General features: G+C 47.1%; 2 protein-coding genes and 1 pseudogene across 3 annotated transcripts; 1 reads left to right on the top strand and 2 right to left on the bottom strand.

The window, feature by feature from the left end:
* Positions 1–27,181: 27,181 nt before the first annotated feature.
* PIGM (phosphatidylinositol glycan anchor biosynthesis class M) lies at positions 27,182–31,554 on the bottom strand. Its single transcript, XM_082832475.1, has one exon. It carries the CDS (start codon positions 31,466–31,468, stop codon positions 30,197–30,199), a length of 1,272 nt encoding a protein of 423 aa, XP_082688601.1. The 5' UTR covers positions 31,469–31,554; the 3' UTR covers positions 27,182–30,196.
* A 10,255-nt stretch (positions 31,555–41,809) lies between these two features.
* Positions 41,810–42,949, bottom strand: KCNJ10 (potassium inwardly rectifying channel subfamily J member 10; the record flags this gene model as incomplete). The annotated part of the gene is made up of 1 exon (XM_082833503.1): positions 41,810–42,949. One exon carries the CDS (start codon positions 42,947–42,949, stop codon positions 41,810–41,812), a length of 1,140 nt encoding a protein of 379 aa, XP_082689629.1.
* Positions 42,950–56,943: 13,994 nt separating this feature from the next.
* On the top strand, positions 56,944–57,520 carry LOC309974111 (mth938 domain-containing protein-like; annotated as a pseudogene). The gene is made up of 2 exons: positions 56,944–56,953; positions 57,149–57,520. The product of its transcript is annotated as a mth938 domain-containing protein-like (transcript).
* The last annotated feature ends 14,076 nt before the right edge of the window (positions 57,521–71,596 follow it).

Here is a 71,596-nt window from a genome sequence, read left to right as displayed (position 1 = left end):
CAGATTGCCCTCCATTATGTAGGTAAGCCTCATATAATCAGCTGAAGGCCTGAATAGAACAAAAAGACCCGCCTCTCCAAACCAGAGAGAATTCTCCAGGAGTCTGTCTGCAGACTTCACCCGTACATTGGCTCTCCACCTGCCAACCTTGAGACTGGAACTGCACAGTCGGCTCTCCTTGGTCTCTAGCCTTGCAGCCCACACTGCAGTTTTGGACTTGCCAGCCTCCATAATCCCATGAGCCAGTTCCCGATAATAAAGCTCTTTCTACATATATATTTAAATGTCTATATCTCTATCTATATTACAATTCTAACACCACTTCCAACGTGTGTGGTTTTCTCCATAACACCAAGCAATTTATTCTGACATCATCTACTCAGAGACAGCATCAGATCCCATAGGTCAAGGGCTCAGTCTCACAAAACTGTCCCCCACAACACACACACACGCATACACATTTCAGGTACCAACTGCAAGTCCAGATTGTCACCTGTGCTTCTGGTCAACCAGCTATAGATCAGACGTTCCCACAACTCCTTCCTCAGGTTCAATTAATTTGTTACAGTGCTCCACAGAACTCAAACATTTTACTTACTAGATTACCAGTTTATTATAAAGGATATAACTCAGAAACAGCCTGAAGAGATGTGTAAGGCAAAGCATGAGGAAAGTATAGAAGCTCTATGCCCTCTCCAGGAATGGAGCACGACGCTCTCCCCAAACCTCCATGTGTTCACCAAGCTGGAAGTTCTCAGAACCCAGTACTTTTGGGGTTTTATGGAGGCTTCATTACATAGTCATGATTGATTAAATCATTGGCCATTGATTGAACTCAACCTCCCTCCCCTCTCCCCTCCCTGGAGGTCAGGAGGTGGAACTGGAAGGCAACCAGGCCCCATCCATAGGTCACCTAGGGGCTTTGTCTCATTAACAAAAGACACCTTTATCTTTCTTATCACAGGAAAGTCCAAGGGTTTTAGAAGCTGCATGCCAGGTACAGGAATGAAGACCAAATATCAAGGGGCAGGGGGCTAAATTAGGAGCTTGGGATTAACAGATACACACTACTGCATACATATTTATTTTTATTTATTTATCTATTTGGCTGCACGGGTCTTAGTTGCAGAACGCAGACCTTTGTTGCCAGGTGCGGGATCTTCGTTGCAGTATGCGGGATCTTTAGTTGCAGCAGGCGAACTCTTAGTTGCGGCATGTGGGAGCTAGTTCCCTGACGAGGGATCGAACCTGGGCCCCCTGTAGTGGGAGCGTGAAGTCTTAGCCACTGGACCACCAGGAAAGTCCCATACTATATATAAAATAGTCAAACAACAAGGTCCTACAGCACAGGGAGCTATATTCATTATCTTGTAATAACCTATAATGGAAAAGGATCTTTAATATATGTATTATATATATATATATAAAACTGAATCACTTTGCTGTACACCAAAAACTAACACATTATTGTAAATCAACTATACTTCAATTAAAAAAGAAAATTTTAAAAAATCACCTATATCTCTATCATTTATCTATCTATCATCTGTCTATCCATCCTATTGGTTCTGCTTCTCGGAGAACCCCGACTAACACAGAAACCTCCTAGGAGCTCTCATAGTGTAGTGTTTCTCTCCATCATAGCGCGATTCTTCAGTTAACATAGACTCTGATTTCCATGACTGCACAGCTGGTGCCCATTTTCCCCTCACCTTTGCATCTCGAGTGCCTAACTCTGTTTCCGGATTACCAAGTTAGGCTCCTGGTAAATATGTATTTAATACCTAATGAATACGAACAGAACTTTCACTCATGGAGCTTACAGTCTAGTAGGAAAAGACAGCAAATGAGACAATTTCAGTGCTCTATGACGAGCAGTTACTTTCAGCTCCAAATGCCATAACAGCTTGGAGGTGCAGGTCCTAACCCAAGTTACGGGGAAGGAATAAGTCGCAGAAGTCTCTCTGAAGGAGGGGACACTTGAGCTGTGCCTTAAAGGACAAATAAGGGTTAATCATGAGAAGCAGAGAAAGGAAATGTGCTAGGCAGGAGTAACAGCGCGTGCAAAGACTCCAGGCATGAGAGCCCTTATGGGAAACGGACAAGCCTGACGCGGGACCTTTGGATGCAGGGCTAGTGTGCTCGTGTATTATCCCAAAGGTGAGGGGGCTGTCGAGGTAGGCGTGACATGCTCGCTTTGTACTTTAATCAGATCGCGGGGAAGACGGATTGCAGCCAGGGAGGGAATGGAGTCAGGGAGGTCTGCTGGAAGGCTTTGCCCTAACCCAGAGGAGAGGTTGTGACCACCAGGGTTGAGGTGGTGTTAGCGCTGATGCTGAGAAGGACCAATCTGAGCTAAAGGCAGAGCAGATGGGACTTGGGAACCCAGGGGAAACAGGGCAGGAGGAAAGAATGACTCCAATTTCTGGGCTGGGCAGCTGGGAAGTACAGAAGGGGCGAGTATGAGGTCATGGGTGGGGGAGGAGGAGGGAACTGAGGGGAGTTGGGAATAAGCTGTGTTTGAAATTTGAGTCACATGGGAGGGAATTAACATTTGTTGAGCAGCTGCCATATCCCAGATCCTGCGCTGGGTGGTTTTCGTTCATCGTCTCAGTTATTCTCTGTAACTGGCCCTTTAAGAGTCGAGTGTGTGGTTTGGGAGCAAGGTCTCACTTTGAACTCACAACCACACATGGGTCATATCTCTGTCTCACAGAAAGAAACCCGGAAAGGTCAGGTTCCTTCCCCAAGGCCGCAGAGCGGGGAAGTGGCAGAGCCAGGATTAGAACAGAGGCTCCATCTCCCAGGAGAGGGCTCGTCCCCCATCCCAGGCTGCCAGCTGAACCCCACATTGCCAGTCCCATAGTGGAGAAGGCCTGAGGCCTGTTCTTGGGAAAACCACAGGTACATGTGGGGTAACTCCCGTCTCTCCTTTCCTGTCTTCCCCATAGGGCTGGCGTCTCCCCGACTGAGCCAGTCTTGCTTCCCTGCTGCCCGTGACCTCTGACTTCCCACCCCACCCCCAAGGCTGGATAAAGGCCAGCAGCGATATTCCTCGGAAGATCCCTGGCAGCACATCACACACGCGGGCCTTAAAATGACCACACAGGATTGGAATCTTTTTTTTTTTGCGGTACGCGGGCCTCTCACTGCTGTGGCCTCTCCCGTTGCGGAGCACAGGCTCCGGACGCGCAGGCTCAGCGGCCATGGCTCACGGGCCCAGCCGCTCCACGGCATGTGGGATCTTCCCGGACCGGGGCACGAACCCGTGTCCCCTGCATCGGCAGGCGGACTCTCAACCACTGCGCCACCAGGGAAGCCTAGCATCTTACTCTGTATTTGAAATCAGGAAAAAATCAGGGAAAGTCACCGCTTTGAGCTCAGCTCCAAGGAAAAGGTGTGGTGTTGGGAAGGAGGACATTTGTCCTGGCGGGGTGGGGAGGGAGTTGGGGGGGGAGGTGGGCGGCGCTGGGAATTGGCAATCAATTTCCCAGGCTTTTGGAGCTACGGCCAGGATATATGATTCCTTAATCTTCTCCTTAACAGCCCCTGGGGGTCAAATGCAAACCGCCCAGTGACTCTGGCCCCAGACCCCCCAGCCGGGCCAGGAGGAGCAGCCCCTCACCATGACAACTCACCTCGCCCTGTAGGAAACAGGGGAACAGAAAGTGGTCTCTGAGCCTGGAATGGAAAGGGGAAGGAGAATGCATTCTGTGGAACATACTCACAGAACACCCACAGGCCTCACATAACTCAAAACCATCGGCACAGAAGCGAGGCGCCAGAGGCAGGGGCCTCGGGAATGATGAAAGGTGAATGGGAGAACCCTAGAGAATACTTCAGCGCTTCCACAGAATGTGAGGGCCTTCAGGGTTCTATTTCTTGTCCAACTCCTTCACTGTGTAGAGGAGAAAAGCAATTCCTAGAAAAGTGAATAGATTTATCCAAGGCCACGCAGCTGAGAACAGAGGCAGGATCAGGCCCAGAACTACAGAGTCCAGGGTCCTAGTCCCTGAGAAGGATGGATCCCTTCCTCCCACCTGTCGGCTGCTCTGAACCCTGAGCTCTTGGGCCTGCTTGTGCAGGAGGCCCACCCCCATCAACCCCAATGAGTCTGGAGTGGGGAAAACAACGACCCAGGGCTGACATTCACTACCATTCTCTGGAACCTTCCTGGGGGCCAGTGAAGTGCAGGGACCAGAGGGCCAGCCCTTCTTGGAAAAAGGGAGAAGCAGGCACTGAGTGGCGATGAAGGTAATTAAAGCTCTAAGCACATTCCATGCCACACGGAATAAAGGATGCGGGCGTGTGGGCGCCTGGCTGTTCAACCCCCTCCCCAGTCACACCCCCAGCCTCTGACTCTGCAGCCTCAGTGACAAGGGTGTCCCTGCCCTTCCTGGAAGCTTGCACGCCTGAGTCCAGTCACTTTGGGGTCTGCTGTTCTCTTCCTCTCGCCCCCAGAACAGGCTGACGCCAAGTCCCCCGCCCACTAGGATGGTACAGGGGGCTGCACTGAGAGTGGCTCCCCGACCAGCGGTCCCACCAACCCTCTCATCTTCCCAACCCCACCTGGGAGGTTGGCTATTTGCATTTTGCTGGGGGAGGAACGGAAGCAATTTGAGGACCAGTTCACGGTCCCAGGGCTTGTGAACCAGACTAAAGATTATGGGCATCAGAAAAGGGAGAGAAGGATGGGTGTGTGCAGGAGGGGTCCGAGGTGACTGAGAGGCAGAGGGGGGCTTCTAGTCTACTCTCTTAGCTTATCGTTTCCTACTTGGAATTGCCTCCTAACAGGCTCCCCTGTTTCCGGCTCCCGTGCCCTCACCTCTCCCGACTCGGTCTTTGTATAATTCAAACCTGACTGTGTCTCTACCTTGAGGAAATCTTGCAGTAACTCCCCCACTGTTAGCAGGGGGAGCCTGGCTCTTGGGCAGAGCCTGAAGCCCTGCCTCTCTGCATGCTTATTTCTCCTCAATCCCCATCCCGTCCCCTAAGCTCAGCCTTACGCAGTGTAGGCAGGCCCCAGCACCCTGTGTTCTGTGGCACCAGGGCCACTCACGCCCTTCCCTCCCTCCTCACTTGGCTTGTTCCTGCTTGCCCTTGGAGACTCACCTTCCCAGCCAGGCCTGCCCTGCTCTGCCCTGCACACACCTCACAACTCCTGCCACCCTGCTGGGCAGACTTCTAGTCCAGCAATTGTCACTGTGTGCCAATGGTCTATTTGCTTTTTTTCCCCACCTTTGAGCTGCCTGAAGGCAGGGACCATATGTTACTCATCTGTGTACCCAGGCCTGGCTCCATAAAGGCTGAAAGATGAAACCATAAATGAACACAGAAATGAAGGTGGTAGTAACACTTCCCCCTGCCTCCCACCAGAGCCAGCCTAGTGAACGGACCTAGGAGAGGCCAGAGGGTGAGAGCCGCCTTGGTGACCTCAGTGGTGGTCAAATAACCATCACCGAGTCCTGGGATCCTGACATGATGGATGGACCTGTTCGTTCTGCACACCCCACGAGGCTCACAGTGTTTTCCGGGATGGGAGGGGCTCCTGGCGCCTGCCCAGCGCCACCTGGTGGGCAGAATCTCCACTGCATTCCTCACCCAGGAGCCAAGCAAGCTTCCCCCACTACCACCCTGACCCACTCCCCTCCCCTCCTGGGGGAACGCCCTCGAAGGCCCCAGCCCCGATCGGGCAGCCTAGAGGGTACAGGCGCCACCCCCAGGATGCCAGGCAGTAGGGCGTGGAGTGTCAGAGCACAGTGTCACTGGCTGGAGAGGGAAGGCTGGAAGAAGAACCTCCCCTTCTTGCCCGCCGCAAGAGTTCCTCTGCGTCAACCAGCAAGGCTTGCAATTCACCCGGGAGGTGGTCTCCTGTATCCTCTGAAGTCCAGGTAGAGACACCTGCTTGGAAACCTCAGAGCTCCTCCAACGGTCACTGCCCGACGAGGGAAAAGTCGATTCAAGCTACTAGTTTGTCTGAAGCACTGTTCTCCTCTCCGCACCCCCACCCCCAGCCTGTATGAGAGGAAACGTCCAGTTCCCCACCCTGTGCCCACCAGTCCAGATGTGTGATGTCATACAGATTGCAAGGCGTTTTGGAGACCACAGCAAGGGGTAAAACGGTCCATTTATGAAGATTTGGAAGGCAGGTCAGAGGCTAGAAGCTCCTGGCTGTGAGGTCAGGAAGGTCTTTGTATGACCAGTTTTGTCATTTAAAATAATTCGTAGACGCCCACGCCACCTCCTCTACAGTCAGTCCGAGCCCACATGGGCTCAGACTTCTTCACCCGATGTCCACCTCAGGCCCCAGGCCAGTGTTTGCCCTCCGGACAGGGATTCTCCTCCTCCAACTTTCTCCCTCTCACCCAACAGTCAATTTAGGACTCTCAGAATTTGGAAGTATAACTCAGGGTTACATTACAACTTTCGTGGGCCCTAGGCAATTTGGTCTTTGTCGGCCCCTTGTTCCGTTCAAAAAAATTGTAAATTATATTTCACAACTGTCAGTATAAAAACAAATGTAATCTAGGCTGGATTCATTATTGTATATTCATTGTAATTATATTTATTTTTTATTTTGATTTCAAAAGAAATTAAATTCAAATCATGTTCATGAGCTCCCCCCCCCCCCCGCAAATATCGCGGCCCCTAGACACTGTGATTCCCGTGCCAATAGTGGTTAAATCGGGCCCCTCAGGACTGAAGCCCGAACTGCACAGGTGCGCAAACCGGCCTTTTCACCGGGGCGCCCACGCCTCCGCCCTCTGTCGGCAGCGGCCCAAGCGGACACCGAGGAAGCCCAAGTTGCTTTTTTTTAAGGGACCAGTGACCGTGACTCTAATGGCCTCTCTGCTTCTCCCTGAATACCATGGGCACCCTTCAAAGTAGCCAGAACATCATGAGTCTCATCATACCAGTCCTTGAACTGTTTGGTTCCATGATCCAGGGGTTTCTCTGACTCTGGATTATGGAGCACGTGGAGTTGCAATGGGATTCTCTCATAATAAAATTGCATTTCCTTGCAAATTACTATTTGAAATCTTAGAAATTCTGAGAAACAGAAGTTAAATGTTAGTGTAAGGTGGATTTCCATAGGAAGGTAAAACGAAATTTACATACATGTGAGGAAGAGATCCACAACACTTTGAATTATTCTTTCAATTAATAATTATCAAAGCAAAGAATATCATAAGGCCACAGATCCATGAATTCCCATTTCATTAAAGCCTCCACTTGGCAGCCTCCACAGCTAGTCAGTGAATGTGAAAGTTCCCAACCCAAATCCTGCCAAATCAGTTGAGTCAAAGCATTAAATCTGTGGCTGAAAAGTTATGAAACCATTTATATTTATTTATTAAATGATGTTTTGACTGCATTAACAGAATCATTAGTTAAGCACATCCTTTGTTTCAATTTGCCAGACTTGTTCTGGATTACTTTTGTAAGCCGAACAAATAGAATGAAAAGTAAATTTAAAAATAAACTGAACTATTTGGCATGATAGATCATTAAGTGAAGAATTCTTTTGCATTTCATCAGTTTTCTAAATTCACATGGTGACATATCAAGTTTCTCCGAGTAGGGAGGAAAGATTAGAACCAGCATGTCCTGTTTTACATAAATAATTATATTGTGTTATGAAATTGTGAAACTCAGAGAACTACTTAGCCTCTTAAGTCCCAGTTCCCACATTTTTTAAATGGAAGCTTGGACTAGTCTGTAGTTTTCAAACGATTTTAGCTATAAAAACATTTCTATCAAGTGAAATAATCATAGCTAATAATAACAGGTAATGTTTGTGTTTTCACTTTTCGTCCTCACAACACCGTATGACCAGTGTCCAATTTATATTGCAGTTGAAGAAACAGAGGCCAGAAGAGGTTAGCTAACATACTCAAGGTCATACAGCTAACCACAGAGCTAGAATTTAAACCCAGTTCTCTCAACCTCAAGTCTCATGCTCTTTAATCATTTGAAGCCCTCTCTGTGAAGCAAAGAGGGAGGCTTTGCTGACTGAAGAGCGAGTGGGGGCTCCCCAGAGCCCCACTAACTCTACTTCTCATCCTAGGAGTTCAGTTTAGGAAGTGCTTGTTTTTTTCCTTTAAAAAAAAAAAATTCAACTAAGAGTTTTGCCTTTATATCTGGTCAAATAACTAAAAAAATTTTTCATCATGATTAAAACAGATTTTTAAATTCTCATAGCTCTCTTTGGTCATCCGGTCCCACGTCGTCGCCCCTCCCCCCCCCAGCTCCCCCATCTGCCTTCTTCAATAGATTCAGGGATTCCCAGGAGTCTGCAGACCCCCAATTAAGAAATTCAAGTAAAATTCAGGTGGAGACCATATACAGAATATATGGCATATAGTGACATCTACTGGTAAATTGTGGTATTGCATCCAACTTCCTCTTACCGGAAATGAGGATCCCACGGCTAAATTCTACCCAGTTGCAGATGTAAATCAAAATAGGAGAAATTTCTGTCATACAGAGAAAGCAAGGGGGAGATCTTGGAACTTCCCAGCACAGTTAAAAGTTCGAGTTATGGTCCTGACTTTGCAATCAATACGTTTGGTGCCTTAGCTCCAGGACCTCACCTTGAATCACCTGGGCTTTACCATTGTGCCCCCAAAGCACTAAGGGCACCCCAAGGGGCCATGTCAGAGAGGCAGAGCCAAGAGAGTGTGGCTCCTCTCCTCCTCCTAATCTAGGCACTTCTCTTTTTATCTCTTCATATGCTAATTTTTAAAATAATGTTCTGTTTTCAAAAAGAATTCCACATCTCTTTTCAAAAGTTTCTCAAAATTCTGTTTGTACTCTAAAGAACTGGTCAACTTATGTCGGCATTTACTGTGCCTACCACATTTTAAGGTCCTGTACTAACTCTTTATGAGCTACAACATAGGAGTCCCAGCCTCCTTCTCTTAAAGAGCTTACAGGGACTTCCCTGGTGGTGCAGTGGTTAAGATTCAGCCTGCCAATGCAGGGGGCACGGGTTTGATCCCTGGTCCAGGGATCCCACATGCCGCAGAGCACTTAAGTCCGTCCACCACAATTACTGAGCCTGCGCTCTGGAACCCACGAGCCACAACTACTGAACCTGCATGCCATAACTACTGAAGCCCGTGGGCCATGCTCTGCAACTGGAGAAGCCCGCGTACTGCAACGAAGAATAGCCCCCGCTCACGGCAACTAGAGAAAGCCTGCGGGCAGCAACGAAGACCCAGCGCAGTCAAAAATAAATAAATAAAATAATTAATTAATTCTTAAAAAATAAAGAACTTACAATACGATTGTGGAATAAAACAAGCACATAATCTGTTCCTTCCTTAACTAAGCATTTTTGTCAAACCAATTAGGATATTTTTTCCATGTGATCAGAGAGAGAATTCTTTTTATAGTCAATCTTGCTGGAAGGCGTCTTTGCTATAAAATGAGTGTTTCAGGAGTCTCTTGGGAAGAAACCATTATGGACTTGAGATCCACTGTCATTACTATGTAACAGTGTTCCTTCTCATGGGAAGTGTATCAGATTAGAGACTTGGCCAGTAGTGTGTTTTTCTTAAGCAAAGTACATAAGGCTCTGAGGTTCCCAACCCAGACAACAGGCTATATAGCTGCAAATTTCCCATTCAAAGTCCATCTTCATTTTGTAATCAAGTTGTTTGATTTTTAAACAGTTCTATTAAAGAATAGGGAGCAATGTACTACTCAATGATCCAAATAAGGTAATAATATTATGAATTATTAGTGTTGATTAAGTACTCACTCTGGCCCAGAAATTGTTCTAAGAGCATTAACTTATTTTATCCTCACAAAATCCCTAAAAACTACATTTTCTTCTTATCATCATTTTACAGAGGAGGAAACTGAGGCACAGAGTCATTAAATAACAAGGAAGTTACCATTGTCTGACACCACTGATCCAGACTTCCTGCCCTTAGGGAAGTTATAAAAGGGAGTCAGACTAGCTCCATCCTGCCCGCTAGCCCACTGGTTACTCTCAGAGGCCTTGCTGTGGGCCCCCTGCTGCATCCAGCTCTGGGCTGTGGTATTATCTGGACAGATGAAGAATCCCACCTTCTGTCCAGGGCCAGCAGTGTCATGGGCAGTGCCTGAATATTGTTTAGCATTGTGTTCAATAAGGAAAATGAAATTTAGAAAGAGAGAGTCAAGTTTTTGGACTGTCTCTATCTCTTAGCATCCTGTATAAGTCTATATTTGATAAGATTAGATTGATCAGATCTAATCCTCCTTTAGATTAGACAAAGAGGATTATCTAATCCTTTTCAAGTTGGGCCCCCTTGGATGACATTTAAGGCAAAAAGATGAGAGTTTCAGGACTCTAATGGGCATTTAAAAATCAGAATTATTTTACTTTGCCCTTTTTCCTCTATCCAAGAAAATCCAAGAAGTACTTGACTGTAATATGTATAGTTTCCAGATCTTGGTTGAAGATGAGATTTTCTTTTCGAGACTCTGAGAACTCTCTGTAAGACTACCTTCCCTACTCTACCCTACCCTGGCCTTGCAAGGAAAAAGACCCCCAAACCAACTACAGCCAAGCCCTGTGGGCACCGTAGGATAACTCTCAAAGGGAAGTGTTCTCACCTTTTAATTATCTTCCCAACCGCAGGAATGATCAGCTGGAAACTCCCAATCATAACTCACTGACATCGTAGAGCTGCTGAATAGACAGGTCTGCTCTGATAGATACATTATGTGTCATGCAAGGAACAAAGAAACCCATCATCACTGTGTTTTCACCCTTCTTGTAATATGTATAATTTATCTTCTTTTGGAAAGGTGCATATAAATTTCAATGCAACTTGCTTAAGAATAATAAAGTCACAGTTCACTACTACCATTTGTTTCTGAGGAGAAAGGGGAAAACTTTAACTTCATGATGAGTATTAAGGGGACTTCAGGCCCATAATGAGATCTCCCCAAAGGGGAGGCATCTCTGATATGTTAGGTCCTTAAAACAATTAAAAAAAAAAATCTATGTGATCCCAAGACAGCCCCATCCTTCACACACTGACTAAGAAGCCTTAGGTGACATCGAACAAGGAGGCACATATCTCAGGATTAGCGAGATGGATTCCCCTTAACAGCAAATGAAAACACCAGGCACAGAATTTCTGGAAATGAAGAGTATTAAGGACATTGTCTAACAACCTCCCATCCAGTGTATTTTTCCCTTCCACAATATCCTTGGCATATGGTCGGCCCTCCTTTTTGTTGTCCAGAAACTGAGGAAAAGGCTATCTAATTCAACATTAGAGACAAATGCTTATCTCCTGAGTGACTATAAATCCCAGGCAGCCTTCAGGCAGTAACCTGCTGAATAGGCTACAATATTCTCAAAGTGTGGACTGGAACACAGAAGCTGCCTCTCCATCTCTGTCCTCCATGCCACCGGGCTCTGAGAGACCTCATAGATGCACAGCAGGCCCACTTTTCAATCTGAGAGTCAATGCAAGTGAAATAGGTCGTGTTTCCAGTCCAAAATGACAGTCTGAGTCAATAAATTTAACACTGTCCCTTCATAATTCCCAGATGAAGTGACTTCTGGGGCAGAAGAGGACACTCAGTGCCTCAGTGTGACATGGACCAGAGATGAGATGAGGAAATTGTGGAGGGTGGTACCAGATTCGAACCCCACAACCTCCTTGAGAAGAGGACAGATGCTGGAGTTCTCAAGGAGGGGCAGGTGGCCAGAGGTAGGCCCAAAGCTTGTTCGTGGCACAGAAAGCATGAGAATGGAGCAGAGGTACTGATGAGGTCTGCTCTTGGTGCGGGCCACATGCTAGTTGGAGAGATACAGCTGCCTTTTCAGCCTCAGCGGCCACAGAAGGAGCCCTTGAGTCAGAGGTGTGACTGGCTGCCCTTGGCCACCTCTCTCTCACCCTCACACACCATGAAATGTCTAAGGTGATTAAAGTCAAGAAGATGTAAACTTGTTTCCTTTGCTGCAGGGACACATAATCTCTAACAGAACATCTATCCTTTCCCATATTGGACAAGCACAGACCTTCTTCTTTAAGGATGAGAACATGGGGGGAAATTACCAGATATAGAAATAAAGGGGCCACTATGAGGAGTGCCAGGCGAATTCAATAAAATAAGGCTCATGAGGGTATACTCTAAGCAAACATTGAATGTCAGAGATAAAGAAAAAAGGCCTATAGCCATCCAGGTAGAAAGCAAAACCAACGGGCTATTTATACTGAAAAGCAGCAGATTTCTGCTTTGGAAACTTAAATGCAAAAATGTCATTCGGTAGCTGAACAGATGATTCATTTGTGTAATGGAAGAAGATACTGCAGGGAAAATAAGTGTGCTTCAGCTATACCTTTGGCACAGAGGACTCACACTCATAATATGGGGCAAAAGGGGTTTCATAAAAATACAGTATGATTCTATACATGTAAAGATCAAAAATAGTAAAACTAAACACTGTATTATTAAGGATATAAATCTCAGAAGTAAAACTATAAACAAGAAAGTGAGATTACATTAACTCAAAATTCAGGATAATGGTTCCATTTGGGGAACAATTATAAGGATGCCTTTGGAAACTTTGGGGTGTTGGTGAAGTTCTGTTGATATTCCTTAGGCCAGTGGTAGCTTCATGGGTGTTTGCTTTATTATTACCCTTTAAATTGTACAAATACATGTTGTACACTATTCTGTATATATAACATGTTTCAAATAAAAATTAGGAAAAAAATACATCTAAAATAGAAAATAAAGAAAATGTATAAATGAAAAATTAACATTTTTAAGATTTAAAGAATGTACCAGTTAATGCAATTTTTAAAAATTAAGCATGGGCAGAAGTAGGAATATTATATAAAGTCTATGTTAAGAAAAAAATCTGATAGAGCACCAAAAAGAGAAGAGAGGAAGACTACAACGGATGAATCTCATTTGTGAAAACAGATGAAAAATTCCTAATAGTTTTTTTTTAAAAAATTAGACTAAGAGGCATATTATTAAGGCTAATCTGGTACTGTTAGGTACTGTTAGACTTTATAATAAAAATATGCAAATGGTTTGACACTAGGAAATGTCTTATACTGAATTCAGAGAAACGTCTCAGGATAATAACAGTAGATGCCAAAAAGTCGTTCAGTCAAATTCAACACATTTTACTTATATTAATAAAAAATCAAAACATCACAGAACTATAAAAATATACATCTTTGAAGTCAAACACTAGGGGCATTCCTACTAAAATCCAATATAATATAAAGATGCCTGCTATCACGACCATTATTCAAAATTATTAGGAAGTTTTAGGCAAGTGTAATAAGGTAAGAAAAAAGAATAAAGAAGTATACATATTGGAAAAGACAATTATAATTTTTTGCATGATGATATAATTATTTGAAATATCAATAAAGAAAATTAACGGAGAAATGATTAGTACTAATGAGAGAGTTCTTGTGTTGTGTTCAATTGCAAAATAAATGTACAAAACTTAATAGTAACGATCATAACCTCAAACGCCTTCAGGCAGACAATAAAAATGAATGACGCAGACTGGTGGGGACCTTCTGTGACTATAGGAGACAACAGCTTCCCAGCTCCCAGTTCATTTTTTTTTTTTTTTTTTTTTTTTTCCTGTACGCAGGCCTCTCACTGTTGTGGCCCCTCCCTTTGCGGAGCACAGGCTCCGGATGCACAGGCTCAGCGGCCATGGTTCACGGGCCCAGCCTCTCCGCGGCATGTGGGATCCTCCCGGACCGGGGCACGAACCCGTGTCCCCTGCATCGGCAGGCGGACTCTCAACCACTGCGCCACCAGGGAAGCCCCAGTGTGCAACTTTTGATCAGCATTTTCCTATATAACTATTCTGCAAATATAATGGAGGGAAATGTGAAATGGAACAAAAATTGATTAACTTTTCAATAGCTCACCATTTGAAATAAATAAAACAAAATTTCTACTTCTAACAGCACACCAAATAAAGCCCAGAGGATAAAGATTTAAATGTAACATAAGAAACATAACAAGCACTAGAAAAAGTATAAAGCTGAATATTTATATAATCTTGGTGTGGGGAAGGCTTTCTAAAACTAACAATAAATAGAGAAATTATAAAAGAAAAGTCTGACCTTGATTACATATACTTTTTAAATATTTCAGGTCTCAAAAACTAAAAAGCTGGTGGCAGACTAGGAAAAATATTTAAAACACAAAGGATCAATATCTCTTACATAGAAAGACTGGTCTTACAAATCAGTAACAAGCACCTTCAGAAAATATCAAGCACAGGATGTGGAAAAGCAAGTTGCAAAATAAGAAATGCCAACAGCCGATGAATATATGGTAACATCCCATGTCACTAGTAATCAAAGAAATACAAATAAAACCAGTGACTCAATGCCATTTTCCCCTACTGACTTGACAAAGATTTTTTAAAATTGTTTTTGAGGTCCAGTATTGACAAAGACATTTATTGTTGGTAGAGGTATTTTTGAATACAACTTGTAGAAAAATCTGGCAATATGTGTCAGAATGCTTTAACTCAGCAAGTCCATTGCTGGAGGTTTAGCCTAAGGAACTAAGAATATATACAATAATTCAGTTGCAAAAATGTCACTATTGATATAATAGCAGAACCCCCAAACAAACAAAAAACAGAACAATGCAAACACTAATTGAGAAATAGCTAAATTAGTACATTCATACTGGGAAATTCTTGGCAGTCAATTTAAAGTCTGAAGAAGTCCTGAAAAAATATTTATTATTATTGAAAGATATTCACAATACATTGCTAAGAGTTTTGTTTTTTATTTTTGGTTCTTTTTTGGGGGGGAGGGATATGTCTTTTAAGTCTCCTTTATTTATTTTTTAAAATTTTTATTGGAGTATGTTGTGTTAGTCTCTGCTGTACAGCAAAGTGAATCAATTATATATATATGTAAAGCCACTCTTTTTTAGATTTCCTTGCTAAGGGTTTTTTAAATTTATTTTTAATTACATTTAAAACATAAAATTAAGTCTATTTTTATTTTAGATTAGTGTGACTCCAAACTACACAGTGTATGTACAGAGACCAGAAAGGATGTATCTCAAGATATCAACAGCAGTACTAACAGAGGTTATCTCTGGATAGTGAGCTTATGATTACTGTGTTCCAAATTTCCTTTTTATTTTTTTATTTTATTATTTTATTTTTTTGGCCGTGTTGGGTCTTCATTGCTGTGCATGGGCTTTCTGTAGTTGCGTTGAGCAGGCTTCTCATTGCAGTGGCTTCTCTTGTTGCAGAGCACAAGCTCTAGGTGCGCGGGCTTCATTAGTTGTGGCATGTGGGCTCAGTAGTTGTGGTTCGCAGGCTCTAGTAGCTCTGGTTCGCAGGCGCACAGGCTTAGTTGCTCCGCGGCATGTGGGATCTTCCCGGACCAGGGCTCAAACCCGTGTCCCCTGCATTGGCAAGCGGATTCTTAACCACTGTGCCACCAGGGAAGCCCCAAACGTCCTTTTTTAACATTTTGTTTTTCTATAATGAATATCTTGTTTTGATAACAAGGGGGAAAGCTTTATTTTTAATTAAAAAATAAGGAAACCTGGGAGTACCAGGTAGACTAATTGATTATTATAGTTACATAGTTATGAGTATTAGAAGGAGCTAGATAGAGTTCACATAGTTCAGTTTGCTCTGTGTGTGTGTAAATATGTAGACTGTATATAATCATCAGGCTCACCTTTCTACTTATGTTTTGGTTAGACTGCTCTTTTTTAATAAATTTATTTATTTTATTTATTTATTTTTGGCTGCATTGGGCCTTTGTTGCTGCACGCGCTCTTTCTCTAGTTGCGGCAAGTGGGGGCTACTCTTCGTTGCGGTGTGCGGGCTTCTCGTTGCAGTGGCTTCTCTTGTTGCGGAGCATGGGCTCTAGGCATGCGGGCTTCAGTAGTTGTGGCACACGGGCTCAGTAGTTGTGGCTCGCGGGCTCTAGAGCACAGGCTCAGTAGTTGTGGTGCACGGGCTTAGCTGCTCCGTGGCATGTGGGATCTTCCCGTGCCAGGGCTTGAACCCATGTCCCCTGCATTGGCAGGAGGATTCTCAACCACTGCACCACCAGGGAAGCCCTAGACTGCTTTTAAAATAAAGTCATTTGCTAAACGTTGGTAAAGAGAGCCACCCCAGAAATATGCAAAATGCCATAATAGAGCTTAGGCAGGATTTAATGTAACACTCTGAAAAATTAGAATTTATTGCCAATAATCCACAAAGTGGATTTTCTGCATATGGTTTATTAGACTTGCCTATAAGAACCCGGTTTATCCCCAGTAACTTAATGGACCTTAGACAAATATTTACAGGCCCAGAGAGAGATTTACTGGCAGACTTGGCCTTCCTGCCAGGCCTAGTTAACAGTGAATTCCTGCCAATCCCTCAAACACACATAAAGAATCTAGAAATATCTTGCCAATGATTTAGGCAAGGAAAAGCGTGGAGCTGTGAAGGGTCTGACATTTACCAGATAAATCTGTAGGGTATTCATAAACAATGCAAGTGTCCAAAATAAACTAAGTGGGACATGTAGAACGTACAAATTAAAAGCCTGCACTTTAGAAACAAAATGGCATTTCTCTGACCTCACCGACCACTCCCTGTCTCCATTGCCTGTTGCTGCCCAGCTAGACTTTCTAATGTGACAGTGCCCAGGGCTCGGTCTTAGGTACCTCCCAAGTGACCTCACCCTGCCCCTTGTTGTAAGTAAAGCCTGTAATCTGGTGGCTCCCAGATGTACATCCAGCGGCCCCCATGCTTCCCCATTAAGACATCTGACCCCTCAAACTTGACACGAGATTGATCGATTCCAAACTCCATCTTCCTCCCTAAATCTGCTCCTTCTCTCAGTCTTCACAGCTCAGTAAAGGACATTACTGCCCTTTTAGTTGCTCCAGCCGAAAGCCTAGGATGTGATTTGGATTTCCCTCTTCTTCTCCCTGACCTCAGTTCCATCAGCAAGTCCTGTCAATTCTCTCTCCAAAATACAAAAATACATGCTGAATCCACCCCCTTCTCACCCTCTCCAGTACCTACCCCTTGATTCAAACCACCATCGCCTCTCATTCGGATGATTGCAATAACGTCCAAGTTGGTCTTTCTAGAATCCTTTCTCTATCACCAAACTGAATTTTTAAAATGTAATTTATATGTGTTTAAATCCCTCCAGTGGCTTTCTATTGTACCTAGGAAGAAAAAACCTGAACTGCCCACAAAGGCCTACAAGTTCTGTGAACGCCCTTCCTCTACTCCCATCTCCTTGCAAATTATTCTCTAGCTACAAGGGCCTTCTTTCTATTTCTGGGATTCCAAGTTCATCCTACCAGAGGGCCATTGCACTGTTTGTTTCCTTTGCCTCAAAGTTCTCCCACCCAACTCCCACCCCATTCCCATTCATTAGTTTTTAAAACAGTAGGAAATTAATAATATGCATTGAGGGCACATAGTGGTAACTGTCAAATAGAAGACCTGGGTACTTGTCTCCCATTAGTTTCAAGGTATAACACCTACCCCAAACCAATAGTGATAAGGACTGCAGTCAGCAATAACTGAGGAAATACCTTGGCTCACGGTTTCCTCTTCTCTAGGACCAGTACCAACAGTTAGCTTCTCTCTTGGAAATTTAAAACCTAGACCCAGAGATCTGCAGACTGGAGGTCACTGGAGCTGGTCACCAGCTGTGGAAGTCCCCAGACTGCCCAGCTTCTTGTGTTCCCAGATTTTGTTGTTCAGCTCTTTCTTTGGAGTTTATGAAATATCCAGTACACTTCAAATAAGTCCCTTGGCTAACATTTGTTTCTGTAACTTACACCTGAATTTTGACTAAAATAATGAAGGACTCCATCTTAATTGCCTACTCTGCTTCCTAGAACTCAGCCTCACAGAATTCTTCTTTTACAGGTAACTATTGACTAACCCAGGACATCCTTGGAACCCAAAATCAGCACTGATGTTGGCATACTTGGACAAGTTAATATTCATCCTGTCCCCTCTGATACATACGTGCATACACACACACACACACACACAAACACACACACACACACACACACACACGCTCCTGAATTCTCTCCAGGTCCTCTCATCATTCTTTCGCCGGCATCCTTGAGCATGGACTCTGCTCTGCCTTGATGTTTGCTCACAGCTCATCTCTCCACTGCATGCTTGTACATGTACATGAAGGGGCCTCATGCAAACACAGTAATAAATCTGAACTTTAAGAAGGAAACATCTCTCTCCTAAGGGGAATTCACTTCCCTTGCCTTTTCTGGTTAATCTTCTTTCTATTTCCTTTTCCCCAGTAGTTATATTTTCATCACCAGGGGAGTGGGCTTCACTTTTTGGAGGTCAAGGACCCCTTTGATGAAGTCTACAGACATTTCCCACAAATAAATGCACACCATCCCCCTGCACACACACACACAATTTTGCGTACAACAAAAGTTATTAGATTCCTGATTGAGAACTTCACTCGGAATAGTACTTCTGTGACATTCCACAACCCCATTCACACACGCACCACTAATTCCTACCCTTCTCTACCAATGACTCATCCATGCCTCTGCTGCCGGAGATACTGATAAATTGAACGTGGTTCCTCCCTTCTAGAGTTTATTCTGCTGTAGGAAAAAAAAGCATGCAAAGCATCCTTAACAAGTATAGGCAGTTAAACTCATGAGTCATCAGAAGCTTCCCCCTTTAGAACACTTCCCCACGACAAACATTTTAAAATTTCCTAGATTACAGTTTATCTCACACAAGTTACATTTTACATGCTTTCCTTCAATGAGGAGGCACTCTTGGACCCTGGCTGAGAGCAGGAAACAGCCACGTCTTATCAGCAGCACACTTAGCAAGAATTTCTTAGATGGGTTATTTCCTGGGAAGATTACCACAGTAATTCATCTCATCCTTTTTTTTTGTTGACAATTTCAGAAGGTGACATTTTTGACCTTGTTCCCAGATTCTAGGGATGTTGTCAGTTTGAAACCTGCAGCTTTTTATATAGTGACTCTACCTTCTAATCAGAAAAGAGGACTGAAAATGTTGGAGTTTTCTGGGTTGCCTTCTCCAAGCTAAATTAGAGTCTGCTGAGGAGACGAAAAGTTGGAAAAGAGAAGAAAGATGGAATGAAGAAAGACTGGGTGAATGCAGTAGAGAAAGAACCATAAGATCGGAGGCAGGTCAGGGACTGGGCAGAAGAGTCTTGTTTTCTCATTAAAGCCGGTAGCTCACGATTGGCTTCAAGCCCCTAAGACATCTCTTCAGCCCGGTTAGCCTCCTAGCAGATGCATTTACTTCGTTTGATTTCTTGCTTTTCAGTAGAGTCAACATGGTCTAGAGTGGGGTTTCTCAACCTCGGCTCTGTTGACATTTGGGGCCAGAAAAGTCTTTGTTGTCAGCACTGTCCTGTACATTGTAAGATGTCTAGCAGCATCACTGGCCTGTACCCAGTACAGTACCCAGTACATGCCCAGCACCCAGTAGATGCCAGTAACATCTCCCAGTTGTGGCCACCAAAAATGTCCCCAGAGTGGAGGGCAAAGCTGCCCCTGGCTGAGAATCACTCAATAGAGGGCAGCTGCAGAGTCAGATTTAGGTTCCAACTCTAGCTCCATCCCTTACAAGCCTATGACCTTAAAAAAATATATATTTACTTGAGTCTGTTTTCTTGTCCACAAATAATACTTATATTAAAAAGTTGTTTTGAGGGCTTCCCTGGTGGCGCAGTGGTTGAGAGTCCGCCTGCCGATGCAGGGGACACGGGTTCGTGCCCCGGTCCGGGAAGATCCCACGTGCCGTGGAGCGGCTAGGCCCGTGAGCCATGGCCGCTGAGCCTGCGCGTCCAGAGCCTGTGCTCCACAACGGGAGAGGCCACAACAGTGAGAGGCCCGCGTACTGCAAAAAAAAAAAAAAGTTGTTTTGAGAATGGAATGAAACGTGTGAAAACCACACATTATTAAGTTCCCAACAGGTATTCAATTAGCATTTGTTCCCTCCCCATTCCAGCTTCATTTATTTAACAAATATTTATTGAGAATTTATGCTGTATACTAAGGATACAAGCACAAAACAATTCTTGTCCTCCACAAGGTAACCAACTCTGAGAGAAGACAGATACGCAAACAACTATACTAGACCAAGTGCATTAATAAAGTTTACCAATCTTACAACTCTGGCCCTATTTTTCTTTCTTTCCTTAATAGTTAATGTCTCTCCATAAGCTCACCTTGCATGCCTCCTGGTAGAGGAAGAGGCCTGTGAGTTGGGTCTTAAGAAAATGAATGGTAGTTCATCTGAAGAACAGGAGAAGCACACACGGCAGAGAGACAGCATGGGCAAAGGCTTAATAGTGCAGTGATTTCGGGAAACTATGTATTATCCCGCGGGCTAGAGTGAGGCTGAGTAGGAGAAACTGGCACAAGACGGAGGATGCTACAGAATTTAGACTTTTTCTCGCAGGCCACGCCTGGAGTCCTCTGGGCTGCTTTTATCAGGATGGTGACAAGATCAGTCTGCTTCGGAAAGCATACTCTGGCACCAGTGGGGAGGATAAATGAGAGGTGCAGTAAAGGGTGGGAGAGATGGGAAGCACGAGGACCAGTCAGGAGCCAGATGAGAGATGATGAGGGCCTGAACTGTAGAATGGCGAGATGCCAGCAGGCTCCAGGTACATTACAAGGTAGAGCTGACAGGAATCAGTGACTGATGAGATGGGAAGGCAGGTAGCAAGGGACGAAGAAGTAATAGGAGGTGATTATAAGATCCTAGCTTAGAAAATCAGGTGGGTACCGAGGGCATTGAGAAATGACAGGCACCCAGAAACTGCTCCCTTTCTTTTTCGCAGCTGCCTCCATTGACACTGGGCAAAGAAGCTCACTTTCCCCAGTTCCCACTTGACAGATTCATGTACAACTCAGTTCAACAAACCTAGGAAAGTATGTGGCACACCTGACAGCTTGATGGCATGGGTTACTCCCGTTCATCTTTGCTTGGTTCTGGGAAAGCCCGAGGAAAGTAATATCAATGACTAAGAAATAATCACTATCCCTAGGGAACTCACAGTCTAGATAGCTCAGACACACAAATGGGAAATTACTGTGCAATGTTATCCACTCTATATAATAGAGGTACTAAATTAGAGAATGTTTCATTAAGGTAATCATTAAACTGAACAGGAGGGACTTCCCTGGTGGTCCAGTGGTCAAGACTCCACACTCCCAATGCAGGGGGCCCAGGTTCGATCCCTGGTCGGGGAAATAGATCCTGCATGATGCAACGAAGATCCCGCATGCGGCAATGAAGATCCCGCAAGCCGCAACTGAGAAGAAGAGCAGAAAAATAAATAAATATCTAACAAATATATACAGCTGAATTAGGAGCTGGTAAGAGAGACAAGGGGATGAGAAGGACGTTTTAGCCAAAGAAACGGCAGATGCAAAGGCATGAAGAGGTGATGTGATTTGGTATAACTGTAGGGTGGGGTGAGGTAGATGAAGCTGGAGATACAGGCCAGAGCCCCAACATGAAAGGTCTTGGGAGCTAAGCTAAAGATGATCAAAAGTATAATCAATCACCTAGTGATTTAAGCAAGGGAGTTTCAAAGAAAGCCCTCAATATTTACTCAGTATAAAGGAAAACAGGTAAGGTAACAAACATCTCAGTACGTAGTGTTAAAAGATAAACCAAAGCATATTAAAACTTTTAAGATTATTTGAGCAAAAATTGATTCAAATTGGGCAGCATCAAACTGGAAGTGGTTAGGAGGGCTCCACCGACAGGAGCTAGGGAAGAGACTTTTATTTATTTATTTTTTGTGTGGTACACGGGCCTCTCACTGTTGTGGCCTCTCCCGTTGTGGAGCACAGGCTCCGGACGTGCAGGCTCAGCGGCCATGGCTCACGGGCCCAGCCGCTCCGCGGCATGTGGGATCTTCCCGGACCGGGGCACGAACCCATGTCCCCTGCATCGGCAGGCGGACTCTCAACCACTGCGCCACCAGGGAAGCCCTAGGGAAGAGACTTTTATAGGGAAGAGGTAGAAGCAAAGCAAAAATTATTTGATTGGCTATAGCCGTTGCATTATTTAGAAAACCTACTTGGTTGTTCATGACTTGTTGTCCCTAGGTTTCAGTTTCTTAACCTTTGAGAGGTTAAGGCTTTTTTAACCTTTACAAGCTTAGGTTTTGGCTTGCTTATGCAGGCTGCTAAGGTATTGGAACCATCTCGGTCTAATGGCCTCCTTGTTTAATTAATTTAACACTAGTATGCACCATGTTGTCTGCTAGCTTTGTCAAATGGATGGATTAGTGAAATGCTCCCAATTACTTGATGTATTTGCTCTAGCCATTGTCACACTGAATTATAATCACTTTTCCATCTGTGTCCTCTATTAGACACTGTGAGTTCCTTGAAGCAAGGACTGTTGTCATAATCATCCTCATACCCACAGCCTAGCTGAGTGTCTGGAACAAAGTAAACCCTTAGGAAATGTTTACTAAATGAGCGAATGAATGATCTGTTGGAAAACTTTTCCCCAAACTTCCTACCTTCTAGGGTCAGTATCTAAATGACAAGCGTAGTACAGAGAATGGAGCAGTAAATTTTGCTCCAGAAGATATGGGTTCTGGTCCCGTCTCACGTACTAACTCTGACCTTGGGCAGAGTGCATATATTCTAAGCCTTAGGCTTCTCATCTGTAAAAATGGATTTAAGACAATCCTCAACATCTCAAAGTAACATGTGAATGTACCTTGTAACACTGCTAAACTTAGTTGTTTATATATATTTCATCTTCCTTACAAATTAACATGTGCTCAAACGTCAGGAAAAACAGGTTGAGCTCAAAGTTATTCTATTACAGGCCAATAAAAATACTAATGTTGATTGTATTTCTCAACTAGCATTCATGTTCTACTGGATACGGTGAATTAGATTCTGGGTGAGCCTTGCTCACTCCAACCAATTATACTCCCCTTCCTGCTGTTCTTTAAACAGTCCAAGCTCTTTCCTATCTCACCTTTGCACTGCCTTCCACTCAGTAAGGTATGCTCTTCCCCAGAGAGCTGCATGAATGTCATGTCTTCGTTCTTTCAGGTCTCTGCTCAAATGCCACCTCAAGATGCCGTCCCCAACGGCTTTATCTATAACAGCACCCACACGTCTCCTCACTGCCATCACTACTTCCTTAGCTTACCTTATTTTTCTTTATGGCAATCGTCACGATCATGTGTTTGCTTCTTCTTTGCCTCCCGTGGAAATGTAAGCTCCATGAAGACAGAGTCTTTGCCTCACTCAGAGCTGCATCCACATTGCCCAGAACAAGGTCTGCCACATAGAAGATACTCGGGGCCTTTTGTTAAATGATTGACATTTGGTAAACAAATGAAGCCTTTCACTGTGATCACCTGCATCATATGGAATTAAGGAGGACTTGCAAAATATAGAATTAGAATCAGAAGACCTACTCTTTTCTAAGAGTAGGCCTACAAGCTGTGTGGCCTTAGAAAGTCACTTGCTTCTGAGCCTCGATTTTCTTATCTGTAAAATAGGAATAGTAATACCTTCTACTGCCCCATTTTACAAATCACAGGATTGTGGTGGAACTTAATGAGGTCTCATATGGAATTTTATTATATTAATGCTTCTGTCCTTCCTGTCAACTCTTCAAGAGCGTGGACCTTTTCTTACTCATCTATTATAGGACTTGGCATAGGCCTGCATTTATAAATAATCACCCAAAGAATAGAGAGCAAAGAAGGTTAAAAATTCCCTTTGTGAAATCACTGAGCTTCAAACATTCATGATCCAAATTATCTTTAAATAGTCACTCTAAGTGTCATTTCATTTTATATGGCAGACATAACAATTAGCAAAGTGTCTGAGCAGCTAGAAATATTCCCATTTAGCCTGGTTTTTTTTAGGATAATGAATATGAATGCTGTTTTGACGAAATGAATGGTTCCCCTGGATCAGCGCTGAATAAATGCTTGTGCTATTCTGATGACTCTGATCTAGGCAGAGGACATGTGCTTCCATCAACAGAGAACCAACCCTTGAATGACCCCTCAACACAATGGAAAAAAGAAGTGCTGTGTAACTTAGGGGCAAGAGCCAAACCTCCACTGCGTAGAGCCAGCCAATGTATGACAGGAATGCACAAACACAAAATTGTCAAGCCAGAACTAGACATTTAAAAAACCTGTGCATACGTTTTCACGTATAACTACTATCTTCTCAGAGAACCAAAGTTTAGAATAAAGTTTATATTAACAGAAGGAATAAAGTTTATATTAACAGGTAGTTAAAACAATTATTTAGAAGGGATAAAGGAATAAAGTTTAGAAGGAATAAAGTTTAAATTGACAGGCAGTTAAGACAATTATTTTGCATAAATGCAGGTTCTTTTCCTAAATCCTAGTAAATTGGGAGGAAAAGGCTTAAGCCTAAATTCCAAAATGAGCTCCTTCCTTAAAGGCTTGTAAACAGATATTAAAGCTGGGGAGGTGATAGGGAATGGCTTGTCCTGGGCCAGCATAAGCACTTTGGGTTTATTAACTCATTTAATTCTTACAAACAGTTCTATGAGTATTACATTATCATCCTCATTTCACAGATGGAATACTATTTCATCTAGATAAAAGAATTTTGTTCAAGGTTACACGCTGGGATTTGAACCTAAACTATATGGATCTGTGTTCTCTTATGCTATACTATCAGTATAGGACATGAGTTTTAACTGTATGAATGCACACTGCAGAAGGTACATTGTAGAGCAAGAGAAATTTAACAATAATCATTTGGAAATCATGGTCACATAATTTCCATAGCTTGATTTACAAATAGATGGGCTAACATGTGGTTCAGCAAATCGGCTTCTTAGACCAGGCTATGGAGGGAAAGGGCATTGCAAAGTCAGCAGTAACAAAAAAATTATCCAATTTGGTGAGAGGGTTTGATTGTGGGAGGGGGTTATTAAAGGTCTGGAATTATTAAAGAGAAAAGTTTGGGGATGACAGAAACTTGCACAACTGCAAGGGACTGCCCCTTAAGCAAATACCTAAAAGATTAGGGACAAATTGATTGGCAAGACATTTGTTAGAGTGGTGATGAGTTTCATTTATTTTGCCACAATCTTTAATCATTGCAACTGGGCACTTTAGAAAAATCCAAAACCTAATATAGTGGAAAGAGTATGACATTTAGTAAGGCAAAATTTGCTTCAAATTCTAGCCCTGTCACTTATTTGTGCCTTTGAGCCTCTTTGTTCACCTTTGAAATGGAAATACAAATATCAACTCTAAAGTGTTGCTGTGAAAACAAAATGAAACCATATGTGGTGGAACAGGTACCCCAACTCATATAGTCATGAAAAGCCAGAACTTATAATCAAGATTTAAAATCAGTTAATCACCTGTTGTTGGAGGAGAGGGGTAGGTGTTAAGAATCTAAACGTGGGACTTCCCTGGTGGCGCAGTGGTTAAGAATTTGCCTGCCAAATCAGGGGACACGGGTTTGAGCCCTGGTCTGGGAAGATCCCACATGCCACGGAGCAACTAAGCCCGTACGCCACAACTACTGAGCCTGTGCTCTAGAGCCCGTGAGCCACAACTACTGAGCCCACGTGCCACAACTACTAAAGCCCGTGCGCCTAGAGCCCATGCTCCGCAACAGAGAAGCCACAGCAATGAGAAGCCCGCGCACCGCAATGAACACCGAAAACAGCCAAAAATAAATTAATTAATTTTTTTAAAGAAAGAATCTAAACATGGGGAGTTCCCTGGTGGCCTAGTGGTTAGGATTCTGGGCTTTCACTGTCATGGCCAGGGTTCAATCCTTGGCTGGGGAACTGAGATCTCACAAGCCGTGCGGTGTAGACAAAAAAAAAAAAAAAGAATCTAAACATATATAATCTTTTATTTGGAAAACTTATTAGGAATGATTACCACCCTGTATTTTCTTAGGAGGGAGACAGAAAGATTTGCACAAAAAAACTGTTTGTTCAACTTTGATGGAAGGTAAATCCCTTTAGTTCTCACTTTGTTTTAAAGATCAGGGAGGGCTTCCCCGGTGGCACAGTGGTTGAGTGTCCGCCTGCCCATGCAGGGAACACGAGTTCGTGTCCCAGTCCGGGAAGATCCCATATGCCGCAGAGCGGCTGGGCCCGTGCGCCACAACTATTGAGCCTGCGTGTCCGGAGCCCGTGCTCCGCAACGGGAGAGGCCACAGCAGTATACCGCAAAAAAAAAAGATCAGGGAAAGTTCCAAACTTCTTAATCATAGATTATTTATAATCTCTTTCTTTCATGGAATCTTTGAGATCCAAGAATGTCTATTCTTTAAACACAAAATAATTGGAGAGATTTGAAAATGGACAGGATGTTAAAATTATATTAGATAACAATATACTAGTTTTGTAAGAAAAGACTTTTTAGGAGATGCACGCTGATGTATTTAGTGCTGAAGTTCAATGCTGTTTGCAACATTGCATGGTTCAGAAAAAAATTATATATAAATAAAAATTATATAAATAAAGCAAACATGGCAAAATGTTAATTGTTGAACTTAGATAGTAGGCATATGGGTAATGTTTAAAATTGTTCATAGTAGAGCATTAGGGGGAAGAGAAACAAACAAGAGGTTGTGCTTAGGGACTGTCCCATGTGAAATTTTCCATTTTTTCCGTTTCCACTCATTGCATAGATGGTTGAGGTAAGGGTGGTTAGAATAGAAAACAGCTGGAGAAATAACAATATATTCAGCCACAAGTCAACTAACTAAAAGACAAGTCCTACAAAACTTTTGAAACAATGTTATGTCACTTATAGAGTCATTCAGCTATATAAGTCAGTAACTGAAACAACATGGTTTTAACAAAGAGATTAGCCTTTCCAATGGACCTAATCTAGGGACTTTATCTAGGGATATTTAGGGACCACATTTTGAAGACATTAAGGCAACTACAGAAGAAAATAAGTAATGCAGTCCCTCTGTTTAGAACACAGAACCATGCTTCATATGCTAATAATGCTTATCTGTAAATGGGTATATTGATCTTAAGAGGTGGCATAAGAAGAAAAAGAATCATATAGGAAATAAGCCAAAGTGCTATGCAATTTTAAAGTGTTATTACAAGATGAATAAAGAAATCAAAGGACTGCAAGTGAAAAGAAGACAAAAAGAGATTTTACAAAACTGGAACACAAAAATAAATGAAAAAAATTTAAAAACCCAAGAGACCAAATGAAATCATTTCTTGAGTTAATTTACTAAATGTCTCACAGCATATAAGCTATAAAATACTACTCTCTGCATCTTTTTTTTTTTTTTTTTGTAGTACGCGGGCCTCTCACTGTTGCGGCCTCTCCCGTTGCGGGGCACAGGCTCCGGACGCGCAGGCTCAGCGGCCATGGCTCACGGGCCCAGCTGCTCTGCAGCATGTAGGATCTTTCCGGACCGGGGCACGAACCCGCATCCCCTGCATCGGCAGGCAGACTCTCAACCACTGCGCCACCAGGGAAGCCCTCTCTGCATCTTTTAAGAAACACCTGCAGTTCTTTGGTAGAGAATTTCTTGGAAGGCAGGATCTGCAGTTCCCTCCAAATATCCCAACAGAACTCCACCGACTTCTAAGAATGTTAAGGGAGTGATCTAAAACATGCAAAATGTTTAACGTCTTATGATGCATTTACAATGTGAACATCTGTGTGATAGAATATTATTCAGCAATTTCAATGTAAGTAGGAAGAGTAAAGCACAACAAAGAATGTTAAAGTAAAAAAATAATAATAATAAGGAAATGAATAAGTAAGTACACTTGTGACTATTAAAAGACTAGTCAGGGGGGCTTCCCTGGTGGCGCAGTGGTTGAGAGTCTGCCTGCCGATGCAGGAGACACGGGTTCGTGCCCCGGTCTGGGAGGATCCCACATGCCGCGGACTGGCTGCGCCTGTGAGCCATGGCCGCTGAGGCTGCACGTCCGGAGGCTGTGCTCCACAACAGGAGAGGCCACAACAGTGAGAGGCCCGCGTACTGCAAAAAAAAAACAAAAAAATTAGTCAGGGATACCAAAAAGACAATTATAATGAGATGTTGGAATTCTATTTCTGTTTCCATTTTCCCACTAGTTCTACCAGAAAAAAATTTTTTAAATTATCATTATAAAGGAATGAAGGGAAAAGAACGGTAAGAATGCCTTATCTGGAAGGCCACTAATGAACAATCACATACAAAGAGCCCTTAAGATAATACCTAATGTGGGATATGAAAAAAGATGTTATAAGCAAGGTCACCGTCCTCAACAATTAATTGTCTCTGCTATTTTCACCCTAACAGCAATCCATGCAAAGCCACCCATTCATCCCTTCTTTCCAATGGTGGGTCCTAAAAGGTATCCATTTAAGAAGTGCTGCCAGTAATAGCATTCTTAATTGTCACCTGCCTACAGACATCTTATTCTCAGAGGCTTTTTAGGCCTGAACTGACATGAAATATACTACTTCTCTGGAGGTTTTTTTCTGTTTAACTGTGAAAGAACAATGTTGTTAAATTACTCATCTTTTAATATCAAAATCATAAACTCAAACTCACTCACTGCTAATGCATTTTAGAGTGTTAGGGAGTCGCCACCTAGATAGGCTATTTTTTTTTAATTTTTTTTTAGCTTGCTTGTTTGAAACTCACAAAGCATTTTTTCCTAGAAATATTATAGTAAAAAGGTAAATGGATCTGGCCACCAAAGCCTCATTTCCACAATCTCTCCCTCAATTTCCTGGTCTAAAAGACTAATGACTATTAGGATGCTTCTTATGCTTTCCAGGAGCCTCCCATGCAGGCCTCCATTCCTATCACGGAATTTTCACAAGTAAGGTATTTGTAAGCTGGGAAATGCCTTATTAACAATTTAATACTTTACCACCTAAAACCTACTAATCATTTTTACAACACTGACAACATTTGATTAACTTAAACTCTAAGTGAAAAATGTTTTTTAGCAATCAGCAAATTAAAAACAAAGGGATAAAAGCGAGTTCTAAAATGTCCTTACAGTGTGTGACCTCAAACATATAAAGCAAGATGCTATTTTAAAATATGTTGAAAAGTTTAAAGATGGATGAATTTAAATTTAATCCTTTTTGTAAAAAACCAAACAGCAGTCTATTACCACTGGGACTAAGCACTGAAAAACTAAGTTATAAAACAAGTACATGAAACATGACTACAATTTAAATTCTTTGGATTCTTTATCTTCTAAGCCCCCACTTTTAATACAGAATTAACTTTTCCAACCTAAGCACAGAATCATTATTTAACACTTCATATCTAAAAGCTGTACTTTAGGAACATTTTATGAGTTTTCAGTTATCAAGAAAGCTTCAGAACGAAAAAGTGGGAGTTAAAAGATAAAACAGCTTCAGATAGTACAAAAGATAAGACAGCTTCAGAGAGTACCACAGTATAAATACTGGAACAAATACTGGCTTAGAATTTTATGTTTTTTGACTTTATGTTTCCTCTATTTTCCACAAAAACCTTTTAGCATCTGATAATTTCATCAGCCCTTCTGTTTTTTTTAATTGCTTTTTAATTTAGCCTAATAATTTTTTTTGGCTGTGTTGGGTCTTCGTTGCTGGGCGCAGGCTTTCTCTAGTTGCGGCGAGCGGGGGCTACTCTTCGTTGTGGTGCACGGGCTTCTCATTGCGGTGGCTCCTCTTGTTGCAGAGCACAGGCTCTAGGCGCATGGGCTTCGATAGCTGTGGTTCATGGGCTCTAGAGCGCAGGCTCAGTAGTTGTGGCACACGGGCTTAGTTGCTCCGCGGCATGTGGGATCTTCCCGGACCAGGGCTCGAACCCATATCCCCTGCATTGGCAGGTGGATTCTTAACCACTGAGCCACCAGGGAAGCCCCAGCTCTTCTGTATTCAAACTAGTAACCTTTACTTCCCATCATGTCCCAGATAAATGAGTCCTGAGATTTCCTAAAGGGCGGACCTCAGTTACTGAGTCCCCTTTATAAGGCAAATATTCATTTAAATTTGTTGGAATAGGGTTTTATGCTCTAAACCGAAGTTTCACTAGAGTGCTTAGGATGTTCAAAAAAATTCTTTCCAAAGCTCTCTTTGGTCCATTCAGAACAATCAGAATGGAAGTTGCAGAAGAACTGGAGCATCTATCAGTCATATTTGGTTCTGTCTGTCAGGGGTTCCTCCTCGTAATGGGAAATGATTTGAATGAGGATGAAACAGTTGATAAGGAGGAAGAACAAACCAGCTAACCAGATAAACAGAAAGGTGTTCTTTCCTTGAAACTCAAGAACATAAGCAGGAGCCAGCCATAAGGCCTGCCCTATGAACCATAACATCAGGAGAACCACAGCTCTTCTCCAAGGCATTCTCACTAGTGGCATCACAAGAGGCAGGAGGCAGAGGTACCAAAGAAAGTACTGGGAGGTGCAGACTTTGTTAAATGTCACAAAAATAGACGTATGAAGAAAACAACAAAAGGCAAGGTCTCTGTAATAAGCGAAAGACACTGCTGAAAGCAAGATGAATTGTGGCAGGAATGCAGCAATTCCCAGGGAAAAACTCCACTTGCTCTCTGCGGTCAAATACAGCATGTAGAAGTATGGAGAGAAGTTGTGACGGATATCCCGCCTGGTCAGGTGATAAAGGTAGGTGTGCTCCAAAAACTCCCAACCATATTTGTAGTAAAAACCGAAGCTCAGGGCAAAAAACGTGAGTCCAGCAACGGCTACGAAGAGCAGCACAGCCCGATTACACAGCCTCTTCATGAATTCATACAGACGAGCCTGGGAAGAATACCGGGATTGACGGAGGCCTTCGTCACTGTCGCGTTCCGGAAGCAAGTGGAGTGCTATGGGAAGGATATAGGTCACCGGATACATCTTCAAATGCACTGCGAAACCATAGAATACAGCGGCACACGCGACGAGCCTTTTTTCTATTAGGTACAGGGTCATAAGCACCAGGGAGGAGACGATTGAGTCCGCATTGCCTCGGCTGGACACCGCCATAGGTAGGGGGTTAAGAAGCCAAAAGACACAGTAACCGCAAGCCTGGCGGCGACCCAGCCCCTTAAGAAGCAGTAGCCGGTATACGAGGTAGGCGGTGAAGAGGTCGAAGCTGACGAAGAGAAACTTTCCAAAGAGTTCATTGAGATAGATGTTGGGAGTGAGGAACCACCCCAGCAGCGGAGTGTAACGGTACGTCGCCCTCAGGTAAGGGGAGCGCCCTTCCGTGACGAAACGCGCGGCGTCGGTGAAGACCTGGTAGTCGATGTCTGTATACCTCACGAGCAGGGTCCGGTCCTGGAAGAGCCCATAGAAAACCAGGGCCACTCGGGCAAGGAAGGCCACACCAAATACCCCGGCGGGGGGCACCCACAGGTTCAGGAACCACTCTCCCGAGGGCGTGGTCGGGCTCATGATCTGACTGCACCACAGCAGCTCAGTCCCCAGCTCTAAACTGCCTTGGAAGTTCTAACCCTCACTGCAGTTCCTTGCTTCACGTTGCCGGCACTACCCCTACCAGCTAGACTGCCAACCGAAACAACTGCGGGACGACAACTTCCGGCAGGAAGGCCCGCCCCCGTCCTGTTTCCGGTCGCACGCAAGGCACTGGGTTCTTAGTGGCCCCAGCGGGAGAATTACCTTCCTTCTGGACAGGCTATCTCGCGTCCTCTCCACCTCCGGCGGGGGCGGGGTTTCCGGTCCGGCGACTTCAGTTTGCCCGGAAGACCGGCGCTGGGAGGTATTTTTACGGAGCCGGGCGAGTGTTACTTGTGGGTGACTCTGTTTCCCCCGCCTCAACTCCAGTTGATGGAGACTGACCCCTGAAGCGGAACGAGCTTCGAGCTTCATCCCTCAGGCCTGGGCCGGTGACCCGAGAGTGAAAAAAAAATAGGAGTGAAGGAAAAATAAACCTGTGATGGTTTCTCATGCTTTACCTCGCCAGCTCGTGGGTAATACCGGGGGGGTTTGTGGGCTCCGGGGGGGGGCCGAGCTAGGATGAATTGAAGGGGGCCCAGAGTGTATGCGATATTTGGGACATACTTGTATTTTGAAATTATTCGTTGTTTATCTAAATTTGAATTTAACTGGGCATTCTGTATTTTATCCCGCAAACCTTGATGGAGGGATGGGAAGGGAGAACAGGAAGCTTCGTAGGGTTCCTAAACTATATCACGCCCTCATGCCTCAGTGTCCTTGTACTTGCTATTCTTTCTGTCAACGTTACCTTCCCCTCCGCAGTCACTACGTAACCCTTCAGGCCTCGGCTCAAGTGTTAACTCCTAAAAGTATATCCTGGCTCTCAGCTCACTTTTTCATCATGCACTGCGATATAGATGCCTTTCCGCTAACTCAGGGTAAACGAACAGAGGCCGAAGGGCTCTAAGCTCTAGAAAATCACTCACACAGAAGCCCCTGCCCTTCTATGTAAATATAGAGTCCTGTCCATTGACTGCCCTCCCATTGCTCCAAAATTCCCTTTTGGAATGACCATCCCTATATTATAGCATTTGTTAGTGATAACTTTTTTGTTTCATTTTCCTAGTTTTCTGTCAGGGCATTTTGAGTTCTTTGAGAACCGAGATTATCTTGTTTTTTGTACCTCAGTATATAACACATTACCAGACACAGGAGGCATTCTGTACAAGTTGAATTGAATTTTGAGGTTCCTCTTACCAGGATACCTCTGGAGCGGCATCTTTGGGGTGCTCCCAACTCCCAGTCCTTTCCTCTTTCAAATATCCTTTATCTATTTCAAGTTCTTCCCCCTTCACCCATCCCACTCCAACCTTACTCCCATGAATTTCTCACCAAGGACTGTAACCCATTAGCTCTTTCCCTTCTGTGGGCACTTATTGAACTTACAGTCTGCAATTCAGAATTTCATAATTTATTTTAGATTGTATTCATAACCCTTTCAATGAGATTGTAGGGTTTTTGAGGTTGGGGTTATATCTTATCCTTAATTTTTAAAAATTACTCATAATTTATTGCAGTCTTAGGCACATGGTACATGTTCAGTAACTACTGACTTACTTGATTTTACAGATTGATCCTGCTTCCTAGGGGACGTCTTCTAAACTAGCATCTACTAGAGTAAATGACTCCATCCAGTCTGAACATGCAGCTCCCAGGACTACCCTCCATTCATCCATCATACAATTTACATTCATCCTTTGTATGAACCAAGTTAATCTCACACATTCCATATTCATATTCTGATATCTCTTTGTCTTTATCTGTACCTTGGTATAAGTATATGCCTTATGTTGATAATTACTTTTAACCATTTTTTTTGCAGTACAGTAGCCATATATACAGTGGCAGCACATCATCATTCAAATAATGATGATGATGATTTTTTTTAAATGCTATTCTCACATTTAGAAATCAAATCTTAAAGATTCATGAAAGCTATAGTTTTTTTTTTTAAATTTACTTTATTTATTTATTTATGGCTGTGTTGGGTCTTTGTTGCGCACAGGCTTTCTCTAGTTGTGGCGAGCGGGGGCTACTCTTCATTGTGGTGCGCGGGCTTCTCACTGCGGTGGCTTCTCTTGTTGCAGAGCAGGGGCTCTAGGCACGAGGGCTTCAGTAGTTGTGGCTCGCGGGCTCTAGAGCGCAGGCTCAGTAGTTGTGGCGCACGGGCTTAGTTGCTCCATGGCATGTGGGATCTTCCTGGACCAGGGCTCGAACCCAGGTCCCCTGCGTTAGCAGGCGGATTCTTAACCACTGCGCCACCAGGGAAGTCCATGATGATGATTTCTAATAGCCAGTTTTGTTGAGAACTTATTTGCAGTGTGTCAGTCACTGTGCTAAATACTTAACCATGTAAGGTAGATATTCCCACCTTCACAAATGAAATCAAGGCTTATGGAGGTTAAGTAATTTTCCGAAGTCACATAGTCAACTAGTGGCAGAGCTGGAACTCAAAAGCAGGTCTCTCTGGCCCAGAGTATTCTTAACTACTATGTGGCTAACCTGCAAATAAAATGTTGATAATGAATCTAATTTCCCTCTCTGCCTCCTCTCATTGATCTCTTGTTTGAATCTTTCTGATATTTTCTGTCACTGTGATTCTATATATTTATTCTTCTCTTCTGCCAGTGATAGATAAGTGAGGGTTAGTCCCAGAAGGTAGAGAATATGGGAGGTAGATGTCAGAGGATTAATTAAGTGAGGGTTCCTCTGGTTGGGTTGGTTTAGGTAGTATGACAGAAAGGCCTCAGCTAATTTGTCCCTATAGAGCCTACCTAGTAAATTGGTGAGAGGCACCAAATTTGGGCAAATAAGGAAACAGTAAGCAACTAATCAAAAGAAACGAAGCTTGGATCAAAATGAGATGTAGATAAGTGTTTGTGGGACTGAAGAGGGGACGGGAGTCCAGTAAAATTAACTGGACGTGGTGTGCCAACTACTGTTACTATTTCTAGGCGAGACAGAAGTATCACGGGGTCTAAGGACGCCATATTGAGCTTTTTGCATTGGGTGTAGGGGTTCTGTTTTCTCACTTCTCCCTGAAAGGGCTGCATTTTTTCAAATGCTCAACTGCTCATTACCTCTTGAATTATTACTTACAGCCCTTCCTCATTCTCCCTTTCACTGTCTGTCTCTAGGTTTCCATTCTTTTAGAGCCCGTGGCTAGGGAAGGCACACACATGCATACCTCATCCCTAGCATCCTTAGCCAGGACCTTGGCCTTGGTCGTATATGCTGTCATTACCTTTTTAGATCCATTCGCCATCTCTTCTGCCCTGTTCTGTGCATCATCACGCAGTCTCCCTTGCCCTCTGGCTTCTCACTAGAACAAGCCAGTGGCAGGCACTAGCAGATCTTCGGCAGTGGCTGAGTTCCTCTACCTAAGGCCAAGGCTCCTGCTAAAGCTGTAGCCCTCTCCCTTCAGAAACTCTCACCAGGTTTCAATGATGGTCCCTTCAGCTTTAATACCGGTAAAGGCTTCCTACCATTGCAAGTCCCTGGGTGCTTCACAAGCCGTTGTTGGTTTACTGACCCTGCCCACACCTTTGTAAATACTCCCTTCATTAAGTCCTGTCCAGTTAGCCCTTTGAGTGTACCATCTGCTTCCTGCTGGCACTGTAATTCAATCACCTTCTTTTTTCTTTTTCTAGATCTTGCTTATATTTCCTGCTTTGTAATTTCTTTTGAATCTATCCCTAATTCTTTTTGGGCTCAGCATCCTGCACCTTAGTCCAGACTTCAACAACTCAATTTGATAACAGTATTGACACCTGTACTCAACTAGGATCTGTGGCAATTACCTTTCCCCTAAGGTTTTGCAAGTCTCTTAACTGGTTTAGTGTCTCATGTCTCTCAGTTCTACTGCCAGATTGTTATTCATAAACAGTACTATAATTAGATGCTTTCCTTTCTCAAACATCTTCAATAGCTCCCAAGCCTGTGGAAAAAAATAATAATTTAGACTGACATTTAATCCCTCCATGACCCTGCCTTTTCAACCTGTTCACCTAGAAAGCCCTCTGTTCTAGGTTTTTTCAATTTAATTTTTATTTTATATTGGGGTATAGTTGATTTACAATGTTGTGTTAGTTTCAGATGTACAGCAAAGTAGTTCAGTTATACATATACGTGGATCCATTCTTTTTCAGATTCTTGTCCCATATAGGTTATTACAGAACATTGAGAGAGTTCCCTGTGCTATACAGTAGGTCCTTGTTGATTATATTCTAATATAATGGTTAGATGGTTAATCTCTTAAATATGCCTTTTGCTTTCTTACTGTGGTACTTTTGCCTGTGCTGTCCCACCTACAAAGAATCCTATTTCTCATCACTTATTTGTATACTATTTGTCTCTCAATGCTAGGCTCAAACCTGAACTCTCTGGACTCTTCCTAAATCTTAACTAGTGGAAATGATCTCTCCCCAAAAACGTTGGTGTTTATTGTCTGTTCTATTTTTTTAAACAGTTAATTTTGTCATGCCTTCTGAAATATGTTGTCTAAACCTTTTACGATTATTTAAGCAATATACCACCTCCACTGCATACTAGCTGTGTGAACTGTAGGCAAATTCCTTCCCTCCCTGTTTTCTTCCTTTCCTTCCTTCTACATTTATTGAGCATCATACATGCAGGTGCTGTGCTAAGTGCCCAGCTATACTGGTGACCCAACACTGACAGGAATCCCAGTTACAGTTACATGGCACTTAAACTCTAGTGAGTGAGGCAGACATTAGTCAAATAAATTCGCAAGTAATATAAACTTGCATCTGTGACAAGTGTAATAAAAGAGGGGTACATGATGCAATCACAGCTTTTAACAGGGTTTGGTCTAAGATGGGCATACTGAGAGTTAACTTGGGAGTTGGCAGACAGTACAGAGAGTTCCCCAGAAGGAATAGCAGGTATAAAGCCAAAAAAAACCTGTACGTACCTTGCTGGCATGTGTCATGTCTTCTGTTTCTTTGTCACTTGAATGGTACATTTCATGTAATAGGAACTCAGTTGATTTTTCTTGAATCCTGTGTCAAATGTGTTCTAACCAGACCTCTTAGATTGATACCATCCCTTGCCTAGTGCCTATCCCTGGGGAATGTTTTCCACAGAGATCTCACTGTTTAGAACATGTTGTTAATGGCATATCTGGCCCTAATGTATGCTACTTGTTATTTTATCTTATTTTCTTCACAAGTTGGCAAGTTTCTTCATATGTTATGGGACTGTATATTTCACATATCTTATATATCTCTCATGTCTTATGACTCATCCCTAAAAAACAGTGTTTCCCAAATGTTGTAGATAAGTATTTACTGATGACGGTAAGAGACACAATTTTCTCCCTCTGTGCTTCCATTTCTGGGGAACAAGAGTCAGTGACCATAGGGGTCTGTTACTTCAATTCAGGGCTGGATATTGATAGCCAGGCCTTTTTCAGGCTATTGATAGATAAGAATAGAAGAGAAACCCACTTCTTTGAGAACTGGGCCAGGAAATGCCCAGTGATTAAATGAATAGGCATATAGAGCCTTGAGGATATATAAGGAACGACCTGCACTGTAGTGTGGCAGGGAAGTTGGGTGCATGATCGCTGGCTGAAAGGGACAGTGCCTGGGTTCCAAAGCAACTTGACTTTCCTGGATTAACCTGAGCCAATTTTCAGATGTCTAGGTCTTAACTTTTTTTGTAATCCTTTAAAAACTGAGTTTAAAAGGTATTTGCTACAGGACTCTGAAGTTAATGAGGGGAGGTGTGGGAAGGGAGTTGGGGGAATGCATGATAGCACCAAAGGGGAAAGGCCTGGCTGTGTGGTCAGAAGCTCTTCCAGCACAGCTCAGTTCCACCCTCCTTTCCCAAAGGTAGGTCAGTGAGTTCAGGCCTTAGTAACAGGATTAGTTTTGTTTTGTTTTGTTTTTAACTTTTTTTTTAATTTTTTTTTTCTTTGGCTGTGTTGGATCTTCGTTGCTGCGCGAGGGCCTTCTCTAGTTGCGGCAAGCGCGGGCTTCTCATTGCGGTGGCTTCTCTTGTTGCGGAGCACGGGCTCTAGGCACGCGGGCTTCAGTAGTTTTGGCACATGGGCTCAGTAGTTGTGGGTCACGGGCTCTAGAGAGCAGGCTCAGTAGTTGTGGTGCACGGGTTTAGCTGCTCCTTGGCATGTGGGATCTTCCTAGACCAGGGATCGAACCCGTGTCTCCCGCATTCGCAGGCGGATTCTCAACCACTGCGCTACCAGGGAAGTCCCCAGGATTAGTTTTGATTTCTAAAAGAAGCTAGAGTGAAGAACAGAGATTCAGCCATTTTATTTAGTAACTTGTTCTGAACAGACAAGAATAAAATAAACCAAAATAACTCACATGTCTTTTTTCCTAGGTACGTTTGACCTGGTTTAGTCTTTAATGCAATGAATGGAAAAACCATCCCTAGATATTTCTGCTTCAGTAGAGTTGGCCATTACTGAGCCGGAGCCCAGGCTAACTTTACAGCAAAGGTAGTGTGTTATTTTACAAATAAGCTAGGTTAACTAGCAAGGGTAAAGGACCAGGGTAGCAGCCTTGGGAGGGGGCAGTGTCCCTGGCTTGTAGCAATAGTATAACTGGCTTCCTTTCTCTTCTCAGGCCTCAGAGAGAAATCCCTGGATGGTCTTCTTAGCTGACAGGTTGGGGTAGGAGGTTGGGCAGGTAATGAGGTGAAGCACAGAGTAGGGATTTCAGAAGCCTCTCCCCATCCCCTAGGGCAGCTGGTACCCGCACTTCTCGTTTTCATACAGAGATACAAAGCTAAAGCGCCACGCCCTCCCCCATGCTCAGATGCCAGGATTGGGACTCTTCTAGCATAGAGGGCATTCTCTTTGGGCTGCTTGCAACCATACAGAAAGCTGATCCTCTGCCTTGGGAGTATCTTGGGCCCAACAGCTCTTTAGTCCTGGCATTTAGATTCTAGAGTTGAGGCTTCCCTTTAGTGCCTCCCGCACACTGAAGTGTTCAGCTTCTTAGCTGAATAGCCATCACCTCCCGGGGCTGGAGCTGCAGTTGCCCCACCCCTGTGGAAGAAGGGGAAATACAGTGTACCTTAAGAGAGGGAAACAGGATTTTTTTTTTTAAGTGCTACAGTCACAGGACACTGCTGGGGATGGGAGCGCACAGCCCAAGTAGTAGATTCTCCTCGATTTCCTCAGATGGAGTGTCTCCCTCCTCATGTTCCTCTTATCTCCCCTCTTCCTGGTCCTGTCAGCAGCACAGGGTTTGTCAGAAACCTCATTGGAAGCCTCTTTATTTCTGAAGAGCAGCTTCCACCCCTCCCTTTCCTGTCATCAAACCTGAAAGCCTTAGTCAGGTATCTCACTTCCATGTTGAAACCAGGATCACTGGCTGTAAGTCTGGGAATCTGGGGAGTCCTACCCCCAAACCAGAGCAAGATATCTGCCCCCATGCTGAGCTCTCTGAATACTTTCTTTCTGTACATTCAGTATATTTGGTCCTATATACATCTATATACATCTCTCTACATATATATATATATATATATATATATATAATCTGTTTCTCTTTCTTAGATAAACCTTTCATTTATATATCATAGCTTAATTCCCTGAGCCTCCACCTACCTCTTACCTGCTAGCCCAAGTAACACTCAAGGGTTTCATTGATTTCACCAGATCCCGCAGCACCACCCTTCCTCATCTTCATACCCTGAGTATCCTCCCCCATCAGTTGTGTTGCCCATCCTCTGAAATCTCCTCCCTTAAGATCTGTGCCCAGTGCTCTCCTGAATTCCAAGTCCATGGTTGGTGTGGTCAGGGGTCCCATTTCTCATCAGACCTGGCTGCTTCTAAAGCCTGCCTGATAGCCTGAAAGATGATTTCAGCTCAGAGGAGAGGGGGGCTGTAGTCTAAAGGACCACTTAGGGTTGAGGGAGGGGGGCATTGCTCTCTGATGGGGCTCATGGGAGAATAAGCCAGGTTGTATTAAGAGGAGAGTATGATTTAAAGTGCAATTTAAAGGAAAGTGTGGAATCATGCAGGAGAATCAAAAAGGTTAAGTCAGAAAGTGTTCTCATTTTGTTATCCAAGAATCTGAGGATTCTGGAGGCTTGGAATAGACAGCAGGGGAATGGGAAGAGAGTGTTTCCCTCAGGAGGGAAGCAGCTCTGTGCAGAAGAAACTTGATGGAGGATAACTGGCTAATGGATAAGAAGACACACACACACACACACACACACACACACACACACACACACACACACACACACACACACACACACACACACACACACACACACACACACACACACACACACACACACACACACACACACGTTGAAAGAAATCAAGTGAGTCTAACATTTGAATAAAGTTGAGAGCCCAGAAGCTGGCTCTTTGCCTTCTGTTCTCTGTCTCAGATTTTCAAGTTGTTCCGGTTCTTGTTTTCTTGAGAGCTAGGTAGTAATGGTGGGGTTTACAGTAAGTAGGGAATGAAGGGTCTTCATCTTCAAGATATAGTTAGTTGAGTTCAAGGAGAGATCAATATAAGAGGATCTTGTGCAGTTGTATAAATAGTGACCATGGGTCCAGCCTCCAAATTTCGTGGGTTTCTCTGTGAGGCTCTGCACACAGATGCAGGTACTCATTCTGGATAAATGTGTAGCTTATGACAACTGGCTGGTCCACCTTAAATAAACTGCCACTTGATTCATACAGGGACTCTGTGCCAAACCATTTGGGGTGGGGGAGAGTGTCCCTTGGTACCTAAATGAGAACAGGAAGCACTCTTGGGATTTGGAGCTTTAGAGAAAGTTCTGGTGCCCATACACCCTTCCTGACCCCATACCACAGTCCCCATCAGGGAACAAGGAGTGGCCTGAGTCTGATCTCGTAAAGTATGCCTTTTAACTTGCCTGAAACTGGCTTCATAGCAGAGGAGAGGAGAGATGAGACTGATATTCATTTTATACTGTCTCAGGAATGGCTGAGGGAGACCATGGTTATTTGATCAGGAGGTATAATTTCCTTCCCTCCCAGCACTGCCTAACAAAATAGCTGGCACTTTTCAGAAGGGCACTGGGAGGGGTAACAGGGTGAATAGTGTCTGCCAGCCACAGAGTCCTGCCTCTGCCCAAACCTTAACAAAGCACTGCCAATTCCCAGAAGCTCTATACAGCAGTCTGGAAATCGGAGAATGTACTCATCCCATTTGGTTGGTTTAACTTTCCTGGGGACTCTGTGCCCTGTGAGTCTAGTTTTAGTGGTAAGAGAGGAAGGCCCTTGCATTTCCTCCCCCTTCCTCTGAAGTTGGGATTAGGTGAGCGTGGACTGGGCAGGAAAGAATCAGAGAAGCCAGGGACAGTGTAATTTGGAACACCATTTCCAGACCTTTCTGTGGGGCCTGGGCGTTGGACTTTTTCCAGGGGAACATATTGGGGAAGGTCATTACTTTCATGGGACCCAGGGAAACAGATCCCCCCAGGGCTGCCTGGAGGCCAGGTTCAAGGTTTTAGACAATAGCTCTGCATTAGTCACCCCACAATGAAGAGTTCAGTATTCAGGTCAGGAGCAGGTGTGGTGGCTGTGCCTGTGTGCTTTATATCTCCCGGGTCAACTTCAGTTCTCTGGGAGCAGAGGCATCTATGTGGGAACTGGGTATCCTAAGAAAGTGTCCACTTGAGAAACTAGAAAGAGGAGAACAATGGGGACCAAGGTCCCAGGTTATAGTCAGGAGTTGCCAACAGAAATTAACTACACCATGAAAAACCCTGGCTTCTTTCAACAGGTTTTGGTAGAGACTTCAGAATAAAATGATTCTGGACTCCTGTATTTCTGAGGGCACAAACCCCAAAGGGACCATCAGAGAGAGAGTCTTGCCTTAGGGAACTTGCTAAGTGGAAACATAGGAAGGGGACTCCAGCCTCAAAGCACCAAACTTTCTGGTGGTGGTGGTGAGAGGTGGCGGGGTGGGGGGAGCCTATCCATCCAACTGCATGGTCCTCCTAATGTGAGTCTCCAGGCATGGCTGAGGCCTTCTAAGCCACTTCAGCCTAATCTTCCCTCTCCTTCCCCCATCCTCGCTTAAGGGACGTGTGCATCTTGGGGTGGAAGTGCGGTGAGGTGAAGGGAACAACGGGAGGAAGTCCAGTTGGCCTAGACTACTACAGGCCAACTGGGTTAAAGAAGAGGGAGTGGAGAAGGGTGCTTCTGGGGCTGTCCAGTAAGCCTGGGTAATATCCCTCACCCAGGATGCCAAAAGAGGAAAAGAGACCAGAAGTACGGGGAGGTGGGGAACCAAGCCATCAGACATTGCTGATGCGCACACTAATGGCACTGCCCTCCTTCTCATCCTGCTCCCTTAATGACTCCTCCAACTTGAGCTTTTCAGGGTCTCTGTAGCGAACACTGGTGTCACGGAGGCCACTCGGAGAGGCTACTTTCACAACTTGGTCAAAAAGGCTAAAGTCTGCTATGTATTTGCCACTGGCTGACAGCGAGATGGCGGGTGTGAACTCGTAGCCCCAAAGGATCTCCTCCGGCAGATAGGAAGTGCGCACCTGGCAGGTGGCGCTGGTGGATTCCACTGTCCCACTTAGGATCAGCACCAGCTCGAAGTCACCCTCCCCACTGCGGAGGGGCAGGTCTTTCAAGGGACTGGTCTCATCCACCACATGGTAGAAGGTAAGGGGCAGGATGAGGAAGGGGCTGTCAGAAGCCGTGTCCACTTGGAAAGTCACATTGACCTGGTTGAGCCGGATGTTCTCACCCTCCTTTGTCTGGTGGGTCTGAAGCAGTTTGCCTGTCACCTGGCAGCCAATGAGGAGGCTCTTACGCATGTTGGCGACTCGGATCATAAGACAGGGCTTTCCATTGTGTGCAGCTACAACCGCATGCTGGCTGAAACGGATGGTCTCCGCCCGCTTCTTGGGCCGGGCAATCTTTGCCAGGAAGGTACCCGTGATGAAGATTTCCAGGATGGTGGTGAGCACGAGCTGGGCAATAAGAAGCACGATGGCCAGTGGGCACTCCTCACTGATGTAGCGGAAGCCATAGCCAATGGTGGTCTGGGACTCAAGGGAGAAGAGGAAGGCCCCGGTGAGCGTGTGCACCTGTACCACGCAGGGGGTATGGTTGGCTGGGGGTCCCAGCTCCAGCAGGTCCCCATGGGCTACAGCTACCAGATACCACACCACACCAAAGAGGAACCAGGTGCCTGCAAAGGTTGCAGAGAAAAGCAGAAGCTTGTAGCGCCACTGCATGTCAATGAAGGTTGTCCACAGGTCCTTGAGGTAGAGGAAGCGCTTGTCAGCAATGTGCTCCATTCTCACATTGCTGCGGCCATCTTTTGTCAGGACTCTCCTCCGTCGTATCCCTGGGCCCATTAGGGGCCGGCTTTCTGTCTGAGTGGTTTGGCTGTAATACACCTTGGCAACCGACGTCATCTGCAGAGAGCAAGACAGCATAATGAGCGGTATTGCAAAAATCCAGCAACTCCCAGCCACCACCCAATGGGAAGGAAGAAGAAACATTCATTTTAGTGCCACTGATTTGTCCTCTTATTAGCAAATGTTTACTGAGCACTTGCTATATGCCAGGCACTGTAGTGCGAGATGCTGGAAGGTCAAAGATGAATCTGACGGCATCCTTGCTCGCCAAGAACTCACAGCATAGTGAGAAAGATTCATGTTCAGTAAGCAAACAATTGCAGTACAGTCTGACATTTGTAATTCTTAGGAGAAGCAGAGAAGAAAGAGTAATAAGCTCACAGTTCCTTGAAGGTGGGAGTGAGACTAAAGAGGGCTCTACTGGTCTCCATTCACCACAAAACCAGTTCCGTGAAGATCTCTAATTCTGAAATAGGATCCCTCCCCACCCTCAAGAATGGCAGTAGCAAGAAAGACTATCCTGTTGAACTCCTTCCAAGCCAGTCCCCCTTAACACACACATGCCCTTAATTTCTCCATTCTCTCCCCTACCTCCACGTCAGTACTCACTGGTGATACAAAGATATTCGCCTGGCTCAGAAGATAGCAGAAACTACCCATTCTTCTGCCCCTTAAGATGTTCTCTAAGCACCCTGCCCATTTCGCTATTAGTATTATCATTGTCATTATCATTATTATTGTCATCATCTATTTGCATCATCTGGGGAAATTAGGTCCGGGTTAGGGTCTGGGGTGGTGTTGGGAAGAGCACAGACAGAACTGAGCAAAAATAAACAAGTGATGGTGGGGGCTTCCCTGGTGGCGCAGTGGTTAAGAATCTGCCAATGCAGGGGACACGGGTTCGAGCCCTGGTCCGGGAAGATCCCACGTGCCGCAGAGCAACTACGCCCATGTGCCACAACTACTGAGCCTGCGCTCTGGAGCCCGCGAGCCACAACTACTGAAGCCTGCGCGCCTAGAGCCCGTGCTCAGCAACAAGAGAAGCCACTGCAATGAGAAGCCCGCGCACCACAGTGAAGAGTAGTCCCTGCTCTCCGCAACTAGAGAAAGCCCGTGCGCAGCAATGAAGACCCAATGCAGCCAAAAATAAATAAATAAATTTATTAAATAAATAAACAAGCGATGGTGGAGGAAAAACATCAAACTGAAGCCTCCTGGCAGCACAGGAACATTTTCCCAAGGACTGGGAGAAATGCCAGGTTGTAGGTGGCAAAATTGTCTTGACTGAGTGAAGTAGAAGAGTTAGGAGTGTATGTTAGTTTGTGGCTATGTCTGCACAAGTTCAAATTCAGGATTGCTATTTACTCTGATAGTAGAAAGTGGGACAAGGCTCTGAAATAGGAGACAACTCACTTAATACAAAGTGCCTGGCACCCCTGCCCAAGGAATAACTTGTACTTTTCCATCAGAGAAAGAATTGCAATCACTTGAGCCCTTGGACTCTGGATCTGATGGCCAGACCTTCTGGGAAGGAGCAGGTGACCTCTGGGGAATTTTAGTTCTTCTTGGAGAACACAGAGTGGCTCATCACGTTCTCCATTCCGAGAAGTCTATACCACTGCATTTTATCATTCTCCTTCACCCTGCCCTTATTCTGTATTCCCATGGCCTTACCCCTGGGAAACTAAATTATTTGGGTCCATTCATATATCCACCCAAGCAGACACTAAATTGGAAATCACCAACAGACAAGAATCCCAGAATATTCAGAGGCAACCTGGAGCCCATTTTACACCACCCACTTGGAACTTCCATACACATGAGACTTCTTGGCCAGAACTGGATGCCATCCACTTCCCAATATCCTTGGCTACTCTGGAGCAAGAGGGAGGCTTTGTAATTCTGAAGTTTGAAGAATTCTTATTTAGAGCCCAAGTGAAGCCCCATTCAGTACTCAATAGTAGTAATATTAATAAAAGAAACAACCACCACAAAGCTTGCATCTATGTACCATTCAAAGTTTACACATTAGCATGCCTTCTCCTTTGACCCTCAAACTCGCGAAAAGATGTGAAACCTCTACAGGAGATTTTGAGGAACAGGGAAACTAAAACAGATTCTAGAGAACAAAGGAAGTGCTGGAAAGTTGTGGATAAGTGAGCATAATTTTAATTTTCAAAAAGAAAAATGAAGTACATTTCACAAACTACAGACAAACAGATAAGGTATCAACCACAGGCAAGATTCTAGAATGGAACATTAAGATAGTGAATTCTTGGGCAGAGTGGGGGAAAGGCAGTTATCAGTAGGACCCAGCCTGGGGTTACTAAGAACAAGTAACATCACATCACGCTAACTTAATTTCCTTCTATGACAAGGTTACTAAATTGGCAGATCAGAGAAATGCAACAGAGAAAGTGCATCTAAGCAAGATTTTGACAAGATCTCAAGTTAGGTCCTTGGGGATACGACAGAGAAAAATGAACAGAATGCTTCTCTAATTAGGTGACTTAAAAAATCAGGGCTTCCCTGGTGGCGCAGTGGTTGAGAGTCCGCCTGCCGATGCAGGGGACACGGGTTCGTGCCCCGGTCCAGGAAGATCCCACATTCCATGGAGCAGCTGGGCCCGTGAGCCACGGCCGGTGAGCCTGCGCGTCCAGAGCCTGTGCTCCACAACGGGAGAGGCCGCAACGGTGAAAGGCCCGCGTACCGCAAATAAATAAATAAATAAAAATAAAAAATCACTGTTACTGGTGAGTGGATCATGATAGCCTGGAATCAGTTTTCTAGCAATGTACCACAGAGCATTATCTTTGGCCTTGCCCTAGTCGATGGTCTTAACACTAATTTTATTCAAAAATATGGAACACATGGCCATCAGTTATGCAGATGACACAGAGCTGGGACGGACTGCAAATGAAAGGTCTGAGGCAGAATTAGGATCCAAAAGGAGCAGAGGAGTGGGCCAAATCGAGCAAAAAGGATAAATGTTTGATTACATTTGGGTCCAAAAATTACCTGAGCAAGTTCTGCGTTGGAAAGATGTGATCTCGTAAGCAGAACCATGAAAATGAAATGAGGCATTTTAACAGAAAGTAATCCAGTGTGAGTTATCTACATGTTTTGGTTGCCAAAAAAAGCAATGCAATCTTAAGCTGCTTTAGTTGAATTAAAGTATCTAGAATAAAATAAGGATTCAGTTGATTTTGCTCTGTTGATTCCACATCTGCAGTATTGAGTCTCAAGGAGCAATCAGGACATGAAAGGATTCAGAACCAAATCATATGAGACGCGTTTGAAGGAAACGGGGAACATTACTTGGGAGGAGAGACGATCTGAGGGATATGAAGGCTATGTGAGAATATTTGGTTTGAAGGGCTGCCATGTGAACAAAGGTTTGGATTTGTTCTTTGAGCTCCAAGGGGAACAACCAGGACCAGTGAGCTCAAACCACTGAGAAAAAGATTCCAGACTGATATGAAGAACATTGTAACAAATGTAGAAAGAGCATCTCAAAAGGTAGAGAGTACCCTGCCCCCAGTGGTGTTCAAGGACAGGTTGGACGAGCGCTTTGCAGAGATTCTAGAGAGGAGATTAAAGTTTTGGGTGGGAAGGTTAAAGGTTGTTTTTAAGTTTCCAACTACATTCATAGAGGATCAAGATGCCTGCCTCCTCCCCATCTCTACCCCGCCCCTTCTACCATGACATCCAGAGATCCCACATCAAAGCCCTAGCTTTGTTTGTGCCGAAGAGAGACTCTGTATATCTGGGGAAATGGAAGCTCTTGGGGCCCAAGGAAAGTCTTGCTTATCGTTCCCAAGATAATAGTCTATGATTATATATCATTTTACAGTTTATGAAACATGTAATTTGACCCCCACACCAGGAGGTAAGTAGGAAAGGCATCATTAGAAACTAAGGTTCAGAGAGATTTGCTCCAAGTAGTTTTGGAACCAGAACCCAGGTCTTCTGGCTTCTGATCCAGAACTTTAAAATTGTAGCAACTGCTTCTGTGCATCCCAGGTTCATTCTCACAGTCTCTTGTTTTCAGGAGGTGCCTCTGTGGTCCCCTGTATAGAGGATCACAGCTGAGACAGAGAAGACAGAGCCCGGAGCTCCCAGAGCCCAGCATTAAGGCTACAGATTCGGGGCACTGGAGATTTTGGTACTGGCTAGACCTCTTTGTTGTGATTGCCACCTCCAGCTGTGTGCCTGCTGTTGCCAGCCTTTGTATCTGCCTCCTCCAGCTATTATCTGCTGCTCCCAGCTGCTGTGCCACCTCCCAGAGCCAGGCAGCTTTGTTCTCCCCGGTAGTGAGAGTCAGTAGCAGATAAACAATCAGCCACACTCCACCCCCCGGGCCCCTGGGAAGGGAGCAGGCCCGAGTTCTGGAAATGGTTTGTTGCTGCCCCACCTGAAACACACAAACTCTCTCCTCTAGAGGGCGCTGTTTCCCCCAAAACAGTCCCAGCCAGATACCAGGGACAGTAGCTGAAGAATTCTGAAAACAAAAGCAGCCTCTGAGTGGTCAGAAGAGAAACAGACACAATCACCTTCCTTCTCCTCTAAAAATTAAACTAACGAGTCCCTGAAACAAAGGCCAGTCACACCTACAGTGATGTCCAGCAGGTTCCCTCAGCAAATACCTCTCCCTCCTTCTGCTTCCTGCCTGCAGACTGACCTAGAGCTTTCTTTACCTGAGTCATTTGTTCTCCAGAATGAATGGATTTATCAGAGCCCTTCTTGAGGACAGGACTGCTCTGCAGTACAGACACTCCTCTTGTGAGTAAAACTGATCCCCGGCTCCCCACTGCTCTGAGCATGGCACTCAAGGCCCTTCATGATTTGGTCTCTGCCTCCTTCTTGGCTTTGGTCTTGCCACTCTTCCACACGTATCGTAGACTCCAGCTCCACAAAGCACCTCGCTGTTCATCCCTTCTACCTTTGGACCCGCTTTTGCGCTGGACCCGCTCCGTGCCCACCTGATGACCTCCAGCTTATCTTTCAAAACTCACTCAAGTGTTAGTTGCCCCTTTGGAAGCCTCCCTGACCCTCGAAGAAATAGCTCATCTCCTCTACCTCCCCGCCCCCAGCATGGGTTTACTAAGCATGGTTTGTACACATTCCTATTTTCAAACATCGTCGTGCTTTGCAATGGTTTGTTTACCACTGTTTGCCATCTGTGAGTTCTCAATTTAAGCCCACAGACTGTGAACGTCACCTGTTTCCCCAGTACCAAGTGCAGTTTGTTAAGAAAGTCTGCGTAAAGGGATGACTGGAAGCCTGATTTAGAGAGACAGAGGCCTGAGTCAGAGCTGCAGCCTTGGTCTGCCTCACGGACTCTGCTCATGTGCAAATGTTTGCGATTTCTTTTTTCTAAAGGTGGGGGAGAGCAAGCCCCGAGGCACTGGTCCCAGCTCCCTCTGGGTTCGCTGTCCCCTTTGCTGGAAGATGCAGGAGGAAAACAAGCCTTGCTTGGGGATAGCTGTGGGCATAGGGGCAGACTCTGTCAAATTGAGTGACCAGAAAGGATGCTTCAGCCCCTCCGCGGGGCAGTGGTGGAGGGGGCAGGTTAGAGCTGTGCACCTTCTCCTGAAACCTGTCAGGCTGGGGTAGGGAGGGGTGGTGGGCAGGGAAGCAGCCCCGAGCAAAGAGCTGTATCTGTTCTCTCTGTGGCAAGAGCAACCTGAATGAAGAAGCTTTGGGGCACGAATCCTAAACGCATCCACCTCCACGTGTGAATGAACCCCTTCTTCTCTACCCCTGCCTCTCTTTGGTTTCCTAAATAGTTAACAGTGCCATCATCCTTTGAAAATCTAGGGATTATCTCAAACTCCCCTCCTTCCTCATCTCATCTCAGTATTCACTGGATGCCACGAGCTGTGGGTTTGTTACTTGTGTCTCTTCCCCTTCATTTCACTCTCTTACTTTAGGTCCTTCACACCTTTTTGCTGAATCATCAGCCTCCTACACATCTCCTGTCTCTATTCTTTCTCTCCCCAAATCCTTCCTACGCTACTACTGGATCACTCTTCCCGAGTTACACCTCTGATCACAAACCAGTGCACACGTATCCACCACTTCACAAAGCACTTTCACATTTTATTCTCATGGAATTCCTATAAGGTATTACGATGACAATCCTCAGTTTATGAATGAAGAAACTGAAGCTCCGAGAGACGATGTGACTTGGTAAATCGAGACCTTCGGCCTCCCAAACCTCTCTGCCTCCAAACTCCACTTGTCATTATACTGTAACTATCTCCAAAATCCTTCCCCAACTCAATCCCTTCTACCTTTGGGTTTAGGTTTGACAGATAATGTGTCCACTAGCTATCAAAGAGAAGCCAAACTCAGTCTGACACAGTTGCGTGGTCTGCTTCTACACCTCATTCCAGCCTTATTTCCTGCCTCATCTCTCCTATGGCAAACTTCAGACGAACCAACTGTCCCCTGCTCCCCGTCGTATACACCCATGCTTTCCTGCCTTCACGTGATTGTTCATGCTCTTCTCTTTCCCCGACCTCCCTTTCTCCTTGTCTCTACATAGCCATGATATCTTTCAGAGCCCAGTTCAAATGACTCCTCTTCCAGGAAGCCTCCTCTGATCCGCACAGCCTTAAGTAAGGCCTCTCTTTTCTGAACATATGTATTATATGTATCTCTTATGGCACATCTACTTGGTATAGCATGTGTCTTCTACTACAAAGAAGCTTATTAAAATAAGGTTTCTGCCATAATACGTTTTGATGAGTCTGATATACGACTAACACAATGTATGACACAGAGTAGGTGCTCAAGAAGTAGTTTATGAGTGAATAAATGAGCAGAAGGGGGCTCCCAAATCACTCCAGGTGTAGGGGCCAATCTAAGAGCACTGGGAACGGACTCCATCCTCCAGGAGGACTAAGGATATGTGGAAGCTCTTGGCCTGGGTACAACAGATGGAACTTCACTCTGGTCCAGGGCCTCTCTCCCTCTGGGGCCTTCTCACTCCCCCTTCTTGTTTGTGTCTTCTCTTGATTTTTTTTATGATGTTTTCTCTTTTTCCTTGTATCCACAGAAACCCCACTAACTAATTATAGACACTAATAGATACACAAACAAACCAAATGTCCTCATCTGTAATGATGCTGCCCACCACACAGGAAGATCCATGCAGTCTCAGTTGTGTTTTCATGCATTTATACAATAAACATTTACAGGGTGCCAGATTCTAAGCAAGACGCTTGAATTATGGAGGTGAATTAGGTGTGGACTCTGGCCTTGAGGACCTCACAGTCTATTAAGGGAGACAACCACATAACAGGCAAGAAGTGATAAGTGCCGTGGAATAGGGACCCATGAAGTGCTGAGGGACTTTGCAAAGGGAAAGGTGACATCTAGCTCAAGGGGGTGGGGCTGAGAAGGTGACGAACGTGTACTGATTGAGAACCTGTTAGGTGCTAGGCACTGGGCTAAGTTGTTGGGGATATTTTAATGTTAGCTCATATAATTCCTCAAACAACCCTGTAGGAATGTTATTATCCCCATTTATTATCCCCACTTATTACTAGGTTGTTATGAGTAAGTTGAGTTGAGTTTTTTCCTCCATACCTGACTGTCTCACTCAGGGGAGATTATATAGAGGAAGGTGGCATTGGGACTGGGCCTGAAGGATAGGCAAGATTTGGACCCTTGAAGACTGGAGTTTGGGGGTGTCAAAGAGCAGGCACCTCCAGGGAAGGGAGCAGTACAAGCAAAAGGTATAGCATTGAGTAGATTCAGGGCCAGCAGGGGATAGGAGCCAATCATTTTGGTTGAAGTGTTGGGAGCACATGAAAGACTTAACAGGACAAATCGGGAAAACAATGATGGGCTCTGATCCCACAACACCCTCCTGCCTTGTGGCCACTAGAATGAAGGGTGAGAGCCACACGGCGTGGGTGTGGAGCCCCATGCCTCCCACAGGGATCAGATGCAGGGACTTGGCCTCCTCTTCATGGTGCTCTAGCCGCATACCCTTTCACAGAGCCACTGGGTGAGTTTTCTCTTTTGACCATGGAGTACTTCTTCCTGATGTTTGGTTCAAGGAAATGGAAGAAGAGAGAAGGAGAGCAACTATCATTTACTGAATGCCTAGTTTAGACCAGCACTTCACATTTTATCTTTGCAACAACTCTGGGGAACAGAGTTTTTATCTTCACAGTGACTTATGAAACTGGGGTTCAGAGAGCCCAGGCAATGCAACATATAAGTAGCAGAGCTGAGATTAGTACCTAGCTCTGGCTGCATTACAAAGTCCTTTCCACTATAGCTTCAGGTTAATACTGTATACTGAATTTGCCTTTGATGAGCAAATTCCACACTCAACAAGCAGAGAAGATGGACACCTAGCGCATGATAGGAGTCTAGCAGGAACCAGCCAGGTGTGAAGAATTCACCAGCAATGACACGCAGGGTGCATCTGATGGTTAGCGGTGATACTCTTTTGTTATGATTGTTCCATCTCAGTGCTCCTCTCCTAGGTTTGCATGGCAGGTCTTTATCCTCCCCACTTCCTTCTCTTGGGCTCTGCTCCCAACTCTCTTCTCATCTCTTCTATCATCTACACTGCCTTGCTCGTATTTCATGCTGGCTGTTACCAAAATGTGTCTCCCTGATTCTATCCTCCTTTTCACTGTCCTCTTTGTCTTTTCACTCCCTGCACATCTGTCTGGATCATCCCTTCTTCCCCTAAGAGTTTCTTCAGCCTCCTAGAAATCTGATTTTGGAAGATGGCGATATGGAAGAATACTATGCTATCCATCAAATCGCAGCTCTGACCTTCAAATTATGCGTCACACTGTATCTCCACCCATAACCCGAAGCCTAGGTGTCCACATTAGTAAAGGCATTCTAAGCCTCACAACCTTCTATTCTCCCTGCTTCTTCCCTCCAGAAAAGAGCTTCTTGATTTAGGGGTTTGGAAACAGGATCAGAAAGGGAGGCAGTTTCTAGGAAGACAGGAGGCGTTCCCACTATAGTTATGAACTAATCCGATTATTTTAGGTTTGGAGGTACAGGAATACCTGAACCAGTCACTGGTGGGTAGAGATAGAAATAGAAAGTGGTAGTACCAGCTCATTCTCTGTCCCAGTAACTGCCCATCATGCTCAAGTGCTACGTTTTGAGAGAGCTCTGCGCACAGAGGGGTTGTGAGCATGACCAGCTCCCGGGCCTGAGGCTGGGCTGGTCTCTAAGCCCACACTCATCTTAGACAGCTGAGCTAGGTACGTGTCCAAGCCTAGCATCCTGGAGATAGAACTAAGAAGGCAGCATTATCTGGTAGAAAGTGGGCTCGACTGGGAAGCAAGAGACTTAGGTGCCAGTCTCAACTCTGCCTCTGACTAAAAGTGACCTTGGGAAGGTGTCTAAACCTCTTCAGCCATTATATCTTTAATTGTGGAAAAAGGGCATTGGATTAGCTCCACACTTCTCAAAGTAGTGTGCCAGGAGGTGTTTGGACACACAGGATTAAATTTAATGTATTTTCCTGAGCTATCAATTTTACTCAAGGGTTTTGAGGGAAAATCTTATTTTAATATTAAACAAACGATGTCTGATGGAGTAGAATGAAAATTTTACATAATTTAAAAGACAAAACAGATTTCAAGGATGTCCCAGTGTGTGGGAGCTTATGGCCCATCCCTGTGTCTTCTGGGGTAAAATTCCCTCTGCCCTTCACAACCTGTTTCTGGGTCAGGTTGGGAGGCTCTGTGCTTGAGGGTTTTCAAGGTCATTTCCTGTTTTAAATGTCCACATCCAGCCTGTGTCCCTCCCAATACAGGTTCGTCTCATCCCTCCCACTGGCCTTGGTGGAGACAGGAGACTGCTACTCAGCCCCCTCTCACCAACCATATTATCTCTGTTTTGGATACCAACTCCAACTTGAATAGCGGCCTTGGAGGCCTCCAGGAGGAGATCAGCTGCACTGGGGACTGAAAAGGAGCATTTCTGGGCTCTCAAGTGTTCTTAATGAGAGAGGGGGGAAGAGAGGAGAAAGGAGACGGGTGTCAAGGAAGGCCTGGAAGAAAAGCACTGCGGGATTATGTAAGCCCTCAAGGTTGGGAGAAGAATGGAGTCGGGTTTGGGGTTCTTTTTAAACTTGATGGCTTTGTTCATTAATCTCCCTTCTGTCCTGCCCCAAAGAAAACAAACAAATAGAAACAGAGCCAGATGCACACAAATCTTGAGGTGGGGAAGAAAAGGGCCGTGTGTGTGTCGGGGGGCCTGCCTTGCCAGCTGAGTCACTGCTGCCTCTGCCTCTCACCCTCCAGTCTCCTTCCCCTTCCCTCCCATCCTCTAGCCTCGGCCTGACACAAGGCCCTGGCCCAAGGAAGAATAGGCTTTTCTTCCCTTGTGTCAATGTTTGGAAAGTTCTCATAGACTGATCAAAAGAAAGGATAAAAGCCTTCAAAGCGTTTCCTGGGAGCCTGTGACCTCCATCTGGCCCTTCTGACCCCCCTGTGTGTTTTCCGGTCAAGAGAGGGAAGAACACAGAGATGGGGCCATGTCAGATGTTCGCCTCTGTCCAGACACCACCCGTCCTGTCAGTGTGGGCTGATTGGGACCACTGCCCCTTCTTCCGCCCCAATCCCCAGGCAGTGCCTCTGTGCCCTGTGAGAAGGGAACAGTGTTCCTGCAGAGAACTGCCCAGAGTGGGGTACCTCAGGGACCCCCCCTTTCCCCAGCTGGAGAGGGAGGATGACTTCCTGGCACACGCAGCCCATGGGGACTGCCTCTTTGATGCACCTGCCTCCTCACCCTCCAGCCCCCCCACCCCCCCAGCACGCTCCCTCTCTGAGTCACCACAGCGGCCACAGCGCCTGCGCCTACCCATTGTGTAGGGCTGCAGGGCTGCACATCCTGGTCCTGTCTGAGAAGCTTGGCACTGTGCAGAGTTCAGCTGAGGACAAAGGATGCACCACTGCCTCCTAAGCCCCAGCTCCAGCCATCCCAAGAGCCTGCAGGCCTGGCCCCATCTGGGTCCTCACCCCAGAGGAACATCTAAAAGACATTAACCCATCCCTCCTCACCTTGACCGAAGAGCCAGAAAAATCAGTCCAGGTGCTAAGACACGGCTGGAAGCAATGGCATTAGTACAATACAAATAACTTCTGTTGTCATTGTTATTCTACTGTTATCAGTAAGACCTGTGACACTGAAAGGGCTCCCAAGCATACTGGGGGAGATTTCAGAGGGGCTGGGCTGGCGATGATCAAGGGGTCTGTTGAAGACCTCTTATTCGTGTGTCAGCCTGCTCTATTTAATCAGTCACCACCTGGCCTAGGCTCCTGGATTCTCCATAGGGGAGAACCCAACTGATCCCCAAAGATACTGGTTGAGAGGATCACCCGAGTTGAGAGGTTAGAAGTATTCTTCCAGACAGAGCCCCCTAGGGAGAGTTCACCCCCATGCCCAGCTGGACTTAGTGGAGAGGGTGCTGGCAAGACTACAGATGGCTGGAGGGGAGCGGAGGAGATGAGAGGGACTCCTGCAAACTTCAAGCCTCACCGATCCTCAGCCTGGGGCTGAAGATTACCTCCCTGCCACCAGGGGGCAGGGCTCCCCAGCCCCATGGGACTGCCCTTGCCCTGGCGGCTTGCCTCCTCCTGTCCTCTCCTGCCCACCGACCCCGGCCCACCCCCTTTTACTGTTAGGTTGAACCATATGAAATCACCAGTTTTAAAGAATGGGTCCCATGTCAGCAATATCAAGTGGTCCAATTTACCAATATTTACTACCAATAAAAATAACAGCATCAGCCTCCTTCAGACTCCCAGGCTCTGCATTGATATGAAGCACATTAGACGCAATTCCGCTTGATCCGCACAGCCAGCTGGTGGCAGTTAGAGCCGCAAGAATCTCTCTCCAAGGTCACAGCTAACCTTCCAATCATCAAAGCCAAGGGCGTTTTCTCAGTCCTCGACCCCAGCAGTCTCTCTGCGTCATGTGAGACTGATGGCCAGCCTGTCTGCCCTGGACATTCTGTCCTTCGGTTCTTATTGAGATGTGGTGGGGATCCACTGATTTTGGAGACCTTGATTAGCTCATTAGTGGCCCTGCCACTTCTAGGCTTTGGGATTTGGAGCAAATCATTTAAACTCTTTGAGTTTCCTTTTCCTTTACCTGCAAAAAAAAAGGGGCCTAATGATATCTACCTCACCAGAGTGCTGGGAGAATTAGATAAGTGCACAGACGTACCAAGAGCACTTGGTGGGGTCAGCACTAACAGGGTGCAGAGTCTCATCTTCACTCTCTGACATGGTCCTCCAGGCTCTCTCCTCCCGGTCTCCTTAGGTTTGGTCCATCTCTCTTGCTGTGGTCTCTCGCGGGCCCTGAATTGTTGGTGTTTCTCAGGGATCCCCCTTGGCATCTCTAACCACTCTGCTCTCCCTTCCTTGGCTGTTTCAACCACTCCCACAGATTCCCCTCATCTCTGCCCTGTACAACCAACACTTACAGGCTCCCTCTAACTGGAGAGTCTAGTTTTAACGTGTTCAGACTGATATCCTCTCTACTCAGAAGGGAGTCTCTCCTGTGCTTCCCCTCTTGTTCCCAGCATCACCGTCCATTCAGTGCCCAGGCTGGAAACCTTAGAGTCGCTCTCGGTTTCTCTCTTGCCGCTCATCCAGCGGGTCACTGGGTCTTATCAATTCTGCCTTTGTGGGCTTCTCTCCAACTCCTTTGAGGCTGCCCTAGTTCTCTTTCACCTGAAGTGCTGCAATGATCTCCTGTCTTCCCATCCCCAGCCTCGCCTCCCTCACCTCCACCCCCTCAGCTGCCACAGTGCCTTTCAACAACACAATTACATCCCATCGCTCTGGCTTTCAATCCTTCAAGGAGTTCCACAGCTTCTGTAGTAAAACCCAAACTTCTAGACATGGCATTCAGAACCCTTCGCCATCTGATGCCACCTTGATTTCCAAAGCCTCTCCTTTCGGTACTTTTCCCTATGGACCCCATCTTCTAGCCATATAGAATTGCCACTGGCTCTTCAAACGCAGTCTGCACCCCACTTGCACGGCCCCATGCTTTTACCAAGCAGGTCTCTCTGCCTAAAATGCCCTCATGACTCTCTCTACGTTCCTGGGACGCTTTGCCACATCATCGATATAGCACGCCTCTGTCCTTGAGAGATGGTGAGCTCCTTGAAGGCAGAGACTACACCTTAGTTCTCTTGTCAAGCTGGTGCCTTTGAATTTAACCTAATTGATTCGTATAGAGGAAAGACTTAGACATGAAATCCCTGGCCTGATTCCAGGCTAGGGATGCCAACCAACTGCGTCTGGGCCGTCATTTACCCCACCTCCTGCCCTTAACAGATATCACTAATTCATCACAGTACTTTTTTCCTCACTGAACCTCAGAATCTTTCCCAGCATGGTGATACAGAGAGCCGTTTTCCATCCAATGCAGTTAGCCTCACAAATGAAACCTATTTGTTATCCTGGCAGGTCTGGGTCACAGCCAAAGTTCCCTATCTATCCTTCTTTCCCACTATTTGCCATCCAGATCTGTGCCATCTACTTGCTATGGGAACTTCAGTCAATCTCTTCATCTCTCTAGGGCTCAGTTTCCTCACCTAAGGAGGCAATAAAACCTTCCATTGTTTGGTTGGGATTACAGGAGATAAAAGTATGTGAAATCTGTAAGGCCTGTATGCAAATATAAGATATTATTATTAGCCTACTTTGCAGATGAAAGAAAAATACCTAGCAAATTAGAGAAACCAAGGCTCCGAGAGGTAAAGTAACTTGCTGATGTTTATTTAATGGAAAAGCCGGACCCTCTGTCTCCAAGTCCCGTGGACCTTCACTCGTGCTGCCTCTCCACACCCACGTGGGCTCGGTGATGCTCCAGCTACCTCCTGCCTTATTTGTCCTTTCTCCAGGGTAACAGTGATTCATGCGGTAGGACTTACTACAGCCCTGGGATTGGAGGAGGCTTCCAGCCCACCTCCTTCATCCTACCTCCCTATAATTCCATCATAATTCCCAAGGTGAAGCTCCCTCCAAAACCCATTCAACATGCCGAGAGGTAGGAAAGGTGTTTAGCGAGGGATGACACACAGAACTCAGTTCCTACATCATGCTCTTTGGCCCCTTGCCCTCCTGCTTCCCCTTGGTGGCTCCAGCCAGCTGGCAGGCTGCTCAAAGCCCGGGATGAGGGGTAAAACACGGAGAGGTTTGGGATCGTAACTCTGAAAAGAGAGGGCATTGGCGTTCCGTTAAGTTCCTTCTTCCCCTGAAACTGTTTCCCTCTCAAAGGGGGCAAATGAAAGTACCAGGCTCTACTAAAATCTGTAAGGACTGCAAAGCGTGGCCAGGGGGAAGTCAGGCTTGGGACTGGAGAGAAACAAGAACTGAGCGTTCTCCTGGTGTGCAGCCTGCAGATGTGCAGGAAGTTGTCGAGAAAGGCGTGCTGACCCTTGTTATTGGCCAGGGGATGAGTGAGGCCTCGAAGGTACCCTCATCAACTGTGGAGTACCTCAGGAAACAAGGCATTGATGTGCGGGTCCTCCAGACAGAGCAGGCACTGAAGGAGGATAATGCTTTGGTTACCCAAGGCATCAGGGTGGGAGGGGTCTTCCATTCCACCTGCTGATGGAGCCTTAAGAGAATAACTCACTAAGAAATGATAAAAAAAAATTAATTTTTTAAAGAGCCCAGGATGGCCAGGCCCCAGAAGATAAGGTTTTTGGGGTGGAGGCCAGGGAGCCACTGAGCTGTCACCAGATCTGCCACCAGAATCTGAGAAACCAGAGAGAGGCCAACCTGATGGGACCGGTTCCTTAGGGTCCTGGAACCAGTGGGGCTCCCAACCTGAGAGAAGAGAGGAAGGCTGACCTACCTCCTGGCTGAAGCCCCCTTCTCTATGCCTTTTCTCGTCTGTGATCTTAGAAGCTGTGGGGCTGTGATGAGGGAGGCCTTGGACCTAGTCGGTGGAGGGTCCAAGAGGCAGTGTAGGTGGCGGGGAGGCAGGAGAGTTACCCCCTCCTGTCAATGATTCTCCTGTCAATCAGGAGAATCATTTCTGAACTGCTTCCTAGCCTGTGTTTTGTTCATCTTTGTGACCTCCTCAGTGCCTAGTATAGAGCTTTGTCTAAGTATTTCTTGGCTTAAAAGAGCCCATAGGATTGATATTGTACATTTCTTTTCCCTCCCTCAGTCTCCCTTTTTGGTACGTGACCTGCTTCATCCTTGGGAAGTCCTTCCTCCGAGCTTCCCATTAAAGCGTCAACCTTCAGACAGCTGCGTGCACTGACTCGGTCTCTCCATCCGCCTTTACTCCAGGCTGAAGAGCTGTCTTCTCTCTAGTTTCCCTCAGTTCTCACTCCACACTGCCCTCAGCCCACTGCCATCAACACTCTCGTGTCTCTCTCTCATGAGGGGCCAGGTGGGGGAGGGCCCACCGTGGTTACTCAGTGCTTAGCACGGAGCCTCAATGCCAGAAACCCAGAGCCTTCTGCAGGAGGCAGATCCATCTTTCATCATGGGAAAGGAGAGAGGCGGAAAACTCCAGACCTGGACCCCAAACTGGTCCAGAGTCGGGCAACTGTGGCTAGAGCGTCTCCCTGGACTGACCAGGTCCTCCTGGGAAGCCCAGTGCTTCCTGGAGCCCACATGACCAAAGACAAGAGGACTGAGCTTGGGAGAAAGAAAAGTAGGAAAAGAAAGATGGAGGCGAAGTGGAGGGATCCCAACTCGTAAGCCCCTAGAATGACAGGTGGGACCGAGTATGTAATAAGCTGGCCTCTCCAGCACCAGCATTCTCGGTCCTCCACCCACCCTCACACACAGCCTCTGCCCGCCAGCTACACTAAGCTTCTCCCAGTGCTTGAACAGGCCATGCCTTCTCTTACCAACAGTTCTTGGCAAACAATGGGGTCTCTGCCATGAAGCACTCTTCCCCTCCCCGCTCCACTTGGTCGATCTCTACCCTTCCTTCAAGCCTCGCCTTAGATGTCACTTTCTCTGAGAAGCCCTTCCAGACGCCCACAGCCCCAGTGTAAGCTGCTGCCCCTCTGTGTCCCCACGTGCCGCAGACTTCCCCACCTCAGCCCTTGTGCTGGGTTTCCGCGTACCACGTCATCCTATCCTCCCTGAGAGGTGGGTAATGCCATTGCCTTCATGTGAATGTGTGGAAACCAGACTCAGAAAGGTGAGCTGACTTGTCCAGAAGGACCACGAGTAAGGAAGAGGTGACTGCAAGTTGAACCCAGGTCCACTTAAACTGCACTTTTCATCTGGCCACCATATCATCATGGCATGTCGGTGCTGGGAGGCCCGCATGGTCATCCTGTTCAACCCCTTCATTTCACTGAAGAGGAAGCCAAGGTTTAGCAAAGTTGAGTAACTTTTCCACAATCACACAGCCGGCTTATAGCACCAGAATCAGAGCAATAACCCTGACTTTCTTCTTCATCCCAAAGCTCTCTCTTCCTACCAGATCTTTTCTTAACCCTGGGGTCCTGAAGGGCCAACCTGGGAGCATTACCCACTGAGCTCTTCCCCTCCAACCAAAGCCCCAGCCTAGGGGTGTCCAGTGTGCGCCTCCCATCAGCAGGCCTCAGGAATCTCCTTGCCCCACAGCAGCTGGCCCAGAAACATGACAAGAAGAGCTAGAAGAAACAGCAGATAGCGGGCCCATTGGGAAGGGGCAGATTCAATGATGTTCTCTGCTAGGGGCTGTGGAAATGATCAAGGGAGTTATCTGAGACAGCTGGAAGTCCATGGCCCACAGGGGCCCTGAGCCCCTTTGGAAATGTCTCCTAGGCCACCCAACCTCTGTTCAATAGGCGGCTAAGCTGGGCCTCTCTTTCTCATCGGGGGAGTGAGTCTTCCACCTCTTTCCATCCTTCCCCTTTGCCTGCTAATCCCTTATACCCAGGAAATGCTTCCTGCTAAGTCAAAACTTACTTGCTGCTGCCTAAGGAATTTGTTCTTATTTTTACCCTTGGTGGAGATGGACACCCATAGGCACCCTGTGCTTCTGATACATATTCAGGGAATTGAGCCACCTTCCCCGACAGGGGTCCTCGCCACTCCCTTTCCTTCTCAGGTTCCACATTTGAAGAGCAACCTCTGACCCTCACATAGAGAAGCCTGGCGTGGTGGTGGTGGGGGGCGGGTCTACTGTCACCCTGGGAGGGAATCTATCTGCCCTTCCCCAACTTTCCACTTATTCCTTATCCACATTTCTCCTTTGACTAGAAGGATGGGGGCAGGGGTGGCCCAACGACACTGACTAGATGCAGAACTAGATTCAGAGGTGGCTGTCTCACTGTCCCCCCCACCCCCCACCCCCCCCCCCCCCGAGCCTGAGTGCAGCTGGAGGGGCTGAAATTGTCCTTTGGCCAGGCCTCCTTCTCCAACAGGGGACATTTGGAAGGGCACTTGGAGTCCGAAGAATACACCAGAGGATAAGGGCTGAGAGAGGAGTGTTCCTGCGTGGAGGAAGACAGATGGATGACGCAGCTTCAGCAGAATCTGGCAGCCAGCGGGGGAGCATGCTAGGTGAGCAGTGGGGTTAAGGCATAGAAGGGTCCTGCAGGGGGCTTTGCAATTCTGATGTAAGGGAAACATCATGGAGATCGGCATTCGATAACATTTGCAGATGAGCAAACCAACATCAGCTGAGTTCTCCATCTAATGGGGTTTCTGCAACTGTGACCCCATCAACCACCCCGGGTCCCAGCACACCATCGCGCAAGCAGCCCTCAAATCCTCGGGGTCCTGGTCCTGGTAAGCCCTCCATCTCTTCCCTTTTTTTTTTTTTTTTTTTATCTTTTATTATTATCTCTTCCCTTTTTAGGGTACCTGCTCCAGGCTTCCAGAAGATGTCCCAGACCAGAATAGTAGGAGAGGCGTAGACATGCCCTATAGATCCTTATACAGACATAGGACATTAACAGGGAAGGTCAGAGCCGGGTGTTGTGAAGGACTTGTAATCAACAGAGATCTCAAACTCCAAACCCTGGCCAAGAAGGCCATGGGGCTCCTCTCTCCAGTGATCCATCAGCAGTGGGAATGGGGCTCATGGGAATGTAGGAAACGAAAGGAGGTAGGCTCACCCTGCCTAGAGGCACGCAAGGGTCAAGGTGAACTTTTGAGTTTCTTTCTGGATGCAGAATCCTGTTTAAGGTCCCTGTACCCATTGTCCGCCCCCACTCCAACCCCAACATGCCCCCACTCTTCCCAAAGAAGGTGGGCAAAAGATAATTCTGTGAAAATTCCACATGGGTTGGGTCATCTGAGTGAAGCCAAGAGGCATAGTGACCCCTCCCCCACAAAACACAACCCAGAAAAACACCCAGCAGCAAGAGACTTCCATTCGAGAATGGAGTCCCAGTCTCGCCACCTGGATATGTCATGTCACCTGTCAGAGCCCTACTATAAAACGGGGAAATGATAACGAGGCCATCTACCTCACAGGGTGGTGAGAGGCCGTGACCCTGAGTGCACTGGGCAGATGCAAGGGCTGGTGGCCCTGGGCTGGTGGCCCTGGGCCGGTGCTGGGGCAGGCTGGGGTTGGTCATTCCCGCATCACTCCATTCAGTGTGTTTGGCTCCGCTCTGGGGCGGGGGTCCTGGCTCACCAAACCTCTCTGTGGTCTGTGGGATGGGGGGGAGGGGCGGGCGTGCTCACGGTTCAGCAGAGACCGTGTCTGTGGTTAACGTATAAGCAAGTGCGGTCTGGAGCAGCGGGACATTCCCCGCCCCAGGGCCACATTCTTGAGGTCACAACAAGTGCAAACTTGTCATAACCTGTGTTGGAGCAGCAGGGGGCAGCGAGGGCACGGGGTGGGGGGGTGGTCGGGGGCTGGGGCGCTGGTGCTGAGCCGCTGGAGGCTGGAGGAAGGGGTGCAAAGGGGATGGAGGGCGGGTGTGCTGGTGCATATGCGAGTGGCCGGTGCGGGTCTGTGTACCTGAGTTGGCCTGCTGGGTCTGGGCACATCCGCTCCGGCGTGCGTCCGGGAGCCGTGTGTGGGGCCGCATGCATGAGCGTGTGCCTGTGTGTCTCTGCATATATGAGCCTCGTGGTGGGAGGAGGAGGAGAGGCGGGAAGGCACGGGCCGCGGCGGCCGGGCATGTGGAACCGAGGAGTGGGCAGGCTGAGTGCCCCTTCCCCTTGGCCGGCCTCACGGAACCTGCATTCCAAGTCCATCCACAGACTGCCCCACCCCCGCCCCCTGTAAGTCGGGGCCTCTCCCGGCCTCGGGCCCATCTCCCCAGCCTGCCCGGGGAGGAGGGGGGGGAGGGGTCGCCTCCTGCCCATCCCCCCTGGCTCTGGCCCCACTCCCCCAAGCTCGCTGGGCCCTCCGGACACTGGGGCGGGTGGGGGTGGGAGCGGGGGGAGGCTCTGAAAGCAGGTGACTGTTTGGGGGAACTCGGGGACAGAGCCCCCATTGTGCCCTACCCGGAGGCGCCTCAATGGAGCTCTGGGGCACAAAGGGGCTTTGACAATGGGCAGGACATTAGTATTCAGAGCCAGCCCCTCGGCCCTCTCCCTGTCCCACAGCCCAGGGGCGGGGGCTGGGGGGATGCTGGCCTCGCGGGTGGAGGCAGGGGGTGGGGCAGGGCTGAGACTTAAGAGATCTCAGTCCCCGGGGGCTCCCCTGGGGACACTGCCCAGGAGACAGGGAAGGGATACTAGACCAGGGCCCCCAAACCTGCCACGAGCCAAAAAGGGCTTTCCAAATGGAAAATACCAGGGGGACTGGGAGGGATGGGGGAGGAGGGGCTGTGGGAGGCCAGGCCCCTTCCTCCCAACCGGACTCTGGAAAGAAGCACGTGGGCAGCCTGACTCCACCCACCTTGGGCCTCAGTTTTCCCATCTATTCTAGGGAACTGTGTGGGTGGCAGAGGAAAAACTGAGCAATAGACAGCAAGGTCTCAAACCTAAGCCCGCCCCGCCTCCTCAGGCTCGGGGGCTGCTGGTGGGATCTGACCCTCCAGAACGCTTCTGCTCAGGGTGTGTGCTTGGGGTTTGGGGTATTTAGGCTTCTGACGAGGTGGTACCTGCAGCCCAGCTCAGGGGGGTTTGGCTGACAGGCCAAAGAGCCAGGGCTGGCTCCTCCCACCCTCGCCCCTGGTGTGTTCGTCTGTCTCCCCATCTGCCTAATCCCCACCCCCACTGGCACCCTTCCCAAGGTGCACGCACTGCCCGTGGCGCCACAGCACAAAGGGCAGGGTCAGGAGCCACCGGGAAAGGGACCCGGAGCCTGGAGTGCTGGGAGACTGAGAGGAGGGAATGACCCAGGAAGGGGCTGCAGGCAGTGAGCAGGAAAGAGACACCCCAGGAGAAGCAGTGTTGCCCGATCCCAGACTTCCTCTGCCCTGGGCCAGGAACCCTTAGGAGAGAGGGCTGGGGCCGCTTTACAGAACTGCTCCCCACAAGGCAAGATGGAAAAACCTTCTGGGCTTAGGAATGCCTTCTCCTGGCTTGCTTTCTCCTTTTTCAGTTGCTGTTGAGGTCAGGAAGTCCCTCCCTGCTACCCGCCCTCAACTCAAGGCTTCCTGCTCTACTGCTATTGGCCCTGGATGGTACACTTGGGATTGCTGGGGGAAAGGTAAGTTCTGCTCCCCTCCTCTCAGGACCTTGGGGTTTTTTTCCCCCACTGAAAAAGTCTGGTGGGGAAAGTGTAGGGCTAAGAGTTAGAATTCCTGGGTTCAGGGCCCAACAACCCTGTTAACTTTTCCTGGGACCTCACACAAGTCACTTTTCCTCTCTGGTTCAAGAAGCCCGCATCTGCAATTTGGGAAAGGTCACTTCTGCATCGCACTGCCTCCTGGGCCCGTGGGCAGTGGATTCAGGGGCAAGGCTCTGGTATTTAATAAGAGCTCATATTATTTAGCACTATGCTAGGCCCTTTTCTAGCGTTACATCATCTAATTCTCAACAATTCTAAAAAGTAGGCACTTTTTTAAAAGCTCCATCTTATAGACGAGACAACTGAAGCACAGAGATGTTAATAATCTGCCCAAAGTCACACAGCTAGTGAGTGGTAGAACTGAGATTCAAGCTCCAGTAGGTAGTCTGTCCCCAGGACCCCCGTGATTAACCACTACCCCATACTGCCTCCCTAGTGAAAACATTCAAAAGACCATGGGCAGCTAAGGAAGATCAACCAGGATGTTCAAATCACCTGGGGCTTTTCCAAACTGTTTTCTGACGTTCCTCTGGACTAGTAATTCTCAAAGTGTGGTCCAGGGACCCTGGGGGGTCCTGAGACCCTTTCAGAGGCTCTGTGAGGTCAAGCCTATCTTGATAATAATACTAATATGTTATTTGCTTCTTTTCACTTTCATTCTCTCATGAGTGTTCAATGGAGTTTTCCAGAAGCTACATTGCAATATGATATTGTAACATATTGAATGTAGAAGCAGATATGAAACACCAACTGTCTTCTATTAAGCCAGATATTGAAAAGATTTGTGAAAATGTGAGACAATGCCACTTACTAAACTTTTGTTTGTCTGTTTTTAAATATAGCTATTTTTTCATTAAAGATATGTCATCTAGGGCTTCCCTGGTGGCGCAGTGGTTGAGAGTCCGCCTGCCGATGCAGGGGACACGGGTTCGTGCCCCGGTCCGGGAAGATCCCACATGCCGCGGAGCGGCTGGGCCCGAGAGCCATGGCCGCTGAGCCTGCACGTCCAGAGCCTGTGCTCCACAACAGGAGAGGCCACAACAGTGAGAGGCCCGCGTACCACACAAAAAAAAAAAAGTCATCTAAATTGACATGCAAAACGGGTTTATTGCTGTTATTTTTAAATGAATGAATGCATATTTTAAGTTTCCTCCCATTTCTAACCTATCAATGTAGTCCACATGAACAAAAGCGCTTTGCAGTCTTCAATAATTTTTAAGATGTGAAGGGGTCCTGAGACCAAAAAGTCTGAGAACCACTGCCCTAGACTCAGACATCCTCGCCCTTTCCTCTTGCCATTGCCCATGTCTTTTTTACAGAGGGTCAACCAGAGAGATTTAGATGTGGGGAGAAGGTATGTGCCCGGGTCTTGTGGTTGGGAAAAGAATGGGGGTGGAGCTGAGGATATATCGCTAAAAGGTCAGGCCTAACCCGACTTGAGAGCTATGCCCACATGTCTCCCAGCTTGCAGGCTCCCACCCAGAGGTATGCTGCAGACAACGGGGCTGTCCCAGACTGGACTCTGGCCTCTGCCCCTTTCCCACTCCAGACGCCCACTGACAAGCCCAGCATCAGGCAGGAGCAGACCTCCCTGGCGAGGAGAGAAAGGTTCTGTGGATACCCACGTGGATTTTTGTGTTTGGGCCAGCAGCGCTTAATCTGCTGCTTATAATCTTAGGGTAAAACTGTCTCCACAGGATGGGGAGTTTAGTAGGAGAGGAGTTTCTCTGGAGGTTCCCTAGAGAGTTGGATAATAGAGTCTTACATATACCCTAGTCTAGGACACTCCTAAACCTCTGAAGTCAGGGTCCTCCCCCAGAATTAGCAACCAGAAAGGTTTCCTACCTAGAGTCAAGCTGGTCAGTAGACAGTCTGTGCCCTGGGGGCAGAGGGGTCCAGGGAGGGAAGAGATGCCTTTGCTTCAGGGAGTCGACAATCTGACAGGGGTGTAGGCCCCACCCTAGAGGAGCTCCTGTTATGGTAGGAGACAGGATGTCCCCTCCAACATTACCACTGTCCAGGTCATCCTGGGCAAATTCATAGACACGAAGGACAAGGAACAGGCAGGATGCTGAGGAGAAGGGGTACAAGATGGCAGAGCAGACAGGGAAACAGAAGGATGGAGATTTGCAGGAGGGGCAGGACTTGGAGGGGTAGGCCTCTGTGAGGGCCCAGGGTGGAAGGGGTGTGGCTCAGGGATTGCCATGGGATATGCTCCCCCAGAACAAGGTCTGAATTGATGGGGGTCCCAAAAGATAGGGGAACTGGAGGGGATGGGAGAAAGGTTGATATAAAGTATCTTGAAGACTGTGATTGAGAGTTTTCATCTGAAAACCCACAGAGACGTCTGAGTAGCAAAGGGGCAAGATAAAACTGATGCTTCATGACGACAGTTCCAGGGATAATTCTGTGTGGAGTACAGAGGGAATCAAGGAGAAAGAAAGGTGGAAGTTAGGAAGATCATTAAGGAGGCCACTTTGGGCACCCAGGCTCACGGGATGAACAGGCTGATCAGGGGGCAGAGAAGAGATGGACTCACACACCTGAGCGGAGTTGTGGGGGAAATGCAGGCAGGGAGGAAAGAGGCAGGGCCATGGAGGGACAGGGGTGAGATGTCAGGGTAGAGAGAAGCTGGTGTCTTTGGCTGGAAGACGTAAGTCACCCAGACGGGGAAAGAGACTATTTTAGGGAAGCCCAGCAGCTCGGTTACATTTATCGAATCCAAGTTGGAGACAACACATCTGCTTGGTGAAAACTCATGGAAAGAAGGGCCCAGGGGCGTGGAGACCCAGGCAACACCCAGCTTGTTGGAATGAAGACAGGAACCTCATCTTAAACGACTTGATAATTCTCCCACCTTCCCAAACTCTAGAAGGGCGGAGAGACAGAGACCTAGGACAGACCTCAGAAAAGCCACAGAGAAGGGCTGCAGCAGGCCCAGGAGCCAGGCAAGATGAGGGAGTAGAAAGAGTCAGAGGTGGGAGAACCGTAGCAGCCAACAACTGCACTTTTTATTTTTAACATGTTGAGCACCACTCCAAGCCCTTTACAAATATCGAGTCTTTTAATACTCAACTATAATTAGCCCCATTGTAAGGCTGAGGAGACATTTGTAGCTACTAAGCAGTGAAAGCAGGATTTTAAACCCAGGAAGTCTGACTCCAAGGCTGTGCTCTTAACCACTACGCCTCTGCCTCTCAGACAACAGAAAGGAGCCCTGAGACAGCACTGTGGGGTCGCACTTTCCCTCCAGAAGAAGCCTCTTGACAACTGTTGCAATAATCCGTGCGCTTCTCTGAGCTTCACAGCTCCCCCTCACAAGCCTTAAGGATGGGTTTTTTTTTTTTTTTTTTTTTTTTTTTTTTTTTTTTTTTGCGGTACGTGGGCCTCTCACTGTTGTGGCCTCTCCTGTTGCGGAGCACAGGCTCCGGACGCGCAGGCTCAGCGGCCATGGCTCGTGGGCCCAGCCACTCCGCGGCACGTGGGATCTTCCCGGACCGGGGCACGAACCCGTGTCCCCTGCATCGGCAGGCGGACTCTCAACCACTGCTCCACCAGGGAAGCCCCCAATGATGGGCTTTTTTTGTTGGGGGTGGGTTTGTTTTAGTTTGGGTCCAGAAGGTGGTCTGCCTCTCTTTCCCAAACTCCATTTCGGATCTCTTTCCTTTTATGGACCTTCTTCCTGAAATCTAGCCTAAGTCCTTCAAGCTGCAGCCCCAATCCTTTCCCCAGGTCTTCTGCCATTGGAAGGGGAGCAGAATGGCCATATCCACTCCTTCTATGCTACACCTTTTTAGGGGTCTGAAGTGCTAATTCAGTCCTCTGAAGCCCATGCTTGTCCAGCCTCTTTCTCCAGGCCACCCCGTTCAGTTTTCGCTTCTCTCCTGCATTCCAGAGCCAGCCCCTCCCTTCTCCCCCACCTCAAATCCAGCTCCCAGCTGGCAGACACCCACGGGAGACTTTTTCCCAGAATCCCTTTCTCTGTGCCCTTTCAAGCTTCTGATGTGGGGAGAGGATGAAGAGGGGCCACTCAGATGCACTGTCTCCATGAAAATGGTGGCAACACGTATACTAAACTTGGATGAAGGGAGAAAAGCATTGAACGCAGCCTGTGGAAGAGACAGGGCGATGTGGTAAACTCAGAAAGCTCTGATTCCCAAGAGCCGCCCCTGCCAACCAGCCTTCACTGGGTGCTAAAACACTTGGATTCCAGATCTCCCATCTCTAATCTTTCTGCAGTTTCATCTTAGCAGTGTGCCTTGGACTGTCCCTTCTCTCTGCCCCTTCCAGGGCCTCACCACCATCCTGGACAGTCTGGCATTAACCCGGACAGTAGCACTGATCAGTCAGGCAAGGGAAGAATCTAGGCCGGGGAGGGGAGGGAGACTGGAGCTTTTCTCCTTCCGTCCTAAATAACCCTTGGCAGGAAAGTTGAGGGGCTCCACTGCCCAACATCTCTTTCCCTCCCCACTGATGCCAGGAGGTTCGGCCTAGCTTCCATCTTGTGTGCAGAAACCGAGCATTTTGCTAAAAGATGCAGGGGGTCTTTTCTCCTCTGTAGAAGTGGGTCTTTCTGCATGACTCACCCCCCACCCCCCAGAGCCCTAAACCCCTTATTCCATCAATTCGGGCATGACCCCAGAGGACTTGATCTAAGCCCACCCAGATCCAAGTGTCCCAGCCTCTCTGGTCCCTAAGGAGGACCAGGGAAGGAAGCCCCTGGGTCTTCTGCCACGCCCTTCCCTTCTAGCCCAAGCCAACCAGGCTGGAGTTATAGACGAGCTCGTGCACAGAGGTGCAGGTGTGGGCAGGGGGCGCCGTTCAGTGGGGCACAGGGAGGAGGTGAGGGATGCCAGGAGTTGGACAACTAACCCTCCCACACAAACGTATGTGTCCACAGACGGCATGTAGGGCAGATGCTGGGCAGACAGATTTTTTTCCCTCAGGGTAGGGGGCAGCAGTGGGATTCTGCATTAGAACCACGGAAGGATTGGGACCCTAACCCTGCCCCCGCCAGCCCTCTCCACTCAGTGGAGTCGTTGCCATTTGATATCCACTGAGACAAGTTGGCTGCTCAGCTCGGGGTGGGGGGCGGGGGGATGGCTCAGAAAACAGCAGCTTCTTTCAGGACCCAGGTTGGCAAGGGCTTTGGGAGGCTGGACTGGCCCAGATCACCCCCCAACACCCCCTCTCTCCCTCCCTCGCCACCACCACCAAAGGACTGGAGGGCGGGGAAGAGGAGTTGGCACTGCCTGGGCCATGCCTGTTGCCTCTGCAGACCAGCCCTGGCCCCTCTCCCTGGCATGATGCCTTCCCTCCCCCTCCTCCCTCGTTTCCTCCTCCCTGAAGAACTAGCTATAAGCCAGGACACTTGGCTGCTTCTACACTTGGTCCCCCGTACCCAGCCTATACCATGAGGAATTAACAAGCCCTGCACAGGATGGTACCCACCATCATGCCAGGAACACGTAACAGAACAGAAATCCTTGGAGATTAGCAACAGCATTTCAAGATGAAACTGAATGGAATTCAGAGTAGCTTCTGGTCCCTTCTCAGACTGGTTTCCTGATACCCACTCCAGGCCCTCGTCACGCCTAAACAAGTGTCACTCCTCACAGAAGCGCACCAAGTCTCCCATCATCATCTCCCTCCCATCCAGAAATGCCTAAAGCAGTCCTGGTGGGGAAAAAAATTTCAAGCACCATGGCCAAGGCAGACGGGCCAGAAATCTTTAGCCAGAATACGTATCGATAAGCAACAGAATCAGGCTTTCAGCCTAGGCCCCCTTTGGGGTCCAAATCTGTACTGGCTTCTTCCGCACCCCCACTTCTCCATCTGCCTCGCTGTGCCTGGGGCCCTTCATTAACAAGCATGAGATCTCAAGATACAAGAGGTCCTACGCGCACGCGTCCCCAGTTTTGTCCTTCCATGCATCCTGGGGCTCAACGCTTCTCCCTCAAATCAGGAAGTTCCAACCGGTCTCTTTCCTAACGCAGGTGCCCTTGGTTAGTTCCTGATGGGGAGAAGGGATGGGATGGGGAAGGGGCGTCTCACCTGGAGGGTGGATGTTATGGAATCCAATCTGCCCTTCTTACTCTAGCAGAGGTGACCCTGCTGCTCTCCCCCAGGTGATCTCAGTGTGAAACAGCTGTGGCGAGGGGAGGAGGGTTGTAATGGGGAGAGGTGTCTTGAAGTGGGAGGCAAGTTGGAATGAAGGGAAGAAACTGGGCGGGCAGGGGTCCCAGTCACACCAGGCTACTACATCTCCCTAACCTGAGCTGTAGGTGTTTTCTTCCCCTGTGTGAACTAGTGATCAGTGGGTGTCGCTATGTGAATGTCACATCATGGGGAGGGGGAAAAGGGGCTGGGCATGGGAGTGGGAGTAACCTGATGATCCCGGGAAGAGGGGGCACTGTCTGCAGTGCCTGTGAGGGTGCATGGTTATATGTGGTGGTCACTGTATTTAGTTGGAGGGCTGTGATGCAACTGCAGGTCTGCCCAATAGGAAGGAGCATTAGGAAAGCCCCTTTCTTAGCTGAAAGTGCTGAGGTGACCAGTTTGGGAAAGTTTCCTTCTTGGTGAGCCCTTCCTATAAGGCTCCGTTTGGGGCCGCTCCGGTGGGAGGCTGGGGAATAGGACGGTACCACTGAGGCAAGTCAGGGTAGGGACCTAGGGGCTGAGGGCCCCGGTATCTCTGGAGAGTGAGGTGGACAGGACCCCGGCTGCGGCGGCAGCACTCCTTCGTCAGGGCCAGGGTCTTACCTTGGGTCCGGGGTGGAGTGGCCCCTCGGATGGGCAGCGGGACAGACGGACAGACGGGGCGGGCAGGCGTGAGGAACGGAGCTGTGCGACGGGCAGGGCCAGGACTCTTAAACTCGGAGCCGGGATCAGATAAGGGCTGGTCCTGGGGCCGGGGCCGGGGTCGGGCCGGCCGGGGGCAGAGCTGGGCCGGGCCGGGCCGCCCCCTCCCTCCGCCGCGCAGAGCCAAACTTTGCGTGAACTGAGGGACCTGGAGGGGCCGGGCGGGCGGGGGCGGGGGGCTCCGGACAGGCCAATGGGAATGTGGAGCGCCAGGCCCGAGCTGCCGGGATTGGAGGGGACTGGGCAGGGGGTGGGGCGTAGGGGCAACGAAGCAGAGCCCCAGACAGCTGGAGGAGCAGGACGGAGAGCAACACCCAAAGGCAGAGACCCAGACAGACTCAGGGAGAAATAGAGAGACGATAGGCGAAGCGACAGAAGCCGAGCTGGCAAGATGACAGGGGAAGAGAGAAGGAAGAAAAAGGAGGCTGTCGTGTCAGGGATGGGGAACGAGAGCGGGAGCAGGCGGGGGCGGACCTGGGGCCGAGTTAATGAGGTGGAAATGAATTCAGGACCGGCCCAGTTGCCCGACAGGCAGCGCCGAAGGGGCGGGCTCGGGACTACGGGGTTATATCCTTCAGCACCATTTCCATGCTGTTTGCCATTTTCTAAGTGCAGGGTGAGGTCCTGGACGCGAAATGCGCAGGCATCATTCCCACTTGCAGTGGCTTGGTCTGAGAGAGGGCAGAACACGCAGCCCAAGTGCCCAGGAGGTGCTGGAGGCAGCAGAAAGGGAAAGATCACTCTACTTAGGGGGTCCTGCAGATGTGGGAGGACAGACGTGACATCCATCCGATAAGGCCCCTAAAGAATGCAGAGGATTCAGGTACGGGGAGACGGTGGGGAGGGCATTTAAGGCAGAGGTAACTGCATTCACAGAGTCCTGGGAGGACAGGAAAAATACAAGTCTGCTTGGGAAACAGCAGCAAAGTGGTCCACTGGACCAGAATACGGAGTGGTGGTTCTCAACCTTTTCATCACGAAGGACTTCTTTCATTATCTGAATCCATGTTTTGAGAGGTTTTTATCCACAATCTCCCACTCTTGGCATGTATTAAGGAGGAAAACATTTATTTCCCCATTTTTGCTCATCGTAGATATTTAACTACTAATCGGTAACCAGTATTATCATATTGAGTTGATATACATAGTGGGGGGAAAAAGAGGAAA

Source organism: Leucopleurus acutus (assembly GCF_964270905.1).
Source record: "Leucopleurus acutus genome assembly, chromosome: 2".
NCBI lineage: Eukaryota > Metazoa > Chordata > Mammalia > Artiodactyla > Delphinidae > Leucopleurus > Leucopleurus acutus.
Note: the sequence above shows the minus strand (reverse complement) of the source record. Positions and strands in the feature narration are given on the sequence as shown.

Coding starts and splice junctions, on each gene's coding strand:
- PIGM (XM_082832475.1), bottom strand. CDS start 31,468: ATGAGCCCGACCACGCCCTCGGGAGAGTGGTTCCTGAACCTGTGGGTG.